The sequence below is a fragment of the Arachis ipaensis genome, chromosome B1 (assembly GCF_059453495.1).
Source record: "Arachis ipaensis isolate K30076 ecotype BB chromosome B1, ASM5945349v1, whole genome shotgun sequence".
Lineage (NCBI taxonomy): Eukaryota > Viridiplantae > Streptophyta > Magnoliopsida > Fabales > Fabaceae > Arachis > Arachis ipaensis.
In genome coordinates this window covers 137,259,894-137,330,412 of record NC_142436.1, presented here as the reverse complement: position 1 = coordinate 137,330,412, position 70,519 = coordinate 137,259,894, and the positions used below count along the sequence as shown (strand labels likewise).

General features: G+C 33.7%; 7 protein-coding genes and 1 non-coding gene across 18 annotated transcripts; 1 reads left to right on the top strand and 7 right to left on the bottom strand.

The window, feature by feature from the left end:
- The first annotated feature begins 11,684 nt into the window (after positions 1-11,684).
- Positions 11,685-19,618, top strand: CHR18 (chromatin remodeling factor18). Of its 2 annotated transcripts, XM_088501838.1 has the most exons (24): positions 11,685-12,125; positions 12,411-12,474; positions 12,631-12,719; positions 12,873-12,928; positions 13,070-13,145; positions 13,766-13,832; positions 13,980-14,046; positions 14,166-14,232; positions 14,690-14,773; positions 14,853-14,894; positions 15,060-15,215; positions 15,450-15,527; positions 16,023-16,091; positions 16,183-16,248; positions 16,354-16,482; positions 16,612-16,668; positions 17,109-17,198; positions 17,401-17,466; positions 17,998-18,066; positions 18,144-18,248; positions 18,367-18,492; positions 18,659-18,717; positions 18,814-18,850; positions 19,052-19,618. In XM_088501838.1, the coding sequence occupies exons 1-24, from the start codon at positions 11,895-11,897 to the stop codon at positions 19,235-19,237; spliced, it is 2,136 nt and encodes a 711-aa protein (XP_088357964.1). In that variant the 5' UTR covers positions 11,685-11,894; the 3' UTR covers positions 19,238-19,618. The 2 variants fall into 2 exon arrangements, with proteins under 2 accessions (XP_088357964.1, XP_088357965.1); XM_088501839.1 differs by lacking the exon at positions 17,998-18,066 and having other exon boundaries at positions 11,699-12,125.
- Positions 19,619-20,622: 1,004 nt separating this feature from the next.
- LOC148578538 (U2 spliceosomal RNA) lies at positions 20,623-20,818 on the bottom strand. The gene has a single exon (XR_015903836.1). It is a non-coding gene; the product is annotated as a U2 spliceosomal RNA (small nuclear RNA).
- Positions 20,819-22,019: 1,201 nt separating this feature from the next.
- LOC107635606 (diacylglycerol O-acyltransferase 3-1) lies at positions 22,020-23,901 on the bottom strand. Its single transcript, XM_016339125.3, has 2 exons — positions 23,504-23,901; positions 22,020-23,019 (listed from the first exon to the last, which is right to left on the bottom strand). The coding sequence occupies exons 1-2, from the start codon at positions 23,786-23,788 to the stop codon at positions 22,267-22,269; spliced, it is 1,038 nt and encodes a 345-aa protein (XP_016194611.1). The 5' UTR covers positions 23,789-23,901; the 3' UTR covers positions 22,020-22,266.
- A 6,851-nt stretch (positions 23,902-30,752) lies between these two features.
- Positions 30,753-32,264, bottom strand: LOC148578537 (uncharacterized). The gene has a single exon (XM_088503086.1). The coding sequence runs from the start codon at positions 32,262-32,264 to the stop codon at positions 30,753-30,755; it is 1,512 nt and encodes a 503-aa protein (XP_088359212.1).
- A 95-nt stretch (positions 32,265-32,359) lies between these two features.
- On the bottom strand, positions 32,360-33,380 carry LOC148578536 (uncharacterized). The gene is made up of 2 exons (XM_088503085.1): positions 32,449-33,380; positions 32,360-32,381 (listed from the first exon to the last, which is right to left on the bottom strand). The coding sequence occupies exons 1-2, from the start codon at positions 33,378-33,380 to the stop codon at positions 32,360-32,362; spliced, it is 954 nt and encodes a 317-aa protein (XP_088359211.1).
- Positions 33,381-34,782: 1,402 nt separating this feature from the next.
- LOC107635587 (hydroxyproline-rich glycoprotein family protein) lies at positions 34,783-47,175 on the bottom strand. 7 transcript variants are annotated; one of them, XM_088501833.1, is made up of 10 exons: positions 46,831-47,029; positions 46,621-46,739; positions 38,279-38,429; positions 37,154-37,868; positions 36,452-36,889; positions 36,218-36,349; positions 35,777-35,958; positions 35,591-35,702; positions 35,138-35,281; positions 34,783-35,059 (listed from the first exon to the last, which is right to left on the bottom strand). In XM_088501833.1, the coding sequence occupies exons 3-10, from the start codon at positions 38,284-38,286 to the stop codon at positions 34,925-34,927; spliced, it is 1,866 nt and encodes a 621-aa protein (XP_088357959.1). In that variant the 5' UTR covers positions 38,287-38,429; positions 46,621-46,739; positions 46,831-47,029; the 3' UTR covers positions 34,783-34,924. The 7 variants fall into 7 exon arrangements, with proteins under 7 accessions (XP_088357959.1, XP_088357961.1, XP_088357960.1 ...); XM_088501835.1 differs by having other exon boundaries at positions 38,279-38,332; positions 46,852-47,019; XM_088501834.1 differs by having other exon boundaries at positions 38,279-38,332; positions 46,831-47,000.
- Positions 47,176-52,631: 5,456 nt separating this feature from the next.
- Positions 52,632-58,692, bottom strand: LOC107635572 (ABC transporter B family member 11). Of its 3 annotated transcripts, none has more exons than XM_016339079.3 (13): positions 58,547-58,692; positions 57,772-58,129; positions 57,415-57,469; positions 57,139-57,314; positions 56,825-57,046; positions 56,492-56,730; positions 55,829-56,354; positions 55,465-55,738; positions 54,565-55,382; positions 54,118-54,384; positions 53,771-54,034; positions 53,386-53,679; positions 52,632-53,129 (listed from the first exon to the last, which is right to left on the bottom strand). In XM_016339079.3, the coding sequence occupies exons 2-13, from the start codon at positions 58,111-58,113 to the stop codon at positions 52,776-52,778; spliced, it is 3,831 nt and encodes a 1,276-aa protein (XP_016194565.1). In that variant the 5' UTR covers positions 58,114-58,129; positions 58,547-58,692; the 3' UTR covers positions 52,632-52,775. The 3 variants fall into 3 exon arrangements, with proteins under 3 accessions (XP_016194565.1, XP_020958695.1, XP_020958688.1); XM_021103036.2 differs by lacking the exon at positions 58,547-58,692 and adding an exon at positions 58,277-58,399; XM_021103029.2 differs by lacking the exon at positions 58,547-58,692 and having other exon boundaries at positions 57,772-58,221.
- A 2,606-nt stretch (positions 58,693-61,298) lies between these two features.
- Positions 61,299-67,044, bottom strand: LOC107635560 (ABC transporter B family member 11). Of its 2 annotated transcripts, XM_016339067.3 has the most exons (13): positions 66,978-67,044; positions 66,403-66,758; positions 66,247-66,301; positions 65,973-66,148; positions 65,419-65,640; positions 65,092-65,330; positions 64,476-65,001; positions 64,114-64,387; positions 63,155-64,023; positions 62,803-63,069; positions 62,457-62,717; positions 62,069-62,362; positions 61,299-61,825 (listed from the first exon to the last, which is right to left on the bottom strand). In XM_016339067.3, the coding sequence occupies exons 2-13, from the start codon at positions 66,688-66,690 to the stop codon at positions 61,475-61,477; spliced, it is 3,822 nt and encodes a 1,273-aa protein (XP_016194553.1). In that variant the 5' UTR covers positions 66,691-66,758; positions 66,978-67,044; the 3' UTR covers positions 61,299-61,474. The 2 variants fall into 2 exon arrangements, with proteins under 2 accessions (XP_016194553.1, XP_016194544.1); XM_016339058.3 differs by having other exon boundaries at positions 63,155-64,387; positions 66,978-67,039.
- Between the last annotated feature and the right edge of the window lie 3,475 nt (positions 67,045-70,519).

Below are 70,519 nucleotides of genomic sequence, written 5' to 3'. Positions count from 1 at the left end.
TTGATCTCTTTTATATATAAAGGAGATATTTAAAATTCAAATTTTACAAATAAGAGGAACTCCGCTAGAGAGATAATGAAGAATTTTTACAATGTGTACAATGGGCTGGTTATTGAGCACAATAGGAATAAATAGTGAAAATCACTCCACAGATTACCCTAAATTCAAAAATCTCTTATTCAGTTATTTCACAAAAACAACCATCCAAACCCTAATTACAAACCCTTTTCACCCTAAATTCTTCTTCCTCCCAAAACGGCACCCACCCCCGACCTTCTTCACTGACCATCCAACCGTCAGCGGCGTCTAGCTTCGACCCTCGTCAATTCGCCTCTCTTGTGCGCGTGTGTCTCCATTGCTGATAGCCCAGCTCAGACGGCCGCCTTCTTCCCGCCGCGGGTCTCCTTGTCATCCGCTGGCAACCCGGGTCGAGGCCACCCATCGTCGTTCCGATTGCGCGTCCCTGGTGCGCAGCTCGCCGCTCTTTCCCGCGCCAGTACCCAGCCTGGTGGTTGCGTACTGCCTCTACCGCGCTAGCTTCCCAGTCCATTGCACTCGTGACAAAAAACAACCATCTACATAAGTAATAATAATAACCATCTGTCAAATACTTTATGACACAATGGAGAATGAAGGAGATGGAGGCTGGCAGATTCAACACCGCAGAAGTTTTCAACGCCATAAACCAAGACCACCAGTGAACAACGTCGATGGGAGACATAGAGCAAAGGTGTGGGAAGAGATGGAGAGGTCCACGCACTCAGTTTTTGTTGACAACTTACTTGATGATGTTAGTAAAAGGGCGCTTTACTGTGGTTTTGGATGGGCAGGTGGGATCAAAGATGTGTACATCTCAAGGAAGAAGAGGAAAGGTTACATAGGGGTGTTTGATTTTGTTAGGTTTGACTCACGTGGAAGAGCTCAAAGGGCTTTAGAGCGCATGAATGGTATATCAATTAGGGGGAAGAGGATTACGGTGTCGACTGCAAGGTTCATGCGAGACAGTAAGAATAATTAGAACGAGAATCCCTCACAGAGGAGTGCATGGGATGGTGACAAGTATAATGTTCTGAGCGACAGAAGGAGTAATGGCGATCAAAACGATAGAGTAGCCACTTGGGCCCAAGTTGTGACAAGAGCTTATATAGATAGCAACAATGCAGGTTCATACTGGGTGGGGGTGAAGTTTGGCGAGAGTTGTAGGAAGGACAGGAAGGTAGTGGAAGGGGTGGTTTCTGAATTGCAAATCGATATATTGCATAGAAGCATTGTGGCATCCAAAATTGAACCCATCAAATTTAGCTTGTTGATGAACAAGCTAAGGGAGGAGTGGAGGGGCCATGGAGGATAGAATGTAGAGACTTAGAGGTACGCAAGTGTCTGATTACTCTTGAAAATATAGAGTATAGAGATAAATCCCTTAATAATACATTGCTTAATGAATTCTTTGATAATCTTAATCCTCACGGTAGGTTTACATGGAACACATCTAGAAGGATTTGGGTGGAGCTTATGGGTCTTCCAGTGCACTTGTGGTCTAAGAAAACATTCTGGAATTTTGGGAGATTATGGTACGACTATGTTATGATGGATGACTTAACAGAAAGCAATAGCTCTTATTGTGCATCAAGAATTCTGATAGACTCATGCCAATGGGAACCAATCCAAGAGTGGGTCATGGTGAAGGATGGAGATATGGATTTTGAAGTGTTTGTCAAGGAGTTTGGGCGAGAAATCTATAGTGTGCAGGTCCAGCCAGGTAGCACAATTTGCGATGGAGAATTTGGAGTTGAGTGTAGCCCTGGTACTTGCAAAATCTTGGGGAGCAAAGAGGTCACAGAGGTTGCATCCATGGAGTTGACAGTCCAAGAGTCCAATCTCCTTGAGGAAGAAGGGGAGTTATATGAAGTTTGGGACCCATTAATTATTGATTTAATGCAAAGACGGCTGGATGGTGCGCATACCAATGTAGGATATAGTGCTTGGTGGGGTCATGATCATATTTTCGAAGAAGACTCTAACGGATATAGTAATAAGAGATTAAAGTATGTTAGAAAGGCTAGAGATGTTAATTCAAACTTAGAACTGATGATGGTCCAATACATGCACCTAAGTGGGGGAAGGCCCATTGTGACTATGTTCAGCTCTTGAATCTAGTGACCTTGGATTGGGAGAGACAAGAGGCTAATAGTGGAAGAATTGGTTCGGATGGGTCATGCCCATACCCTCCTGGGTTTGGGCCTTGTAGCCCTAATAATCATGTACACCAGGAAGCCCCTGCGCAAAGGTATAGTAAGGAGGTTGAGTTGTGTGACATTAGTTAAAAAGAGCGAGGGAGTGAAACTGATTTTGGGTGCCAGATTAGTAACCCAGGAGAGGAATTTATCAACTCCTTTGAAGAGGCAGTGGCCACGAAACACATATGCAAGGAGACGGGGATGGTGTTTGATGGAGTGGATGATGATGTGCTACTGGCGTCTCTCATGGACAAGGGGCAACGAAAGTGCAGAAGAATGTATGGTCTTAGAAAAAGGGGAGGGAAGGGCACAACATCTCTAGTTGCTCCAAGACAGGCTGGTTGAAGCGCACAAAGTACGGGGATAAATTCTTCTCTTAAATGAAGATTATTTTCTGGAACGTTAGGGGGTTGGGGGGAAAAGGAAAAGTAGGGATGGTTAGAAGGATTTGTTTAAAGTACAAGGCTGATTTTATTGGGTTGGTGGAAACAAAGAAGGAAAATTATGATAGAAGCTTGGCTTTGAGATTATGGGGCCAAAACTCCGTTATGTGGGTAGGTATAAATGCAACGGGAAATTCTGGGGGTCTGCTTTTATATTTGGAGGCCTAATTTTTTTTTGAGAAATATGAGGTCTTCAAAGGAGATAGGTGGCTGGCTGTTTTGGGTTGTGTTAATGAAATAAAAATGATGGGGTTGATTTGTGTGGTGTATGGAGCCCATGATAAAGCGGAGAAATTGAAGCTATGGCCTAAGTTATCCGATTTGAGAACAACGTGTCGTGCTCTAATGGTGATTGGAGGAGACTTCAATGATATTTTGAAACCTGAGAAAAGATTGGGGTGCAAAGTGTTGTCACAGAGTGGTTGTGAGTTTAAAGCGTGGGTTGAAAATATGGAACTAGTGGTGTTAGAGCTAAGTGGAAGGAAATATACATGGTATGGGGGTAGAAGGTGTAGCAGAATTGATAGGGTGTTTGTTGATAATGAATGGAAGTCTATAATTCTCTAACGCTGAAGGGGTTGCCTCGATCTCTGTCAGATCACTGTGGCCTTCTAGTTGACTCAGGGAAAGTGGATTGGGGTCCAAAGTCTTTCCGTTCTTTAGATGCTTGGTTGTCTCATGGTGGCTTCGTTTCAGTGGTTAAAGGTGAGTGGTGCAGTATGAACGGGTCTGATGTATTGCAAAAAAATAAAGGCTTTGAGGAAACCTTTAAGGCAATGGAATAAGGAATGCTTTGGAAGTATTGAGAGTAACTTAGTGAAATTGGAAGAGAAAATGAAAAATGTAGATGAAGAGATAGAGAAGGGTGGGAATGATGAATGTCTTTTGGCAAGGGCGATGACAATCAGAAACGTGATAGAAGTATGGTACAAGAGGAGGGAGGATTACTGGAAGCAGTTGTCTCGGTCGCGATTTGCCTCGCAAATGGATAAAAACACTAAATTTTTTCATTCAGTTGCTAAAACCAGGAGGCGGAGCAAAGTTATGAAGGAGATCCACATTAATGGGAATTGCTATAGAGGTGTTGGTAGAGTAAAAAATGAGGTGCAAAGGTTCTATAAGGAGGAGCAAAAACTTAACATTCTTTTTGATAAGTCGTTGGTGAAGTCTATTAGTGCAACGGAAGCAAGAGGTATGGAATTGATCCCGTCAAAGGAAGAGATCAGGTCAGCTGTGTGGGGTTGTGTTCCGAGTCGTGCTGTGGGTCCGGATGGGTTTAATTTCAAGTTCATTAGGAGACTGTGGGAAGTAATTGGGGATGACTTTTGTAGTTTAGTAAGGAAGTCCTTCGTTGATCGTAGTCTCCCGAAAGAAGCGAACTTGACGTGGGTGACCTTGGCGCATAAGGAGGGGGGAACAAATGAGCTGAAGGATTATTGGCCTATAAGCATGGTGGGGTGCTTATACAAGGTAATTTTAAAAATCTTGGCTAGCCATCTTCAACCTCTGATGCCGGGGTTGGTTGGGGAGGTCCAGTTGGCGTTCATAAGTGGAAGAAAGATTCATGATGGTGCCTTAATAGCTTGCGAAATAGTACATTAGCTAAAGAGGTCAAGAAAGGCTGGTTGGTTGATCAAATTAGATTTTCAAAAGGCGTACGACAGGTTTTTATGGGACTTTGTTGACATGGTTTTGGAGGGTATGGGCTTCGGGTGCATTTCGCGAAGGTGGATCTGGGAGTGCTTGACAACAGCATCAATGGCTATCCTCATCAACGGAACAACAACAAAGCCATTCAATCTACAAAGGGAACTCCGTCAAGGTGACCCGCTATCCACTTTTCTTTTTGTTCTTGTTGGTGAAGTTTTGAATAAAATGCTTGAGAGATTATGTAAAAAAGGTGTTTTGCGAATGCTTGAGGTAGGTAAGGGTAAAGTTGAATTGTCGCATCTACAATTTGCAAATGATACAATTCTCTTTTGCCCTTGCGATTTAGAGACTATTTCGAATTATAGGAGGGTTCTACTTGGTTTTGAGCTGTTGTCCAGCCTGAGAATTAATTATGATAAAATTGTCTTGATTGGATTAAATATGGTAGATGGGGAGACACAAAGAGCCTGTGAGGTGTTAAGGTGTAAGGAAGGATTTTTACCGATTAAGTACTTAGGTGTACCTTTGGGAGCTAATCCTAAGAGGATTCATACGTGGGATCCAGTTATTAGGAAAGTCGAAGAGAGGTTGAAGGGGTGGATGGGTAAATATATATCTAAAGCTAGAAAGCTTGTCTTGATTAAGTCGGTTCTAAATAATCTACTAATGTACTACCTAAGTATTTTTAAGATGCCAAGCTCGGTTGCAAAGAAGATTGTTTCTCTTCAAACTCATTTCTTTTGGGAAAATGGTGAGGGTGGGATTGGTTTAGCCATGGTTAGTTGGAGGGTAGTTTAACGTTCGAAATGCCAAGAATGTTTGGGGGGGGGGGGGGTAGGGGTTGTGGTGATTAAGAACATGGTGTTATTATTTAAATGGTGGTGGAGGTTTGATAAGGAAGGTTGCCCTTTATGAAAAAGAGTTGTGTGTCCTTGCAACAACCTTTGATCAAAGGCTTATAGATCAGAATAAGAGGGACTATGGAGGTGTTTGGGGGTCAATTGGTAGTTTACATCAATTTAATCCTAGATTGACAGATATTTTTTAGGAAGGAATGCAATTGGTGATTGGGGGTGGCACAAAAACCCAGTTTTTTTGAAGCTATATAGTATCTCAAGTAATAGAGAATTTTGCATTTGTGATTCTGGTTTTTGGGATGGCTACAATTGGGTGTGGAGTTTATCTTGGAGAAGGTCGTTGCGTGATTGGGAGGAGCAAAAATTGAACAACATGATACAGATCCTATCAAAGGTTACCATAAAAGTAGATGAAATAGATAGAATGATGTGAAAATTTGACAAAAATGGGGATTATTCTGTTAAATCTTTCCTTAATGTTATTTATAAGGACATGAATAGAGAGACGGATTCCATCATGTATAATTTTGCTAAAAAATTGTGGATTGGCTTTGTTCCTCCTAGAGTGGAGCTCCTCACTTGGTTTATAATTCTAGGAAGACTAAATACAAAGGACAGGCTGTGCAATTTGAAGATGCTTCGGAGTGAGGATGTGAAGTGTGTGCTTTGTGGTTCTAATCCGGAGGCTGTCCACCACATTTTCTTTGCATGTGACTAGTATTGGAATTTGTGGGGTATGATCCTTCAAAGGTGGGACTTATCTTGGGTGTGGCCGAATTTATCAAAAGATTGCTTTGACTACTAAGTGGATTTAAGGCTTGGTAATATGCAAAAGCGTGAAAGGATTATTTGCTTCTTTCCAATGGTGTGGGTCATATGGAAGGAGCGCAACTGCATAATTTTTTGTAAGAAGAAAAGATCCTTTGAGGCATGTGTAAGCGACATTCAGTTCCTGGCCAACCAATGGTGTAATTATAGGCACAGTAATTATGATTGAAACTGCTTGTTTGAGATTTTTAGTTGTCGTAGGTTTGTTTTCTCAGGAACTCGTTGTTCGTGATGTTTATTTGTTCTGTTGGCGGTCCTAGGCTTCTTAGTGCCTTCGAGGTTTTTAACATTCGTGTAATAGCCTAGATCTTTAGCTTATGTTATATTGTTTTATGTTTGGTTCTTGTTTTGTTTAGTTTAAGTTTCGTTTTTTCTTGTTGTCTGTAATTTGCTCTCACTTCCCTCTCTGAGATTTAAGTGAGTTCTAAAACTATAAAAAAAACCATCTGGCTACGTATAGAGATGAACATTCGACTTTTACGAACAAAAAATAATCATCCAAATTACCCGCTAAAACAACCATCTGTCCTCTGTGTGTGGCAGATAAAGATGCTGGGACGGTGAAACCCGCCAGCTGCATGAGGGGGTTGCATGGCCGACGCGTTAGGGGATGCACAAATGATGCAAAGTGTGTGACGGTGTTGCTCGGATGCTTGCGTTGCACAGGGCAGCGTTGGCCAATGCTCTGTGCGGCGGCGGCTGATATTGCTGGCAGCGCCGAACCGGTGAGAAGGGAAGAGACTGGACGAAAAAAATGTATCTGAAGAAATCACATCACGTGCGGAGATGGGGGTTTGCCGTATACGTAAATGCCGCTGTTGCAAATCCTCATTTTTTTAATTAAAAATTGGAAACTATTCAAAATTAATTAACTTAATGATCGTCTGATCTTAATTCCTTTTTTACTCCTATTGTATATATTGTACACTAAAATCATTGTCTCCCTATACTTTTTCATGAGAGAATGTGTCAATGAGAAATTTCTTCTCTGTTAGATACAGAGTTATCCATTCCGTAAATACTAAATAAAATATTTTTTATCTAGTATTTTTTTAACTTGATTAATTTTTTTATATGAAAAAGTTTTTCCACCACAAATTTTTTTATTAGAAGGAACTCATAAATTTAACAATTGATTGGGCTATAATAGGCGCCGAATCAGCCGAGGAATAGCAATTATTAGGGGTGTTCATGGATCGGATCCGATTTGCATATCTGCGGTGTTTACCTAAATTCGATCCAAAAATTGCGGATATGGATCCGATCCACAAGGCAATCGGAGGGAATCGGATAGGATCCGCACACTAATTGAATCGGATTGCGGATTTTGTGTAGGTATCCGCATATCCGATCTGCATATTGGTGCGGTGTTTGTAACCCACTAACTTACCGGCAAGTGCACCGAGTCGTACCAAGTAATACCTCAGGTGAGTGAGGGTCGATCCCATGAGGATTGATGGATCAAGCAATAATGGTTGATTGATGAGCTTAGTCAGGTAAGCAGAAAGGGAGTGTTTGAATGTTCAAGGAGCATTAAACAATCGTACAGAATGTAAAATAGTAAAGTAAATGAGTTGGGAATAAAATATGGAGAAGACAGTTAAGGTTTCAGAGTTATCTATTTTTCCGGATTAACTTTTCTTACTAACTATTTTAATCATGTAGGATTTAATTTATGGCAAACTATATGTGACTAGACCCTAATTTCTTAGACCTTTCTAGTCTCCTCTAAAATTCATCAACAGCCAATTCCTTGGTCAATTAATTCCAATTAGAGGGTGATGATCAAATTCCAGTTTATATGCCACAAAAACTCTAATTACCCAAAAAATAAAAGGATTATATGTCACGTATCCCGTTAAATCCAGATAATTAAAATTTAGGAGAATATGTTTTCAAGCTATTGTTCAAGTAAAGAGTTTTTCCAAGTTATACAAGAACTCAAATAGAAAGAGGGTCATACTTCTGTTCCACCCAAATTCATAAGATAAAGAGCGGAAACAATTCTTAAATTATAAATCCATACATGAATTAAAATAGAAAAAGCAATAAAATCAATCCATACAAATAGACAGAGCTCCTATCCTTAACAATGGAGGTTTAGTTGCTCATGGTTCAGAGAAAAAATAAGGATTGTAAATTGGAATGGAATAATGTTGAGTTGGAATCCCCGTGTTGGAAGAAAAGTTTCTTCCTTTTATATCTAATCCTAATAATTTAAAATCTAATTCCTAAAACTAAAATAATATATTTTCCTAAAAATAATATTTGAATTTAAATTAGAATTAATTAACAAGTCTTCAGTTGATGGGTGGGGACCACTTGTTTTGTCCATTCTACAGCTTCTAATATGTGTTTTCTAGGCAGGAAACTGGGTCAAAACAGCCCAGAAATCGCCCCCAGCGTTTTTCTGCGTTTTCTGCACGTGGCGCATATCACGCGTACGCATCAGTCACGCGTACGCGTCGCTGAGCAAATCTTCAATTCACGCGCACGTGTCGCCATGGAAAGCTCCAAATCACGCGCACGCGTCAGTCACGCGTACGCGTCGCTCCTCGCTGCCATCTCATTTGGTTCTTGTGCTGCAGAAACTCCATCAAATCCAGCCGAATGCTACCTAAAATAAACAAAATTGTAAAAGACTCAAAGTAGCATCTATATTGGCTAAAGGATAATTAATTCTTTATTAAACTCAACAAATTAGATGCTAATTCACTAGAAAAAGATAGGAAAGATGCTCACGCATCACATATCTGCGTATTTGTAAAAATAAAGAAATAAATAAGTAAATATTCTTTTTATGTTTTATTTCAACTAATAATTATTATATATGTTGTATTATTTTAATTTATTATTTAAGAAAAGTATGTTTAATATTCTTTTAAGAGTAAACATATTTAAAAGAATAGAAAAAATAAATTTTATTGATATTTTTTTAATAAAAAAGGTTTAATTACTCTGTTGGTCCCTATAATTTCACCAAATTTTTAATTAGGTCCCTATACTTTTTTTCCTTTCAATTGGATCCCTACACTGCTTTTAATTTTGTAATTACATCCTTTTCATGTTAAAAATATTAAAATTAACATAATATTTTTACCAAAATACATGCGGTCAAAGATTTAATTAAGTTTTTAATTATAAATACCTTCAATTTGCGAAAAAATGTTCAGTTAACTCTAATATTTTTTACACTAGGAAGGACTTAATTACAAAATTAGAGCAGTGTAGGGACCCAATTGAAAGGAAAAAAAGTATAGGTACCTAATTAAAAATTTGGTGAAAGTATAGGGACCAACAGAATAATTAAACCTAATAAAAATAAGCTTTTAAAAATATTTTTGTGTTTTGCGGATATATCCGATATCCGATCCGCAAATCGGATCTAAACTTAAAAACTGCGAATATTGGATCTGAGCCGATGATTTTAGTACGGATCGGATTGAAAATTCGGCCATATCCAATCCGATCCGCGTTCACCCAATTCTATGTTACATCTTATGAAAGCAAAATTGTAAATGCACTTCCGCACAGTTGAACAAAAAATATTAATGATTCTTCCACACTCCTTAATTTTTAGGGCTGCACATGAATCGGATAATATTCGCATATCCGCGGTAATTATTCGCATCCAATCTGAATTTTGTGGATATTATTCGATCTGCAGAGCCATCGGATCGGATCAGATACAATCCGCACTATGGTAGGATCGGATTGCGGATTTAGCAATGATATCCGTGGATCCGATCCACAAATCCGCATATCCGTACGTCTCATATAAATAGCATAGTTTAAGAAAGTAAACCTTAATGTGATATGAATTTTAGTGTGTTGTTTTATGAATTTTATGATATCTTATTTTTAATTTTTTATGTTGTACTTCAACTTAGAATAATTAAACTTAAATGTTGTGTTATTATTTTTTTTTGTTATTCAATAGAACTTTTATTGATAATATTTTGGAGTAAATAGGCTCAAACAGGTGAAGAATGAATTTTATAGTTTTTTTTTTTTTTTTGTAAAAATAGCCAAATATAATTTTAAAATATTTTTTTTTAATTATGCGAATATACCCGATATCCGATCCGATCCAATGAGTACAGTGCGGATCGGATAGAATTTTAGATCCGATCTGATCTGTGTGCAGCCTATTAATTTTATATAAAAACGTGAGTATAATGAAATGTAGTTTGAATGTAATTTGTATATTTGATGATTAATATCGGAGTCCCGCTAGGGAGCGAATATGGTATTTGTACAATGTGTATAATGAGCTCCTTATTTAGCCCAATATGAATTAAAAATGAAAATTACCCATGAAATAATAAATTTAAAAATTCTTATTCAGTTATTTCACATCAAATTTCAAATTTCAAATTCTCCAATTTCAAATTTCAAATTTTTAAAAAATTCAGTTAGTTATTTCAAAAAAATAACCATCTGAAATCCTCCAATACTCTCTTCTTTTTCAACCGGCAGCCACCCCACCTTCATCAATAATCATCCCATTTCATCGTCGCTACTTGGCTTGCCACACGCCACTCACCCTTAATAAAAATAACCATCAACTTAAGGATAAAAATAATCATCCGCATACCTAATGAATTGAACATCTAACATATTTTAAGTATATATAACTAAACTCAATCCAATCAAAATAATCATCTACATAAAAATAAAATAACCATCCGCATACCTACTAAAATGACCATCCTAAATTGACCATTAAAATAGAAGAAGATGAATAAACAGAAGAAACTATTATTGTGGTAAAACATAATTTTGAAGGACTAGGCATGACAAAAGTGGCACTGTTGTGAAATATAGGGCTCAAATCATGAAAGAAGCTAACTATACTTGGATCCGAAAAAGAAGAAGAGTATGGTGGTATCATCGGTGAGAAGAGGCTTGAAGGAATGGGAGAAAGCGAAGCTGGTTCGGAAGAGAGGCACGAAAACAGCGGCAGCAACCTTAGGTTGAGCGTCGGAGGGCGATGCGCATCGGGCTGACCGGCAGAGGTGAGAACGGTGTCGGTGGGAGGATGCGGCGGCATCGGTATGACCGACGAGAAATTCAGTGACACGAGGTGAGAACCGGAGAAAATGACGATGAGTTTTGGATGTATATTGGAGATTATGGTAAGATTAGAAATAACCGTACATAGTGGGAATGAATTTAAATACTAATCTTAAATTTCAAATTTTAAAATTTGAAATTAAATAATTAATTAATGATCTAAATTTTAATTTTAATTTTACTTTTTTTTTAATTTATTGTACACAATTAATATTGGTTCTCACTACTTTCTCTTAATATCGATTAAAAAGTTACACATTTAACTATTTATTATTACATCAATAAAATTATGTGTTTTAATAACTAAAAATTCTTACAAAAGTAAGTATAATCACTAAATGTAATATTATTTATACACAAATTATATTCCAAAAGGTAATAGTATACTTAATACATCCATTCTTTTTTTTCTGAATAACAAAAAGTGAGGTTAAACAAAATAAACAAAAAGTAATTATAATGATATAATCGTATAAATGGAAATAAAAATTAAATATAATTTTTTAAGCTTTTATTTAAAAAAAATCTATTTTCGTTTCTTAATTAATATTCAATATTATTAAATATTAACACACTCTTTAACCAAATATTGTGAAATTAATGTTCTGAAGTTTTTTCTTTTAAAAAGAATTAAGAGAATTTATTAGGCAAGTCATGAAATTTTGAAAATCAAGGGCAAAGTGGGGGAAGAAAGTTGAATTTGATTTGATTTTTCGTGCAACGCTCGCAAAAAGCAAACGCAAAAACGAAGGCTTTTGCTTTTGCTATTGCTATTGCTACTGCTGTGTTTGTGAGAGGCATCAATGGAGGTAGAGGATGATGACTGGGACTTGACCGCAGAAGAACTCGATTCTCTTGAACGCGACGCTTTCCAGAAAATTGCTCAACTTCGCGACTCTTCTACCCCTCCTTCTTCTCAACAACTCAATCTGCACCAACACCAACACCAACAACACCATTTTCCAAAACCACCTTCTGCCAACCATTCCCAACCCTTCCCACCAAACCCCATTTCCGATTCCCGTCCTCAAAGGGTAAAGTTATAATCTTTTCTTCATTTCATGTTGTTTCCCATTTTGTATTCTTCTTGGGGTTTTTCTGGCTTTGTTTGGCTTTCCTTTTGCTCTTGTTGGGTTAAATTTGTCTTTTGTTAAAGTGTTGTTCATGCGTGTGTATGTCCCGTTTTAAAGTTAAAAAACAAAATAATGCAGAAGAATCAAAAGATGTTTGCTACTATAGTCTTTAGTATTCTTTCCTGTACTCTGTGGTTCAGTTTTTGGAAGGAGAACTACTCATAGTGTGTTTGTATTGCAATCCAGGTGGACGCTTTGCCTCAAGGAGGTAGAGCATTACACCCCTCATTGAAACCAGGGACAAAAAAGGGTAACCTTCTTTCCTTCAAAACCTTAACATTTGTTTCGCTTTCATTGTTTATGGCTGTATTCCTAGTCTCTATTTGATGTATTTCTTCTGGTTTTTGGAATATCATTTGTTGATATATTGGCATTTGCTTTGGAAATTGGGTTTATGTGTAACCAGATGAACCTTCTAAAGAACTGCCGAAGTTTTCTGTCAAATTTTTTCTTCATTCCAGTGGGCATGTTGCAGCGAAATTCCAATATGACCAGGTTTCACATGCTAACTTCATCAAGTATTGACTTTTATATTTCTATTCGAAAAAAATTTGAATATTCCATAATCAGGGGCTATGTCTTTTGACCTTGACAAGTGCCTGCATGGGAATTTCAGGCTCATGCTTTATAGGCTTTGTTTCATGGCAGGTAATAATTTCTGCTTTTCGAAGAATCCCTAAAGCTTCTTGGAATGCAAAAGAAAGGTATCTACCCCCCCCCCCCCCCCTCTTCTCTCTTTCCTTCTTCCAGCTATAAGTGCATGTGTTCTTCCTAGCATGAGGACTTTGGTTCTGTTGATTAGTTGTTTTGCGGGCTTAGTTGTTTGAAAAATTTTGAGTCTGCAGGTTATGGATGTTCCCACTTTCTTCCTTGTCAGACGCAGAGAAGGTTCTAGGAGAAATATCTAATTATAAAGTTCAGGTAATAATTATTCGATTTTCATTTTCTTAATAATAGGGAAAGTGGGAAACTGATGTTATCATTTGCTAATCTTAATTACAATTGAGCTCGGTTTATATGATTTTTTTGGGGAAAACTGGTCAAGTGTTTGGGATTTCACATAGTAGCATTTATAGCAAAGTATTTTTTTCCCCGGAAGTACATATTTTTCCGTAATGGTCCTTGTGCCTTTGTCTCTTTGGCATCATTCAACACTGCATGTGGTTGGCGGTTTTCTTGGCTATTTAAGTATAAGCTACCCAACCGTGTTGCTGTTTATGGAGATTTTTATCTTTTTTTTCTCACTAATGTTTCTTGTTGTGTCTCTACGTAGTTTCTTTTTAATTGTAAAACCTTTTTACACTCTGTGCACCCATTTATGTGTTATACTTATAATGGCAAGATAGATTATCAAAATAGTGTTTGTCTGGGATAACAAATTCATTATCAATAATACTATTATGTGTTTAGTAATAGGATAAGAACTATGCTATCCTTAATTGATGATGTATGCCAAAGGTTTTATCCTAAGCTGAGGTTTTTATTCTGAGTTTGATATTTGATTTAATTTCCTTCCTACGTTTGTTTGAATAATTTTACAGGTGGAGAACTTAGATCCTTTAGTGCACCGTGCCATTGTTTCTGCATCCGCTGTTCCAGATCTTCGAGGTATAGGCTGAATGAAGGTTTTGACTAAGATGTTTTGTTCTCTCCTTTCTTGATCTTCCAAGGCTTTAGGTTCATTACCCCCCTATATGATTATTATTATTTGGCTAAAACTTTTAATGTTTGCTATTTTTGTTGTGATTACCAAAGATCGTTACGACAAGATCCCTAATTACATTGAATCAAAGCTTTTACCATTTCAGAGAGAAGGTGTAAGGTATGTAGATATCCACTAACTTATTCAACAGCAGACCATTTTCTTTATATGTATTGCATATTATGATATTTTTTTTCCTTCCTGGTAATTGGCTCTTATATTATGCCTTTTGTTTTCAGGTTTATTCTACAACATGGAGGACGTGCTCTTTTGGCAGATGAAATGGGACTAGGAAAAACTTTGCAGGCAATTCACTGACTAGAACATTTTCATATCTTCAATCTACAGTATCTGTAGTACTGTTTTAATTCTTGATGTACATAATGTTGGTTTTAGTGAAGTCTTCTCACAGTTTCTGCTTATTAACCTGTAAACATGTCTTGTATATATATTTTCCTATGCTGTATACAATTACAAAGATGAGTATCTTAGTATCTTCTATTAAAATAAGCTTATGATAGAAATAGTACTTGGTACTACTGTAGTATCTGTGACTTAATAAAAGATATTGCATGTCAGTAAATGGTAGAATCAATATAGACGGTAGAATTACCTACTCAACGCAAAGCAATTTCTTCCTCTTTTTGCTGGTTTTATCTTTCCCCTTCTCCTTAGGGGGAGAGAGGGAAGTGATGGATATTTTTTTTTTGTGGAGTGCCACATTATGTTGTGTTGCTTGTATAATTTTTCTTACCTTTTGCAGGCCATTGCTGTAGCTTCATGCATTCAGGAGTCATGGCCTGTTCTCATAGTTGCACCATCATCATTGCGCCTGCAATGGGCTTCTGTAAGGATTGTATTTAGATGTTTTCCAGACCTAATAGAGATATTTGGGGAAGTTGTGCTTATCTTCTTTTTTCTTTTAGATGATTCAACAATGGCTGAATCTTCCTTCTTCAGATATACTTGTACGTAATCTGCAATCCCTTTTTGTCTATTTTTTAATGTTTATTTCCCCCTGGTTTGTACATAAATCTTAGATTATTAGATTCCTTAGGTTCACTTCTTCGTACAATGTCACTTTTCTTATCCATTCTATAAACAATATTTTGCTAACTAGATATCTTTAGTAGATCGTCTTACCTCAAAGTGGTGGATCAAATAGAGGAGGCTTCAATATAGTATCCCCAAGTGCCAAAAGCAACATTCGTTTGGATGGACTCTTCAACATTATCTCATATGATTTGGTGCCAAAGCTACAGAATATACTCACAACATTGGACTTTAAGGTTAGATCCAATTTCCTATCCAATTTTCTTACTTCCACTGCAGTTTGTCAGTTTTAATCATATGTCAGCATTTGCTTTTTTATTTTTATTATTTCAGAGAGGCAGAGCACAATGTATAGAGGAATTAATCTATATCTATATGTTATTATGGTGGAAACTCATGAAATTTGATAAAGTACTTCATATTTTACTAATAAATCTTGCTCGTAACAGTGAACCCCTGTTTTTATTCAGGTTGTGATTGCAGATGAATCACACTATCTGAAGAATGCTCAGGCAAAGAGGACTACTGCAACTCTTCCAGTTATAAAGGTAACAAGTTTGTAAGCTACAATTACATGCTTGCTTCTGGTATACTTGCTTTTAAATTATTCATTTGTCTATCAAGCTTAGAAACTTCTGGGAAAAAATTGAGAAAATTAAAAATATTTAAAAAAAAAAAAAGAAATCTTCTAGCATGTGCATATGAAAAGGTTCACTTGCTCTGCAAATGGAGTATGGTGTCGTGTGTTAACCTTTTAGAGAACTAAGATGATATTCTTTTAATTTTACTTTTCTTTTAAATAAATGAATAACCAGCTTCAAACACATGCAGAATTGTGCGCAAGTACTCTAGTACTCTGAACCCATGTTTCCCTCCTCCCATTGTGAGAGTCCAGTGTCCTGTGTAAAATAGTTTTGTATATTATCATTTGTGTTTGACTTTCATTGTTCATTGAGTTGCAATAGTCACCTGCTAGATGCTGAGTAATCCTTCTTTATCTAATTCTCTCATGTTTTCTTTCAATTTAAAACTAAACATGTCAGAAAGCTCAATACGCAATATTGCTTAGTGGAACTCCTGCTTTATCTCGACCAATAGAACTGTTCAAGCAGGTAATTCCTTGTCTGATTATATGTAATACCTCATATATGTTTGACATTGGTGGAGACATTTTGAGGATCTCTTTGTAATTGTGCTTGACAGCTGGAAGCTTTGTATCCTGGCGTATATAAGAATGTTCATGAATATGGTAACCGATATTGCAAGGGTGTAAGTCATCTCTTCTTTACTAATGAGATTCTCCAAAGCAGCTAGTTTTCCTTTCTCTATTGATGAATGGCTATTCCAACTTTCAATTTTTCATTTTTCTTCTAGGGAGTTTTTGGAGTTTATCAAGGGGCAAGTAATCATGAAGAATTACACAATTTGATGAAGGCAACAGTGATGATACGAAGGCTTAAAAAAGATGTTCTTTCTCAACTTCCTGTAAAGCGTAGGCAACAAGTGCGTTCATTATCTCCATTTCTTCTTTGCAATCTGTCGTGCACTCTTTTGCCATTGTTTGTTTCAATCAATGAGCATTCAGAGCAGGCTCATGAAACTTGAAACTTTTGATTTTTGGTTGATCCTCAGGTCTTCTTAGACTTAGCTGACAAGGACATGAAGCAAATTAACGCTTTATTCCGTGAGGTAATTCAACATAATCATTTTGCATCTATGTCTTGAGACTAGAATAGCATCATGCCATTCTGGTTATTTATGTTTGAGCTGGTTATGGTGTCTTGACAATATGCTTATTTTGGCAATATAAAATCATTTTCTATTTACATTTTATAGGGTTGTTCATATTCAAACTAGTGGACTGTGGATGTCATTTATTTGAACTATGTGATTCTTGTTTAGATTATGCGTATTTTTCTAAAACTTCCACTTTTGAAAATGGTTCAAAAATTTTCTCACCAATTTTTATTGGTAATGTGGTAAGTTTTCTTTCCAAAATTAGGTTATTTGACTTCGAAATGTTAATATGTGCTCTCCATTTTCGGTTTGAGTTTGAGGTGATAAAATCTAACCAATATTTGTTTCTTTGTTTGTTTTTTGTTTTTTTGTTTTTTTTTTTTAAACTGCAGTTAGAGGTGGTAAAAGCCAAAATTAAGTCTGCCAAATCAAAAGATGAGGCTGAATCTCTTAAGTTTACTCAAAAGAATCTGATTAACAAGGTTTGCATGGAAGAAGTTCTGAACATAATCATGACTTGTACAATTTGTTTGGAAGTTTTTATTATTACCTAGAACTATGATACTATGATAGGTTTATAGTTTTTACTGCAACATTTTGTCAGGCCTTGGCCTATATGTGAGTAGTTTAAATAATTTTGACTGGTATATGACCAAAACTGAATCATGATATATTCAATTCCAGATATATACTGATTCTGCAGATGCCAAGATTCCTGCTGTTCTTGAATATCTTGGAACCGTCATTGAGGTATTGCTCCCCTCCACCGCTTCAAAGCAATAAAAAGTCAATACTAAGAATTAATGATTGCAGCTGTATATACTATAAGAAAGTCAAGTTAGATTCTCAGCTTCTCTAGTATCTCACCCATCTCCTTTGATTGGCATACTTGCATGGTTTTCTATCATCCAATTTTTTTAAATATGTTCAATGTTGGTTAAATTTTCATGTTGCTTGTATTGCAAACGATGCCCCTTAATGTAGGACGATGACTTGAATGAATTAAATTGGCAGAACAGTGTGGTGAAAATGTCAGCGTATGGCATTTTCATACGAATGCCACAATTATTATTGGTGTCAATGTTGGCTGGTCTGAGTACATGAATTGTAAACTAGATTATATGTTAATTCCTATATTTCATCCATCCTCCAGTCGTCCCAAATCATTGTGTATGCTTAATTTGAAAGTTTGATTGCCTCAATTTTTTCTCTTGCTTCCATCTTGCTTTTTCATTTGGGCTATTGGTGGTTATCTCGTGTAATATGTTGTGATCACTGTAGGCAGGTTGCAAGTTTCTTATATTTGCACATCATCAGCCAATGATAGATGCAATACATGAGTTCCTTCTTGTAAGACCAGTTCAATTTTACTCATTTTCTTATATTGGAAATTATAAACATTTACAAAATCTGTTAAAAATTTCCAGAGGAAAAAAGTGGGTTGCATCCGGATTGATGGAGGTACACCCGCTGCATCAAGGCAACCATTGGTTACAGATTTCCAGGAAAAGGATTCTATCAAGGCAGCTGTGGTATGGTGTTTTCTGTTGTGCATTTCTTCCATGTGTTTCCATTATAAGAATTTTTTCTGTTGTATTGGTTAATATTTTTGCTTGAGATAATGATTTGATGTGACATGTTATCATACAGTTATCCATTAAAGCTGGAGGAGTTGGATTAACTTTAACTGCTGCAAGCACAGTTATCTTTGCAGAACTATCCTGGACTCCAGGTGACCTAATTCAGGCCGAAGATCGTGCTCATCGAATTGGCCAGGTATTCTCACTCTCATGAAGTAGAAAGGAGAGAGCTGTTACTAGTTGCATGACAACATTAAGAAAACAGATAATCTCCAATGAAAATAACTCACATGTCTTATTTTTTAGTAGCAAAGGCAACATGCACTGTTATGGTTCTTTGACTAGTTAGTTCTTGTTTACAGGTTTCTTCAGTAAATATATACTACTTGCTGGCAAATGATACGGTTGATGACATCATATGGTAGGTGCTGTTATTTCTGCAGTCTGTCATTGCTTGGTATAGTGTTGACTTAATACTTATTTTGCATTGATGATCTTGTAAATTTTTACATCTTAGGGATGTGGTGCAATCCAAACTGGATAATTTGGGGCAGGTACATCTCTACATCATCTTGGAACTATCATATGTAATGCTAAATGAACATAATGCTTAATTTCATATGGTAAAATGAACTGGTGGTTCTATTCTGGTTTATATTTATATTTTGTCAAGATTTATACTCAAGTAGTATTTGAGAGGTACATTTTGATGTTTCTGAGAAACCATTCTGAATTTTAGTTATTGAAAAAATCAGATGTTAGATGGCCATGAGAATACCTTAGCTGTGTCAAATAATCAACCATTGAGTAGCCCTGCAAAGCATACTACTGTTGAGCATAGCCCTTCAAAGCAGAGAACTCTTGACCAGTTTGTCAGAAGATGTGATAATGTGGATAGATCAGAACATCAGCCTGACCCAAAACGGCCCCGTCAGTCATGACATGTGAGATACCCCAAGTGGATTTCCATTTTTGCAAATATGTGGCCGGTGGCAAGTTTCCCTGTAGTATTAACCACATGTGCTTACATGGGGAATTACACCTTTGATGACACAAATGCCTTTTGAAGCTGAAATTCATTGTACAACAAATAATAGATTTTGAGTAGAACTGACTACACTAAACTATGTTGCTTATGCTGGAGATAATGGTTTGGTTATGTGAAATATGTATTGGAAGAAAATGTTGGTAAAGTCACCCATTAGATTTTAGGTTTCCACTTTTTGTTCTTAACTTTTTGCTCCCCTATGTTTCGTTTTAGTTTGGGGCTCTGTACAGTGTAGTACATTATCATATATGAATGAGACTTGTAAATTTCTTTACTCCATATGCATGTATCATTATATTTCGTAGAAAGAAAAAGTATTGGTGACCAAGATAGAATCTGTCAACTTTTAACAACTCTAATTAATAGAGACTCAATGGATATTTATCCGTAAATTTTATTCTCTATCACATTTTTTTCTTAATCGTTCTTTTATAGTGTACAAGAACTATAAAATTATCTTTACTAACCATTAAAAGTCTCACTTTAATGAACCACCAACATTCTGTATTTATATAGGTTGTATCTCATAGTAAATTGAATTAGATGACTTTGATTTGTATCTTAGCATCAGTATATTAGTATCGAATTTGAGAGTCAAATTCTTGGGTTTGTGACGCGCAGTAAATCGAAGCAGGTAGCGTTGATTTAGGTTGTCAACATCTGTCTCTAATAAATCGAACCAATGCATTTCTATTTACATAAGCATATAGTAAATTGAATTAGGTTGCATTGCAAAGCCAAGACATTCGTATAACATGATCCATATAATATTGGCTTCCATTTGTTTTGTTTGTGTTTTATCCTAATATATATGGATTAAGGAAGGAATATTAAAAATAAAAAATAAAATAGGGGAAATAAAATAAGTACAAGTGCAAGCGCAGCGTAAAAACATTCGACAGATATGCAGTGCGCCATCCCCGGTGCATATTTAGAAAATTTAAACAATTTTCATACTTCTCACATATTTAAGAAATCCTTTTTTTTTGGCGAACAGGGGGCTTTGGCCCCAAAAACACGAAAAATAACTATTTATCGGGGGCATGGAAACCCCTTCAGCATCATTGGTTGTATAAATGCTGGAACTTCAACTCCCAAGATCTCTCTTGTGGTATTCTACAGTTTCTCGAATTGTGGGATGCGAGATAGAGATTTATTCTACCTAATTATGAGAAATCCCTTATTTTGTTTGGTAAGTATGAGAATTAATACTAGGCATAAATTATTTAATTAAATGGCCTATTTTTTCATGAATTAAGAAATCTTTGAACTAATTTGGTGGGGTGCGCCAGGCCCAGGCAATAGTGTAAGGCCTAGGCGACGCTCGATGGGCCCAGTAGCAAGCTACTGTAGTGGCCCATCCCCCTCAAAAAATAAATTTAATATCGTGTGGGCCAATGGCCCACATATCAGATATTAAACTGATAAGAACAGATACTACACTTGATCTTAGCCAAAAGGCCGAGAAAGGTATGATTTGCTTCTCCTTCAATTCTTTCTTTTATACTGAACCCTCGTCTCTTTGTTCTTGCTCCCCTCGATGTAGGACTAAACCAAACTAAACCTTCTAAAGTATAACGTGTCGTACCAAGAGCTTTTTTTCCGCATACATTGTATTTGTCGTCCGAAATTGTTGTGCCTCTAACAAGAACATTGATTAAAAACTGACAAGCATGGCTTATTCCTTCATCAAGGTTTACTTAGTTAACTCATACTCCATCTTCCCAGCTAAACACAACATTGCAACAGGAAATGAAGATTTGGATTTCGTGTTCTATTTATATCAAATAATGTTCACACCCATAATGTAACATTCCAAATTTAAGAATTATCTTAAATATCTAATTTTGTAATATAAGCCCCAAATTTTATAACTATTTTATATATCTAATTTTTTCTATCAAAGCTTTATTGTATGTGCATTGTGATATCTTTCTTATTTTTCCCTAAGTTTTATTAATATACTAACTTATGGTTTTCAGTTAGTTTATTATCACATCAATAACCACAAAATGAGATAAATAAACATGGTTCTAACTTCTAAGTTACACATATCAAAAAGCTCAATTTCCTTGTTACCAATGGTATTCATGTACCGCACTACCGCAGCACCGGTTAACCATAAACGTGACAGTATAAAATCCTCCTTTAATAGTTCAAAGGATGAAACCTTTTGTTTGGGAGGAAAAGGGTCATAGAAGAAACTAAAAGATTGCTTTATTGGTTCGGCTAACACCGAGAGTAAATATATAGTATTGATAGATCAGTGTAACCTCAGAGGAAACTGATATTAGCCATCTGATTTGATCCAATCTATTACCCTTAGAGAGCTCAATTTTATGTTAAAATATCACACAAGATAAATAGAAATATATAGATAGCCTATGGATATGGATACAATATTCGGAACATAACCAAGCAAATGATAGGAAAGCATTCGAAAGAAATTTTCCAAATATGTTAAAATCGCATGAAATTTCACTTTTCGGCAGTGGCATATGAGAAAGAAAAATTACTTCCACCCGTTATACCATCATTTAAACTTTAGTAAATATGGTATGGATGTAAAATCTGATAAGGAACTCGTCTCCTGTATTTAACACTATATGGTAAATCAAATCACGAAATAAATAAATAAATACAGAATGCTAAATGATAACAACCAACAAGGAATAACAAGAAATATTAATATATTAATATTAATGCCAAACAGGGCCCTCAAATTTGAATTCATAGATTGAGCAGGCCATGTAAATCTTTGAGTCGAGCTCGAATGGACACAAATCAGGCTCTGGAAGTTCCAATAAATGAGGAAATCGAATCTCACAACAATATGCAGTCTATGTTTATATAAAATAAAACAACAATCTGATAGGTTCTGGCACTACGTATATACAATTTTCCAAACAGCATACCAGCAAATTATTCATTAGTACTTTCCTGATTCTCGCCCAAGAATCTAGCCACAATGGTTTCAACATCCTCCAATGCAACCCCAATGCAAAGAGGGTTAGCTGGAACCTTAACTGAATCATTGAACCCCTCAGCTATTTTATCTGCAGTAGAGTTCTGAATCCTCACATTAGGTGCACTCTTGCACTTCCCCATGCACTTGCATCCAACAACTGCAGCAGCAGCACCTCCTTCAGCACCAACCACTCTCTCAAATTCTTGCAACAATGCAATAGATCCGGATTTCTTGCACTTGTTTCCCATGCATACCTCAATCCTCTTCTGAGGAATAGCTTCAGTGGTAATAACCGCAGTATTCTCATTCTTAAGGCCACCATTAATGCTTCCAACTGATATGTCATTGTTTCTAGAGAATAATTCCACGGCATTATGATGATGATGATTAGCACTAACATCCTCGGGCAACAAGGGAGGTGTATAGATCATGGTTTCCGCCTTTCGTGGGGAATCGGCAACAGCAACGGCAACACCAACCTTAATGTTCTTCTTCATGTCAACCACCTCATTGTCACATTCACTCTCACTTGATTCAGATTCAGATTCAGATGATGACGATGACGATGACGATTCGCAATCAGGATTGGTGTTCATCTTAGAGGCTTTGAGTTTTGCCTCCTTCTTCTCTTGCTTCCTTTTTTTCTTCAATTCCTTCTCCTCTGCCCTTACTTGCTCTAGCTGCTTCATCAAAACCATAGCAGCATCCTACGTAACAAAAAAAAAATAATAATAATTAAATTTTTCATTGTGTTACCTAAATTATTTTTTTTATTAATTTAATGTCAATGGTGATTAATTATAGTAGGAATATATTAAGGATATATAAGGTTAACAACAAAATATTTTTTTTCAGTTTTCATTCATTTGAAATTTTCAAAATGGAAAAAGAACCAATTTTTCTCCTCCTCTCAATTTCACTCTTCCTCTCTCAAACCATTAACATCCCAACTTGAATAATTTAGGACATAAAATTTTCTTCACATTAAATAAAACTTGAAACTCTGTCAATCATTTTAAAGGCCAGCAACAATAACATGCACTTACCATGATGTAACTAAATTCACCAAATAATCAATGGAATCGCATGTTCAGATGCATTATTCTAAACCTGTTAAATTTGATTTCAACCCAATGCAACTAAATTTCAGTCCAAACATAAAGCAACAAGATGTAAAAATAATTAAATTACCCAAGTCAGGTTTCCTTGAAGATCATCGAAAAGGACACGTTTCTTCAGCATCTTGAGCTTCTTCTTGGTGCTCAACATAGCGGTTCCATTCTCCTTCTTCTTCTCGTCCCCGTAATACTGCACATGCCCCGAATCACTGAACCCGCAGCAACAACGCACCACCGCCTTTTTTCTCATCCTCACCGGCACTGTAACACAACTATCACCACCACGACGACGGGAACTCACGTGCACAGAAAAGGAAGGGCACGTGACATTCCTTAGAACGGCGCCTGAAACCTCCATCGTTGATGGTGAGAATTAATTAGGAACCAAATTCTCCTTTTCTCTCTTCTGAGGTTTTGACGGTGCTCTTTTTGTCGCTGCTAGGAAGAAACGGATTTCTCTATTTATGATGTGGTGGCGATTCATTATTGACCCTTCGTGACGTGGCATCGATTTTTTTTTTTTTTGAAATTTTCTCAAAATTTCTTGGTCCAAAGATTATTAGAATTCTCAGTAATTAAATCATTAAAAAATTCTAAATTTAATTTATTTAGATTTAAATTTTAATTTAAGTGTGTGAAATTAAATATAAATATGTGTTATTTTTGAATTGTGTAGCATATACTAATAAAATTAAAAAATACATAAAAATTAAAAAAATATATAAAAATAATATGTAAAGAATATACAAAATATATAAAAAAAATATTACATTCTTTTTATATATATATATATATATATATATATATATTTTTATGTATTTCGATTTTAAATATTAGAGCATAGTTAATTCATAAAATTAGAAGAATTTAATTAATTTTTTTAATCATAAATACTAGACATCTATAAATTTATCATAATTAATATATGTATGGTCTATAACCACTTTTGTGTTGGAGTGTTGGCATGTGTTAATTTCGATTTGGCTTTCAACCACCATATGGATTGGTTATGGCGCGTATGTACGGGAGCTAATTATGGATGACAAGTGGCAATACATTGATCCACGTGTTCAAATTTGATGACCTGTGACCGTTTGAAAGTACACGTGTATCTACAGTTAGACATCCATTGGAAACGGTACGTTTCAAGAGGGAAATGTTTGACTTTATCAAATTAAGTCAAATAAATTATTTTAATGAAATCAAATTATAATTTTAAATTTAATTTTAGATATTAGATTTTAGATTTTATTTTTAATTTGTTATTAGTACTATTTTAAATTTACGAGATTTTTCGGATAAGAAATTCCTAAAATGGAAAACGTTTAGGTATTAAATTTATTATTTTTTATTATTAATATTTAAAATTATAGACTTTTGTATACGGTTAAATTATGGGTAAAAAACCCATATAAGCCAGAAATATATTACTCAAATTAGCCAAAATGAAAATTTTTTCACCATTCAACCAAAGATTACTTTAATGTAATTCGAATCAATATAATTCGAACTACAATTGCAAGTAATTCGAATCAACTAACTTCGAATTAAGAGCATAGAAATTTGTATGTAATTCGAATCAAGTTCTCTCGAATTACAATAGCATAATTCGAATCAAATCGATTCGAATTAGTAGGGGAAAACGAGTTAAACATAATTCGATATATGTCAATTCGAATTAGTAAGAAAAATAAATCAAACCTTAAAGTCTTTTTCTTATAGTTGCTAACATGGATAGCCCAACGCTGTGTCCCTATCCCATATACTGATATACCTTCCATTAGTTTGAATAGTAAAACTTATTTTGAACAAAATAATAATAATAATAATAATAATAATAATAATGAGATTTTTTTAAAATATTAATGAGCTATCAATTTGAATTCCATACAATACACTTTTGTCCAATTTTAATAGCTCATAAATATTTTTTAATAAATTTTTTTAATAAATTTATTTAAATTATACTACAAAAAATATTTTATTCTATGCAAAACAATTTTAAAAAATGGCTTAAAAAATGTTAGGAGTACTATAAAAATTTGTAATGTTCTAATGACTTAGGTACTCAAATTTTAAATAAAGTACTCTACATAGTCATTAATAATTTAAAAATTAAAAAAAATATTTTATTCCATACAAAACAATTAAAAATATATTTCATTTATTTTTCTACACATATTTCCTGTCATTATGTTGCCATTGGAATCCTCATATATTTCTAATTTCTCAACCTAACACAATCTTCATATAATTTTACTTGAGATATGTGTCTTATTTTTTGTGATTTGTATAAGTGAGTCAATATATATAAATGGGTAATAAACGTATCAGTACAAGTTTTATTATTGACTAATGATAACTCTATTTATATTAATATAGATAGTAAATCAAATAAATATTTAAATTATTGGTCTCTAAAATTTGAAAAAAAAATATTATTCTTCGTTATAAATATGTTTATTATATTTTTTTAAATTTTTAAAAGCTGTTTTACCAAACACACTTATAGTACTTATGCTTGTTAAAAAATATTTATGAGTTATTAAAAATGGACAAAAATGTATTGTATGGAATTCAAATTGATAACTTATTAATATTTTAAAAAAATCTCGTCATTATTATTATTATTATTATTATTATTATTATTATTATTATTATTATTATTATTATTATTATTATTATTATGTTCAAAATAAGTTTTACTATTCAAACTAATGGAAGGTATATCAGTATATGGGACAGGACATAGCGTTGGACTATCCATGTTAGCAACTATAAGAAAAAGACTTTTATGGTTTGGTTTATTTTTCTTACTAATTCGAATAGACGTATATCGAATTATGTTTAACTCGTTTTCCCCTACTAATTCGAATCGATTTGATTCGAATTATGCTATTGTAATTCGAGAGAACTTGATTCGAATTACATGCAAATTTCTATGCTCTTAATTCGAAGCTAGTTGATTCGAATTACTTACAATTGTAGTTCGAATTATATTTATTCGAATTATATTAAAGTGATCTTTGATTGAATGCTGAAAAAATTTTTATTTTGGCTGATTTGGGTAATATGTTTCTCAGCCTGACTTATTTGGGTTTTTTACCCTTAAATTATTAAACTAAAAAAATTAAATTTATGATTAAAATAATTACTAAAAAATAATAAATTCAGATAATTTTCTAATATTTTTTAAAAAAATTAATAATACATATACACACAAAAAAAATCACTAATGTATAAGAAAAGTATTCAACTTTTCATTCAAAAAATTATAATTGCAACTAATTTTAAGGGCAAAAAACCAATATATACCAAGGATAGCTCAAAATTACCAATATCAGCCAAATCAGAAATTCATACCTGAATCAACCAGGACGAATTATTATATAATTCGAATCAATAAGATTCGAATTATACTCTCAAGTAATTCGAATTGATATAATTCGAATTATCTCCATGCAACAAATGAACGTAATTCGAATCAATATGATTCGAATTATACTCATCCAAAAAATCATGTAATTCGAATCAATACGTTTCGAATTTACATAACCTATTTCGAATTCACTTAATTCGAATTACTAGGGGAAGTTTATGTTAGAGAGGTTCGAATCTAGTTGATTCGAATTAGGGCAAGAACCGATTTCCATAGTAATTCGAATCAAGTTGATTCGAATTACAACTGTTTCGGCTATAAAAGGAGTTCGAAGCAAGTTCATTCGAATCAGTTTGTGTTTCTCTAACCCCACCAAATCCCAGAGAAAACGACCAACCTTTCGTACGAGTAAGAGGAGATCGCCTTTTTTTGTCGATGGGGGACGATCCGGGAAGGCTTTATCGTTTGGATGGAGTTGCGCATATCGCCGGTGTCATCAACGACGAGGTTAGTGGTTTATGAAAGCGTTTTATGATAACGGTATTTGTTAATGGTTTTTGATAATGGTTTATGTTACTGTTAGTGGTTTAGGATAGTGGTTTAGGAGAGTGGTGCAGGCTAGTGGTTTATTGTTAATGGTTTTTTATAGCGGTTTATTTTAGTGTTAGCGGTTTAAGCAAGCGGTTTAGGCCATTGGTTTTTGTTAGTGGTATTTGAAATTGGTTTTTTTAAGCGGTTTGTGCTAATTGTTTTGGATAGTGGTTTTAGTGATGGTTAGCGGTTTAGGGGGTGGTTTGAGTTGGTGGTGTATGGTAGTGGGTTTTTTTAATGGTTTTTTATAGCGGTTTATTTTAGTGTTAGCAGTTTAAGCAAGCGGTTTAGGCCAGTGGTTTTTGTTAGTGGTATTTGAAGTTGGTTTTTTTAAGCGGTTTGTGCTAATTGTTTTGGATAGTGGTTTTTGTGATGGTTAGCGGTTTAGGGGGTGGTCTGAGTTGGTGGTGTATGGTAGAGGGTTTTCTTAATGATTTTTTATAGCGGTTTATTTTAGTCTTAGCGGTTTAACTAAGCGATTTAGCGGTTTAGTGGTTAACGGTAGCGGTTTATGATAAATGTGATCATGCATCTGTTTTTGTTAATGGTATTTGCACTAGGTTTGAGTGAGCGGTTTCTGTATAAAATGTTGGTCGTTTGTTTCATTTATCTTTTACACATGACGATTTATTTTCTGCTTCCTTATGAAACATATTGTACATGTTAGTGGGTTGTGCATCTCTTCTAATTATGCGGTTTATGTACTGGCCAGCCTCGTCGTTGCATATCCAGCGTTAGGCGGCAGCAGGGGATGCGTCTTGATGAGAGGTACGTTCCGTACCTGCAGATGGCCGGATTGTACCATCTTGCGAGACTGAATGACAGATGGTTCCGACTAGACGAGCCCCTAGTCAGCGCATTCGTCGAGAGGTGGCGGCCTGAGACGCACACCTTCCACATGCCGTTCGGAGAGTGCACCATCACTCTTCAGGACGTCGCATACCAGCTGGGGTTGCCAGTGGACGGAGATTACGTTAGTGGTTGCCTGACAGACTTCCACCTTTACATTGAGGGTGGGAGACCTGCTTGGCAGTGGTTCCATGAGTTGGTCGGTGTTTTACCTCCCGAGAACCAGGTGCAGAAATTCGCAGTCAACTGCACCTGGTTTCAGGAGACATTTGCAGAGTGTCCAGACGGGGCTGATGAGGAGACAGTTAGGCGCTTTGTCCGGGCCTATATCATGATGTTATTGGGCACGCAGCTCTTTGCCGACAAGTCCGGCAACCGTATACACATCAGATGGCTACCTTATGTTGCTCGGCTTGAGGAGATGGGTCGCTACAGTTGGGGGTCGGCGGCACTTGCATGGTTGTACAGGTGCATGTGCCGAGTCGCCAACAGACATGTGGTGAAGTTAGCTGGCCCTTTACAGTTACTACAGTCTTGGATATTCTGGAGGTTTCCCACTCTTAGACCATCTGGGTATGATGAGATTAGCTGGCCCCTTGCCTCGAGGTACCGTTATTGTTTTGTATTATATATGCTTCTCGTGATTATTTTCGATTATGAAACCAATTTTAATGTTTCTCCTACGCAGATGGTCTGGTTACAATCCTGGGATTAGCAACAAGGGACCTCGGGTACAGATGGCTCGCCTGAAGATCGACTTGTTACAGCCTCGGCAGGTAAGTACGCAGAGCATGTGTATTTCAAGTCATTGTTTCAGTTTATATTGTCCAACCCTTTTAATTTTTATTTTTCCAGTTCATATGGATGCCCTATAGCGCACTAGACGTCATCCAGGTTGTACATCCGGAGGTCTTGGAGCCTCGGCATACGATGTTATGGCGCTGCAGGACGTCCCTGATTTACTTTGCGGTTGTGGAGTGGCATCAGGTTGATAGAGTTTTACCTCAGTTTGGTGGCGTTCAGCCCATACCGTCTCCCGCCTTGAACATCGACTTCTTGATGTCGAAGGATGGGAGAGGAGGTGACCGTTGGTTCCCGGCACAGTACGCTGACTGGCACGTTCACTGGCAGGAGCGTGCGGAGCACATTCTACAGTTTGACATCGTCCCCGACCCCGGTCCGTCACACGATTTCTTGACATGGTGGTATCAGCACGGAAAGAGGTTTCTGTCGCCGGAGATGTTATTGGGGGATCCGAGAGGTATTCCTATTCCAGATGAGGCTACGCAGAGGGGTGCAGGTCGACTTCCAGATATGGACCGGGTCGAGGACGTTCCCGACAGACGTCGTATTGAGCGGAGAGCTCGAGTTGGGACACGTCGTAGCCAGCGGGAGTGGATCGGGGCGGATCTTGCTATGGATGACGTCGAACCCCCAGTTAGGGGTGGCGGGAGAGTTCGTGGTCGTGGAGGCAGGAGGAGAGTGGGTGCTGCTAGAGAGGGTGCCCAGATGCCTATGGGAGGTGATGTTGCGGGGGTTGATAGGGCCCATCGAGCCGGGCATGAGGGTGGGTCGCGTGGATCTGGCATGGGAGATCCGACGACTCACACTGATGCTGGGCTTGGTGGTGGAGGTCTTGGAGATTACTTCGTAGGTGTTCCCGGTGATGATCATACCCTCCAGGAGAGTACTCCATGGGTGAGTCCGAGCTCGATGTTTGGAGACTTGCTTGCTAGTGATGGCATTGTGGCCGAGTTTGGTGGACCGCATTTCCTTGATGATATCCGGACTATCATGCAGGAGGATGAGGCTGCAGCCGGACGGGTTCAGACGACAGGGACACAGGCACCCCTGGATGTAGATCTGAACGAGCCTGCCACGGTAGCTCCCCCGCATCCTTTTGCCATGGGTGGGACCCCAGCATCTGCCCAGACTATTGGGTCACATTCAGTTGCCGGCCCGTCATCGTCCAGACCCGTGCATGCTGCGCGTGTGACCCCGAGACAGCCAGTTCCGGATGACAGCGACGAGTCTATTGAGGATGAGGAGCCACTTATACGGAGGAGTTTCCGGACACGGGTGCCACGCCGTTGCGGCACTGGATCGCACCTATTTAGATGATTTATGGATATTGGTGTATGTCATGTTGTTATATTTATATTGTCTACCTTATTGGTTGGTTATCATTGTTATGGTATGTACGTTGTAGTTATGTTATTTGATGTTATGGTATGTACTTTGTTGTTTCGTTATGTCATTTACTATGATGTATTCCACTTTTCTGTTATGGTATATAGTTTCATGTTATGTTATTCATTATGATTCATCCCTCGCGGTAATGTTGTTTGTTTTAGAAACTAATTTCAATCATTTAAAACATATTCAGCAGAAATATTTGGTCCGAATAACAAGTTTCATTACTAATAGGAAACAACTTAGTACAAAGGAGCACAATGGTTGCTAACTTACATAGAAGACAAGTGCTAATAGATTAAGAAATCTCCTATTGATTTCCAGCAGTCCCGCTGGGGCCTGCGCCTTGTGGACAACTACGCCTGGTGTGACCTGGCTGCCTGCAGAGGCCACATCTCTTTGGCCGGTTCGGATCTGCTTCATCCATGTTGGTGCGGATTCTTGTGGATCTAGGACGACCCTCCCTCGCACGCCTCATATTCGGATCCGGTATAACGGTTGGCCCTGCATAAGGTGGCCAGAAACCCTCCGGAATGGGAGGTGTGAATCCCATCTGATAGACACCAAAAACGGAACTCAGGCGATAGACCTCGTGGACGTAGGGCTGCCATGTAAGTCGTGAATAAGCACAACATGCCAGTGCGTGTGGACAGGGAAAATGAAGTGCTTGGAAGTATCCACAGTCACAAGTCTTAGAACCTAACGAGACCCTGTACGTACCAAGGGAGAATGAACCTGTCGGAGTCGTCTCAGCAACGGTGTATTCCGAGTTATCCCTGTCGTAAACAGTCACCGTGAAGCACCTGGCTGTCTTCAGGTTGGCCTCGATACACTTTACTAGGTATTGACTGAATTGTTGTCCAGTACCCATCTGAGCCTCGGCCTCCCTTCCCTTACGGACAAATAGCTCAGCTAGCCTTCCGTATGTGGCCTTCACCAGCGAGCAAACAGGGAGGTTTCTTACCCCCTTCAGGATTGAGTTGACACATTCAGAAATATTGGTTGTCATGTGCCCGAATCTCCGACCCGCATCACAGTACTGTGTCCACAACGAATACTCGATTCGGTTCGCCCAGTCACACATTGCCGGATTCTCAGAGCGCAGAATGTCAAACCAGTAGTCGAACTCCACTTCAGTCTTCGCATATGCGGCGTTAACAAGAAGCCTCCGGGCATCTTTTCCCTTGAACGTCAATGCAAAGTTCGATGCAACGTGTCGAATGCAGAACGCCCGGTACGCAGCTGGGGGTAGCCATCCCCCATCCGGAGCCTCGAGTGCTGCCTTGATGCCATTATGCCTATCCGAAATAACTAACAGACCCGGCTGAGGTGTCACGTGCTCACGGAGGTGGGAAAGAAAGAAAGACCATGACTCAGCATTCTCACCCTCGACTAGTGCAAATGCCACGGGGAGGATGTTCGAGTTTCCGTCCTGTGCAATGGCGACTAGCAGTGTTCCCCCATACTTCCCATATAGATGGGTCCCATCAATACTCACCAGAGGCTTGCAATGACGGAATGCCTGGATACAAGGGGGGAAAGTCCAGAACAGCCTATGAAAATAAACTTGAGACTCGTCAACCTGTCCCCCAACTCGAACAGGGCAAGTCCTGAGGACGGCTACAGTGCCAGGCATCGTCAGCTGAACTCCTAAAACCCACCTAGGGAGCTCGTTGTACGACTCGTCCCAGTCCCCATATATGACGGCAACGGCCTTCTGCTTCGCCATCCATACCCTCCTGTACGTTGGCCTGAACCCAAATTGTGCGGCCGTGGCATTTTGAAGGACCTTGATGTTCACAGCTGCATCAGCCCTAACCATCGGCATAATGAAGGTGGATATCACATGGTAGTCCAGACTCCTATGGTCGCTGGAGATGGAGCTGGCGAGACATGTATGCGGACCGTTGTATCGCTTCACTTCCCAGATACCCTTCCGCTGTCGGAGACTCATCCGAATGAGCCATGTGCACCCATTCCCAAACTCAGAACACTTTCCCACATACCTCCGATAGTCAGACTCAACGACCTTGTACTGGACCCCTCGAAGGATACTGTACGTCTTCACATTGAACAGCGCCTCATCTTTATCCTGAAATTGTTGGCCAACCTGAAACTCGTTCACACCAGCAGACCCCTCGGTATCTCTAGCGCCAAATCCTGAGGGCAGCAGAGCATTTTCATCCTGCCGCATGGCATCCAGGTCCAACGAGGAAAAATGGGGTGGATACTGCTGTGTGCCAGAACTAGATCCACCTGTAGCCCTTCTCGGAACAGTAGTTCCAACATCATCGCCGCTTTCATCAGCGATCAAATCCGGCTCCACGTCATCGTCATCTGGATCCTCAAACAAACCATCACCAACACCAGCCGGTGTGGGACAATGTTCCTCGGTGGGAATATGTTCCCCATGCCGAACCTCATCTCCAACATTCCCGCCCAGATCGACGGCAAACGAAGGGGACGCAACAGGCTGCATCGGTGGCTCATACACAGGAGCAGAGGACGAAGCAACAGCAGGTCTCGAGCTCGACCCGGCAACTGCGGCTATAGTATTCGCATTCCGGTTTGAACCACCCGAGCTAGATACCACATCAACCAACTTAGCCAACAACTCCGGTGTCCTTACCTCGGGAAACTGCCTACGACAAAGAAACATAACCTGCAAGTCCTCGTTACTGCCGATTGTGGAACAATCAAACTTCACGGTGTCATGGAGCACCGCTGTTGGAATGCGGTAGAAAAACTTCTTGACCCTTTTAACTCCTACGAGACCAAGCTTATCCAGCACACAGCTAACAAGAGCATCGTAGGTGGTTGTTGGCGTCACGATAATACATAGTGGATCCTTATCAGTGAACTTCACGCCGGATCGAGTTTTTCTCTTAATCGACCCTCTATAATGTACCAACACTAGGAAACTCTCCTCACTAGCCATCTCCCCACTTTGTTCACAGCATCATGAGTTCACAGCATATATATATAGCCCTGGTTCGTGCTATATATATATAATTCGAAACAAGTTGTTTCGATTTATCACAACCTAACCTAGTAATTCGAACTAACTAAACTCGAATTCTTAACTTATAATTCGAAACAAGTTGTTTCGAATTATGTTGAAACACAAAATAACCTTGTAATTCGAATTAATAAGACTCAAATTCTTCATACATATTTCGAAACAAGTTGTTTCGAATTACCTTATATTGTTACCTTCATAGTAATTCGAATCATATTGATTCGAATTACTTTAAGTCGTTGCATGCACATAATTCGAATGAAATCAATTCGAATTACTTGATATCATAATTCGAATCTTATTGATTCGAATTACATAATAATTGGTCCTGGTGGATACAGGTGAAGATTTTTGATTTGGCGGATTTAGGTAATTTCAAATGCTCCTTGGTTTATTTGGGTTTTTTGCCCTAATTTTAATTATTAGTTTAATTATTTTATTATGATATATTTAATTATTAAGTTAAAAAATAGGTAAATTAATATATGTAAATATATAAAAATTAATTTAGTGACAAATTTTTAATATTTTATATTTAGTATTTTTATAAAAAGAAATTATGGATTATTATTATCCTTTTTCTTTTGTTTTTCACTTTACAATTTATAGAGAGCATGATTAGTGCTTGGGCATCATTATTATTTTGATAAAAAAAAATTTCAATGAAAAGGTGATTTTTTGTTTAGTGTATTTAACAATTTTTTAATAATAAAAATAAAAGTATTAAAAAAATCAAAATTTTTTTTTTAAAACTATAATTTACATTTTTTTTAAAGATATTTTTTTTAAAAAAAAATATTTTTTACATAATAAATAAATAAAAAAAATATTTTTATATTATTATATCCAAACATAATTGATAGATGAAAAGATCTTTTTACATGAGATACTCAAACATAAAACTACTTTTATTTTTTTATAAAATTAAAAAAAAAACTAAAAAAAAATCTATTTTTTTTAAAAACTCACCCAAATAAACCCTTAGTAAACGCTTCAAAATGTTCTTTACAAGAACTACATATTGAACATCACTGCTATAAACTAAGTAAACATTTAGTTATATGAACCTGCACACAGTAAACATTTTTACTCGTAATTATTTGTTGTTATTACAGCAATAAACACAAGTACATACACCAAACAAATTCACTGTTGAAATTTAATAACACTGAACTAAAATATCCTATTCCTAGATTGTGACATGTTGATATTGGAAGCTGCTAGTTTGTAACCATTTTGATAGCATATTAGCCATTCCCTCTTCATAAAGATCAACCTCATCTCATGCATGATTGTGATGTGAATATGTGGTGTTTCTCCATTTTTGTTATCTCTTCTGTTTTGGGACCATTGGAGGGAGATAGATAAGGAGGAAAAACAAAAAAGAATAATAGTAATGAATGTTAGTATTCCAGCTTTTGGTGGTGACAACCAAGAGTCCAAAAGGGTATAGTAGAAGAAAATCAATGGCTTTTCATGATGATTGCCATTGGTATGCCAGCCAAAAGTTCTCTAGACCCTGCTGCAAGGTGTCCCGGCACGCGTTGCCTTATCTCTTCGAAAGCGCACAGTGTTTCCGAGTCTAGGCCTCCAGCAAACTACAACAATCAAGATGTCAAAAAATTTAGTATGAGTTAACTCGAGAGTTTGATACCCGTGCAGATGTCAAATGTTACCTGATGAGCTCTGTATGCAAAATGAACACCCTGAAGCAGAAGAGAATCTTGGCTAGATTCTCTGTCTGTGTTCCGGTTGGATTTGAGCTCCATTGTCACTCTTTTCATGTACATCTTGGCTAGAGTCATGGAAGCCTGCTTTATCTGCATGAATTGTGTATTTATTTCATCAAGTTTTATAATTGCAGCTTTGAAGTTTACTATATGAGTGTGAAATTTGTGAATACACTTTACTGTTACTAATCTACAAAGTTAACAATTGAAGGAACAATATCTTCCAAGATAAGAAATGATATATCTCTAGATAAAGGAAAATACATGTTATTTGAGATAATCATCACTAACTATAACTATTCCACTACTACCAGAGTAATGATAACCCTAAAGCAAACCATTTACCATTTCAATCTTTGTTCTCACTTGAGAGTAAAAATATGTTAAAAATAAATCTACCTTGCTCATTATCCCCGAATCAAGCATCCAAGCGGTTGGAATGTTGTACGCTTGGTACGAACGCATGACAGAATTTCGCAGCTTGATTAACCTCTGTATGCTCAGTTCAGACCTATCACAATGAGATGAAATAAGGCATAAGAAGATTCTTAAATAAGAATACTATTATCTTGTCATAACTCTTACTTGTCTAAGAGGCTGGCCATTTTTTTCAAGGCAGCTCCACATGGAATGTCGGGGTCATCCTTGTAGGAGGAAATCTCCTGTTCTAATAGCTTAAGCTCCCGATACTCAACTGCAGCCTCTCGCATCGCATCAGCTTTCTTCTCAGGCCACTTGAAATGTTTCAAGACAGCACGCTCATCCACCTGTAGAATACATAAAACAAAGCCAGTAAGAAGCAAAGTAGAAAAATTCTATCCATTTTCAAATATTACAATCCTTGATTTCCAAGTCAGAAATCACAAGACACTAAACTGTTGCACCAAGGCTCAGCCTCTCGGAAATTCTTAGAAATTCTATTAAAACAATGATTTTATAGTAATTATAATAACTAAAAAATGATTAATGAAGTAACATAAAGAAAGCCATTGGCCCACCAGATCAATAATTTTCTGAGAAACGTACCAATGAGGATAGTTCACCATCAAGCCAATCAACAAATTTTAAGACTTCTTCAATGTCCATGTAGGCTGCATCTTCCACCCTTTTGATAAGGTCATTGATGAACTCCCCTTTTGTTTCAATGTCTACCCTTATCTGGAAAGTATGGTAATTCATTAGTCATCAACAAGCAGTACATAATTTTGAAGGAAAAAAGAAATAGGAACTAGAAAGTGTAATAATCACACAATACTTAACTGCTAAAAGATGAGCTGAACGGTTCTGAATTTCTCCGACAATGCTACTGTGTGCACTAATAGCTACCGGTTGCGGATGATTCAGAGGCCCTTTTATGTCTCTCTTCATATCATGATTCTTTAAGGAGTGAAATAATTCAACAAGTGGTGGGGCCTTTTGGGCGCTAGCTAACTTTGCTAAAGGCCGAGACGGCATTGATGGTGGCAGCGGAGGCGGAGGAGGTGGTGGCAAGCACTGGTTTGGTGGAGACTTTCTCTCTATACTTTTGGATTCATTATTGACATGAATTGTTGCTGTTGGAGACGGTATTGAAGAAGCTTTACGAAAAATCGCTTCAGGAGTGGCTTCTTTTTTCACTTTAGACCTTTCCAATTTGTCAGCAATGAGTTTCTGTATGTCTTTGAATTTGGGGCTCTGGTGTTCTCCAATTGCCTCCTTCTTCATTCAGCAAAAACCAATCAAGTTCATAAAAACACACATGTATTATCTCATTTTTGTTCCACCATATATGAATTGAAAGTTAAAACCATTGAAATAAAGAAACTATTTCAGAGAGTGATTGATGACTCATAACACATGGATTAACCACCCTTTATATCATAAAGAGAAAAACAAGAAAAGTAACAATGAATTATGACACATTCCATGCTTTTTGAGGTAAAACACATCAAAACAAAACAAACCAATCAAAGTTTCTCATACCTTGCCACTGGTACCAACAGCTGCTACCATCTTAGCTTCAGCAGCAGCAAGATCCTCACTGAGCTTCTTGTTCTTGGATTCAAGCTCCACATTCAAACCCTTAACTCTATCCAACTCAGCCTTCAAGGCCACCACCTCAGACTTCAAATCCTTGATCAAATTCTCACTCAACTCAAGCTTCTCCGGCAACTCTTTCTCCTTCCTCTTCACAACACCATCAGCTTCATCTTCAATTCTCCTACTCAACCCTGAATCCCCAATCACCCTTCTCCTTGGCCTAGCAAACTGTTCCACACTACCATGCTGGCTCCTCACAAAACGACCAACAACAACCTTAGCTTCCTCAACTGCTTTCTGAGACCCTAAAACCACAACCTCTTCATTTGGCTTAGCCTTATTGCTCAACACAACGCCCCTTTTGGCTTTTGAATTGTTCTTCATGTCTGGTGGCACTGACTTGGCTCTTTTCGATGAAACAACCGGCACAACCCCATTAACAACAGATTCAGGTGGTGTCTTTGGAGATTCTCTAGCCTTGTAAGAACCCCTCAAACGTGTTGTTGGTGATGGTGATGAACTATGCAGGGACCTATCATTGTGCTGCTTCGACAAGAAACTCCTTGCTGTTGTAGGTGGTGATGGTGGGGGTGGTGGTGAAGGTGAAAGTGAAGGTGGCATTTTCTGCTTCATTATTTCTGTTTCAGTCAAATTGGGTCTGAAAGAGGAACACAAAAAGTTTCAAACTTGAAAGGTTGACAGAAGAAAAAAGCACAAAAGCAATGACCTTTGTGATTGTGCTTGTGTTGGGGTGGTTACTGAGTTGTAGCAGAGAAAAATTTAGAAAATTCAGAAAAGACAGAAACTTTATGCGACACCCGTGTGTGAATAGAACCGAACAAGGATGAGACAATCAAAGGATGTAATGTTATGGGGTCTCCATGAATGGCTTGAAGTTTCAACCTTTGAACCTTGTTCAAGTGACCCACACAATACAAAGTACCACTGTGTAATAAAAGGAGAAGAGCTTTGTTTTCTTCTCTTATTTTTCTTTTTCTCTTAATTGCAATTTCGCATTGACTTAGAATTATTTAATTAAAATGACACTAAAATAAATAAATAATTCACCTGTTCATCTTCTTCTACATGAGGAAACCTTGCTGATTTTTAAATTTGTTACTCCTAAAAGAAATGTGAACAGACACGGTGACCCATAGTGCATAGTTGGATATTGCTAGAAAAAGAGGTAGAAAATTCCACTCATTCTTTCTGTCTTATTCTGCATGGCACAATAGCACATGATCCCACTCCAATATTTATTTATTTATTTTTATTTAATTTATATTTGCAATCTAATCACGTTTGTTGCACTTCTATGCCATTTTTCTCTTGTTTATAACTTTATATTATTAGATTTTAATTTATTACATTTTTTAAACTAAAAAAAAAGACCTTCCATTCGGATGTAAATGCAACTTTAAGATGAAGGAAATTACCAATGTGTGAAAAATAAACATTATTGTCTCTTTCTCTTTATAAAACTCACAAAAATCACCTATATAAAAATTAAACAACTACTAATATTAATAATAACAATAATAAATCCAACTTGCACATAATTAATTATTTCTATTCCTTTCATTTTTCATTGTTTTAATGAATTAACATTTTGATTATACTATGTGACCTGAAATATAGGACACTGAACAGCAATTAGCGGTTGTAAATGAGTGTCCAATTAGTTCTATAGGGCAAATCCAGGTAACAGCCTAACTATTGATGATGATTGCAATATAATGACTGAAGTGGAAATGGGTCCCAAAAGTATAAGCCATTGTTTTTTAGTGCAAATGGGAAGAATTTTTCAATTGTTGTTGGGCCCTCAAATTGGCAATTACTCTCCATGTGAAATCAATATCTTTGGATTACTTAATATATAATATATAGTATCCAATCCAGTGTGGTGTTCATGAGTTTGGAGCTTCATCATTATCATTAGTTGGTATATTATTCTTAAATCAAATACTAAACTTTAATTATTTCAGATACTAATAAGGTGTGTCTTCTAAGGTGAAATTTGTTTGAAGTGTTGTCTTGTTTCAACAGTGGACAGAACACATTGTATTCCAAACGGTTGTTTGATTTGGTGAATTATTTTCTAAAGCAGGTAACCATTAAACCAAGTATATTTGATTTCAAGACAAGTTTGATCAAAGGTTTTGTCTAGCATTTTTAGCTTAAACAACAAGCATAGATAATAAATAACCTCGATGATTGGTTTTCATCGATTTAATTTTGATTTATTAATTAATAATATTATTTTATCAACTCATTTTAGAATAGCTATTTAGAAAATTAACATAATATGTTAGTTACTTACTTACTTTGACATACATATACAAATTAAATCATAGAGGAAAGTATTATTTTAGTTTATAAAATTTTAGTTAAGTAGTAATTTAAAATGTTATACTTTTGTCACAAATATTTTATTTTATTTTATTTTTTAGTTAAATTAAAATTTATTTTTCTAAAAATACTCTTTCTCTTTTTTTTTTACTACTTTTTCTTTTAAATTACTACAACTATCACTATAATAACTATAATTATGCTTTTTGTTGTCATATAAAAGAAAATTATAATAGAAAAAATATATTTAAAATAAGAATTTAATTTTAACTAGATAACTAAAATAAAATAAAATATATAAGACATTTGATAAGAATAGAATATTTTAAATGTTAAGAATGAAATTATGATTTAATTTAAATGTTAAAGAATGAAAAAGTATTTCATCCTAAATTATGTATTTATAATAATAATAATCCAAAAGTGTGGGTCATGTATGAGCAATGCATTTTCGTATTTTCTAAAGAATTTAATAATAATATTACTTACCAATGAATTATAGCTCAATGACATAATCTTTTCATACTCATGTAGAGGTCGCTAATTTGAGTCTCATTTTTAATAATAATAATAATAATAATAATAATAATAATAATAATAATACTTAAAGCAAAAACCAAATTCATATATGTATTGGGAAGAGAATGCTTTGATTAGGGCTGAAGGGAAGAGAATGTCACTTATAAGCCTAGAAATGATTATCTGTTTAGTAAGGGATATGGATATATACCTAAGCCTTAAATGTCATAATCAAAATTTATAGGAGTCGGTTTGTGTCCTATTCTTTTCCTTATCTTACTCGGGTAACTACCATTTCTATGGAGCATGGACCACTAATTCAAGCAAAACACATACAAAGGAATCAAAGACAAAGAAAGCAAATGAGCTAAGATATTCAAGGATTTGTTGAAAGAGTTAAAGCAGAAATTTGACATATTTTTTGGCAGACTAGTCTATATATATGATGACTCATCAGTGATGAACATGCCCTTCAGTGCATTATTGTGATAAAAGAAAGGACATGTATATCAACAGACAACAAAGATTTTGTTATACGGCTCCAAAAATAATTAAAATACCTTATCATTTAATTTCTAGGGGGTGCTTCTAATATTATTCAAAAAATTTTAGGACGAGTAGTTTTTAGTAATTTTAATTATTATTTAATCAGTATAAATATTAAATTATTTTTAATAAATAAATCTTATTAATTTATATGCATAAATTTTGATAAATATAATAAATTAAATTAATTTATGTATATAAATTCTAATAAATATAAGTATAAATTAAATATTTATGTATATAAATTATTATAAATATGGGTACAAATTATTACTAGTTAAATGTTGATAAAAAATGATAATATTTATTAGTTATGTAATATTGTTGTATGTTAATATTTTATCTGACATTATTGTCATACAAAAAGATTTGTATGTGAAGAGTGTTTTTTAGATAGCATTTATTTTGAAGAACTAAAATTGAGACTGAAAGACTATGACTTAATAGTTAATACTAAGATTTAGTATTGTATTTAGTAGCTAAAGACTAGAATTAAAATTTCAGTCTCGTAATACAAAATTTTAGTTCTTTTAATATTTTCAAAAACGAAGATAGAAAGTTTAATAACATTTCTTCCCAAAAATTCTCTCATTCAATTTTTTAATTTTTCATTATATCCCTTCTTTTAAATTAGGATTTTTAGTTCTCTTCCACCACTCTTCTCCTCTTTCTTCTTCTTTTCTTCCTCTTCTCTGTTTTTATTTTTTTTAAATGGATATTTTTTTATATTTACATTTCCATTGTAATCTTGTTGCCTCGCTCTTAACATCAGCTTCTTCTTCTTCTGTCGCCGCCGCAATTGTAGTTGCAGTTACCATGAGATTCGATGGTTATGTCAGCACACAACTCTCTTTTCTTTTTTATATGTCTTTATAGATTCTATCTTTTTTCTTCTTTTTTTTTTTCGATGGCATAAGAAAAAATTATAGTTTTGTCTCAAATTTGATTTGTGGTCATATTTAGCATTTTAGAATCTTAACTTTACGAGCTCAGTTTGAATTTATAATAATTACTGTGTGTACAATTGTACATGATTGATTGTTTGTAGGCTTGTGTCTTATTATACCTCAAAAATTTAATTTTTTTTTATCAATGGTTTTAGTTTTCTCATCAATACTTTAAGTGTTTTATTATGCCTCTATTTATTTTTTTTTAATTAATAGAGACATTTTAGTAATTTTTTTTCAATTTTTATATTTATCTTTAATCAAACATGATATTAAGATATAATTTAATTTTGTACATTATAATCACACAATACAAAGATTTAATTTAATCTTTATCTTTCATTCTCTATTTTACAGTTTTTATCTCTCAATCTTAATCTTTCTTCTAAACACATGTTTAAGAATATTTGTTAAAGTTGTCTAAAGTAAAATTTTTTAATTTTATATATATATATATATATACACATTAAAAAGCATTAAAATTTTTAAAAAGATATTGTATTAAATATCTTAACAATAGCAATTTTAATTCTATAAATAAAAGTACTTTTTTAAAAAACAATATAGAAGATAATGCATGAAAAATTTAGATTATAAGTTTATAACAAATACATGAAAAAATATACTAAAAAATATGTTGTCACGCAAATCATGGTAGGCCTAGGATCAAGAAGCACTTTTGTGAAAAAAAGAATTTCCACACACAAAAAGATGTGCGTCTCAACTCTCAAGTCTCAATAATATCATCCAATGGTATATATACATTTGCTTTCCTTTACTTTAGGAGTGGTGTTAGCAAATTCCAACAATTAACAGTTATGGTGCTAATAATATATTAATTAATAATTGATAGCGGCATATATTGCACTCTTCAATTAATTTACGGTTTAAAGGAAAAGATAGATAAAATGTTAATAACTATAATTTGCATCAAAAGACACAAAAATGAAGTGGGTATCTTGAGCCAGACACTAATTCCTTGCTTAACGTTTCTTAAAGCAGAAAAAATAAATAATCTCACTGTGTAAGCATGTTTCTTTATTACTTTAATAAACATAGAAGTTGGGGATAGAATTCAAGTGTTTGTCTCTTGGGGGGACGAAAGAAGACATATCTACAATGCAAATTCATCATCCACTTGCTTGTTAAAGTTAAACTAATGCATGGTGCACACATGTTAAAGAATCTAGCCAGGTAGGGTCTTTTTTTGTATATTATTATCCTCTCTTTAATTTTTGCTATACATTGTTATACGGACAAGTTACATAGATAAATTATTTAAAAATTAAATTTATGTAAATATAATCTTTAAAAACAGATTATATCCTAAATTAATTTTATGTAAATTGTTACATTTTATAATAGTTTATTATTTACACGTAATTCATTATACGGATTATATCCAAAACACACATAATCATAATTCGCTATATTCTATCTCAGATTATGAATAAAAAATACAAGATATAAACCGCCGCATCTCATTGCGATTTAGGACCAAATGGTGAAACATAATTCACTAGAGCTGGTCGCGAATTATCATCTTTATAAATCGTTACTTACGTATTGAATTTTTTTAATAAATTACTTTCTTTAAGTTAAATAATTTCATAATTTTATATTAAATTTTGGTTTAATTACTCTGTTAATTCCTATAATTTTACTGAATTTTCAATTAGATTTCTATATTTTTTTTTCTTTTTAATTGGATCCCTATATTATATCATATTTTGTAACTAAATTCTTATTGTGACAAAAACGTTAGAATTAACGGAATATTCTGTTTAACTGTACAGAATATTCCGTTAATTCTAACATTTTTGTCACAATAAGAATTTAGTTACAAAATATGATATAATATAGGGATCCAATTAAAAAGAAAAAAAAATATAGAAATCTAATTGAAAATTCAGTAAAGTGTTAGGTATATTCGTTTTGTTTAACGAAATATTCTATTAATTCTAACATTTTTATCACTGTAGGGACTTAATTACAAAATTTAATACGGTATAGAAACTCAATCGAAAAGAAAAATATAGAGATCTAATTGAAAATTCAGTAAAATTATAGGAAACTGGCAGAATAATTAAATCTTAAATTTTTATAATAAAAAATTAAAATTTAATTTTTGTTATTTAAATAAAATTTAAGATAAATAAAAATAAAAATAATTTTTTTTACATAATTTATGTAGAATAGCATGTGATATATATTGATATATATAATAATAATATATAGGTGTATAATATGTACTAACTATATATATAAATTATGTTGAATTAGCTATAAATTTTATTCAGATCACTTGATTTAAATTTATTTAATCTAAAAATTCATACATATGTCTTATTCATTTTTTAAAAAATGTTAGGATAATTCTAAAAAAAAAATTTGTGACTTATTTTAGATGTAATTAATTAATGTTACGAAATTATTATTATTATTATTATTATTATTATTATTATTATTATTATTATTATTTAGAATACATTATACAACGATTAAATTTTTAAGTGTAGTATGAATATTCTTATAAATATTTAGAGTCATTTTCCAACTATAAGTAAGAAAAATTAGAGCATCTCTCTTAAAATTACTTATAGAATATATGATGACGTACTCTAATTAGTATAAGGTTTAATGTAATATACAAAATAAAAAATGATATAATGTAATAATAATTTTATCACATTAAATAATTATATCTAAATAAGTCACAAAATTATTTTTTATGAATGGTTCTAACTCCTAAGCATTTTTTAAAATGGATAAAATATGTGTATGGATTTTTTACTTAAATAAATTGACATCAAGTGATCTAAATAGGATTTGTAGCTAACTCAACATGATTTATGTCTATATTTCAATAGTTAGTATATACTATACATCTATATATTATTATTATTATTATTATTATTATTATTATTATTATTATTATTATTATTATTATTATTATTATTATTATTATTATTATTATTCACCATTTGATCAGATTACAGATACAGCAGTTTATGCCTTGTATTTTTCATTTATAATGGGCGATACGGTGTAGTCGATTATAACAGCGTATTTTGAGTGTAATTTGCAATACGCTGAAACAGATTATGTAATCTGTTTTCAAAAGTTACATTTGTATAATTTGATCTTTAAATAATTTACATTATGAAAGTACGAAAACCTATTTTTATTTAATTCTTTTATCTGTTTAAAATATGTTTTTAATAATTAAATACATTAACTACTCTTTTCCTCAATTATTTCTTTTGTAACTTTTATTAGTCAGTATTTTTATATGAAGTTATATTAATTAAATGTTATATGTATGAAAGTATATTTAATCTAATAAACATAAAAATAAATAAAATAAAATAATTATTATTTAATTATATATTTTGCATTTAGTCTAATGAATATCATAAGTTGCTAAAAGATATTCAATACTATATATTACAATTCTTAATTAAAGAAAAGAGATAACAATACTAAAAAAAGTTGTAATATTCAATAAATATATCCAATATTTTGTCATTGTGTATTTAAAAGACTAAAGAATTTATTATATAGACGTACTAAACGGTGTAATATTATATATATATATATGTATTATAATCAATCTCTTAATATGTATCCTTAGCAAGACTCTTATTAGTTAATTAAAAATTAAAATCAAAGTAATTAATTAATGCATGGGTAAGATGATAAATAGAGAAGAGCTAGGCCTTACATCAATTTAGGAGTGAGTATTAATAACTCCTTCTTTTTCATCATTTTATATATACATGTCTTATTTAAAAGATTCAAACTATTCATTGAACAATTGGAACCCAAGTCTTAAAATAATAAAAAAAACTTTATTGAATATAATATTAGTTTAATTATTCTGTTAATTTCTATAATTTTATCAAATTTTTAATTAGATTTTTATATTTTTTTTCTTTTCAATTAGGTCTTATAATATTTTTAATTTTATAATTAAGTTCTTCCTTCTGTAAAAAATATTAAAGTTAATTGAATATTTTTTCGCAAATTGAAGATCAGGTATTTATAATTAAAAATCTAACTAGATCTTTGATTGCATGTATTTTAAAAGAAATATTTGATTAATTTTAATGTTTTTAATATATAAATAACCTAATTACAAAATTAAAAATAATATGTAAAAATTTAATTAAAAATCTGATAAAATTATAAATATTAATAGAATAATTAACCCTATAATATTTAATAATAGCCTTTGAATCCTTTATAGATTGAATCAAATTAATTGAATTCTGATCATAAAATCAGAATAACAAGTTGGCTTCAAAAAGAACTTGGACACGCACATCATTAAGGTGCATATTTTTATAATAAACAGCTTAAAGATAGAGGAGGAAAAAAATGCATACATACATGTTAATTAAATGCTTATCTGATGAATGAACATCAGAGTGTAGCAGAAATCAGTGTGCCGAAATTGGAGTGGATAGAGATCATTTGGTTTGGTTTATATGAACATGAATTTGAACATAGCTAAATGTAAATGTAAAATTAAAAGGGGAACCCGTGAAATCCAACATGTGAAGGTACGTGGTGGCTTTGCATGAAAGTGAGAGAGAAATAAAAATAATCGCAAACTATTGTTGCCACGTATTCTCATAACATTATGGCAAATAATAAACACTACCTTTACTTAATCACATGTTTGTTCCTCTTTAATTTCTTTCATTCAGGACCACCTTACAAATAAAACAATAATTCTTTCTTCAACTTTATTTCAATTCCCTCTAGCTATTTATCTATTTTCAGAAACCTTATCTACTATCGTGTGTTAATTATTCGTTGCATTCATATGGTAAATTATGTTTTATATATCTCACTTAATTGTAACAGAGGTTATTAATAATGTGATTTTCAATTTGTTGACCAATTTTATAGTTATTACTTATGACACTCAAGTCTACAGCTTCCACTCTTTGATTAGAGGTATATTTATTAATTAAGAGTCCATATATAATTAAATTAATTCTTGTGAAAAAACTAATTAATTAACCAAATATATATATGTACCTGCCAAGGAACTTTCTGATGAATATTTCACTGCAATATTGCATGTTCTTTAAACCTTAGCCAATGAATTCAACTTGCAATACCCTTCCTTTGCTCTGAACAAATCTTGAAATCACCATCTACACAAAAAAAAAAAAAAAAAAAAAGAATATATCATTATCAATTGCATGTAGCAATTAATTAGAAATATTCCATGGATTATGATCAAACCTGGAGGGGAAAAAAATGCACCTTGAAGCTAAGCTTTCACCAAATATATATTGCAATAATGAGTCTATATAGAGAGTACTAACTAGCTACTTGTCTTATATATATGTACATGATTTCTTCTTTGCAATCGATAATGGTAATGACAAAGAAAATAAAAGGAGATGTAAGATGGAGAGAAATTAAAGGTATGGTTATGTGGGAAAAGGGTGTGGTAGTGGGGTGTTGAGTATATAGAGTGATTCCCTTTGAAGGAACACTTAAAAATATATGCAAGAAAACAAGTTCCTAAGCTTTCACTTGTTTTGTTTGTTGTCACTTCACATCACATAAGGTATGTCCATTCTCTCATTAGTTAATCTTAATCTTCTTTTAATTAATCAATTAATTGATGCCCACTATTCTTTATGTCTTTGAAATCCCTTGTCTCTTCTCAACTTTGCAACTTGAATACCCAGGCTTATACTATAATAGTATATTGTATCCCTTTATTTGTTACAATAATATAAAAAAATTAATTTTGATGGACCAACTGCGGTAAGTTCTTTTATTTAGGATCAGTTTGGATTATTAATTTTTAAAAAAGATTTTTTTAATCGCTAAAATTTATTCATATTTAGATAGATTTTTAAAAAAAAAAAATTAATATTAAAAACGTATTTTATTTATGCTTTTTTTAAAATAAGATATTGTTAATTTTAGAACAAAATGAATAATTTATTTTTTTAATAAAAATATTTTTTTAAATATGTTTAAAACTTAATTAAAATATTTTATTTTTTATAAAAAAATATTTTTTTATTTAAATAAATTAATCCAAACTTACACATAGTTATTTAATTATACTTGTTTTTTAAATAATTATTTATATATTGACGGTCAAAAGCGATTATTTTTACTAATGTAACAATATATAATTAAATATGCGAATAAATTTTTGTACATTGTTAATATATAAAAATTAAATTCTAATATAATTAAAGTGTGAACACAATTCATCGTATATATCCCTTCTTTTTCAATTTTGTGGTTGGTACGTCAAACTAATTAGAAGTACCTTAAGATGGGAGACATCGCCTGAATTGATGTCATTATCAAAAATAGTTCTGAATTTTGTAACAAACTCTTGAGAGTATATCCCTTTTGTTGCAAATTTTCTCTATATGCTACCAACACCTATTTGTCTGAATGTAATACCACTTTTATTAACTCATTGACCATTTTAAGTATGACAACAAAAAACTACTTAATTCATCATAGTTGAAATGATTTTATGGTGATTTCATTTCACAACCGCTGCTTTTAGAATTTACTTAGCTTAATATCTTAGGCTGTATTTGTTTTGAGAACAGGATAAAATAAAATACTAAAAATAAAATATAAAAGATAGAGACATAAAATTTTGTGTTTTTGTATTTTATTTGATAATATATTAGAATAAATTATAAAAATTTAATAAAAAATATAATTATAAAAAATTAACAAAAATAATAAAAAAAAATAAAAAATAAGTTATGTCTTTTGTTAGTGTTTTCGTGTCCTTTCTGTTAGGATAGACACAAAATATACTAATTTAATATTCCTAAATATATTGTCTCTATTTATGTCTTTTCTGTCAAATATAATTTTATATTTTTATATCTTCATCTCAGTATCCTATTTTTATAAACAAACACAACCTTTAATTCATGACCTCTCTGTATAGAGCTTCTTATATTATATTAGATTTTGTTGGGAAATTATATCTTCATTATATTTATTACCTTTTGGCCTAATAGTAAACTTTACTCCTATATTACAATGCTTTATTGCAAAGAGTATAGCTAAAAGAGGGTATCAAACTTTTGCACTAACCATATATAATAGAACTTATTTGATTCTAATTGGTATTTGATTTGAAGATGATGAAATTGTACATTATTTGCGCACTAAGTTATCAAATTAAATTAAAGATGAACATCACATATAAGACTGAATTTAAATTACCACATAACCACACTATAGTATTATTGGGCCCTGAATTATTTTCTCATGCATATTTTGTATATTTTAAGCCAAGCAGTTGACCTAATAACTAAGTGGCACAAGCATTTTTACCCATGGATAATTAATTGGTTGATTTTGTGCTCATCGGCTCATCGCCATAGGGATTAGGGACCCATGTCAATTCCTATTATTTAATTTTTCTGCATCTTGAATATTTATGGAGATAATATTTAATTTGATTTCTAAAGTTACACTCGAACTTTAATTTAGTCTTTAAAATTTTAATTGCCTCAATTTAGTTTCTAAATTTTTTAATTAACTATGTGACAAAAAATTGAAATTCGAAATTTCAGGACCAAATGGAGTATTTTTTCATATTTATGATTTTATTGTCAATTATAAAAGAAAAAAGTTTTTTTTAAAAAAAAAAATAGGCTAAAGAATGTGTATATTAAATTAGCAATTTATATGGTTTCAATACCTATATATAAATAATTCTTTTGATTTAAGTCCAAAATTTTTTTAAGAGTGTAGCGAATTGATATCTCTATCAACTCAAATTCACAAATAGCTAGTTTTATAGGCATTAAAAATTAATTTAGTCCAAATATTTTGAGAAATTTCAGTTCTAATAAAAGAAGAGGCATATATAAAGAAAAGTAAAAATAGAAACAAAAAGAATTATTATTTTCTTTAAAAAAATAGTTCACTAATGGGTGCTTATTTAATTTCCACAATTTATGTTTAAGTAAAAGATTGTTGTCTGCAGCTTTAAGGAAGGAATATTGATAAGCAAGTTTTGAGGTGTGAAATGATGAGAGAAGCCAAAACTATAAGGTGCTTATAGCACTAACAAACTATAATAATGATATGATATACAAAGAGTATAATAAAATACACAAATTGATATCCTAATAACAACAACTAACTAACAAAATCATATGGTGGGATCCTTTGACACATCCAAAAAGAGTGATCGTCAAGATTTGATGAAGCTTTTGTGAGTGGTGGGAGTTAGGGTAATATGAGGAGATATATATTATAGGAAGAGTTTCAAGTGTACTGGAAATACTGGTATTTCAGTTATTTTAATTGTTGATTTAAATTATAAAAAATATATATAATATATATAAATTAAAATTAACAGTTAAAATAATTGAAACACCGATATTCCCGATACACTTAAAATTTTTCCTATATTATATCAATTCATATGCTTTTCCCCTTTCTCTGTCAAAGTCCATTTATATACCTCGTAATCTAGGCTTCGGAAATTGGAATCCACACGAGTGTTTATTAGCAATGTGGTGCTATTATTTGGTCAAGTATGGCTCTTTTCAAATCTCAACAACATTGATGGCAATGGAAATGCAATCCATAACTAATTAAACAGTTCAATTAATGCTGATTATGATGTCAATTCAGGGTATTAAACTCTTCTCGAGTTTTGAGCAAAAAGAAAGATGAAGGGAAGGATTTGAAAACACTTCTATTTTTTTATGAGAAAAAAGGAAAAAGAAAAAGAAAATGCTTCTCGTATGTAAGGCTGCATAGTGTATACTGTATACCAATCGGATCAGATTGTATATAATTTATAACTCTATTCAATCTGCACAGCATTTATCATATTAGATCGGATACAATATTCATATTCTTTTTAGATTAGATTCAATTTAATTCGATCTGAATACTTGTGGATTGGAACGGATCATATATCAACTATATTCGCATAATTTAAAAAAATTGTTTTAAGGTTCTGTTTGACTATTTTTATAAAAAAATGTTCAGAAAATTTATTTTTTTACTTGTTTAAGTTTATTTACTCTTAAAATATTATTAATAAAAGTTTTTTTAAATAAAAAAATACAAGATCTAAGTTTAATTATTTTAAGTTGAAGTACAATATAAAAATTAAAAATAAGATATAATGAAATTCATAAAACAACACACTAAAATTCATATCACATTAGTGTTTACTTTCTTAAACTATGCTATTTATATGAGATGTGCGAATATGCGGATCGGATCCGCGAATATCACTGCCAAACCCACAATCAAATCCTATTATAGTACGGATCAAATAATATCCATAAAATTCATATCAGATACAGATAATTACTGTAAATATACGAATATTATCTTATTCATATACAACCTATTTATATGTAGGCATGTACCACTCAACTACTCCTCCTTTTTCTATGGGCCAAAGGGCCCATTTGTGATGGGCTTTAAGAGTTATCAACGTTTTACTTGAATTTTTTTTTGAATTATTTCTGGCAAAAAAAAATTTAATAGACCTTTTTTTTAGTCCAAAAAAAAAGTATTTTTTTTTAAATAGAATTTATTGTAACCAACTTGAGTTGGTATAGCCGTGCATAGTAATTAAGGTAGCATTTATTTTCGGGGGTAGGACACGGAGACATGGACAACACTTGTTTAAAAAGTGTTTGGAAGCAGAGATATAGACAATGGATATATTGTCTCCGAAACAGTTTTTTATACTTTTGTGTCCACTCTTTTACGAAGAACAATGATTGACACGGGATTTGGAAGAGTGGACACGGACAATTTTATAAATTTTGTTTTCCTTTTTTTCCACTATTACCCCTTTTTATTTTTTCTATTGCGTTGTTCAGAGATATTTTTTTCTTCCTATTCTTCCTCTATGTCTTTGTTTTCCAGATACTCTCTCCTTTCTGTAGAATTTTTTATTGGGGATAGATAATTCTTTTTTTTTTATCGTTTTACTTCAATACCATTTTAATCTTATATTATATTATTTGTTTTGTAATAAAAATAATAACAAAAATAATTAATCTTAAAAACTTTTGAAAGATAAATATTAGCAAAAGTAAAATTGATCTTTTAAAATGCTAAAAAATAATTTATAAATTGTAATTGATTTCATATAATTTAAAGAAAAATCAGTTTTTTATAAAGAAAAATCAGTTTTTAGATTAAAAAAAATAAGTTTTTTTAAATAAAAATAGATTTTTATATGCAAAAACTAATTATTTTTTCATGTAAAAATTTGGCTTATTAACTTAAACAAAATTTTTTATTAATCAAACTCAAATTTATTTTTTTTGTTAATCTTAACCATATGCCTACATATTAATAATAAATTTTAAAATAAAATAATTATATTTATAAATTTTATTTTAATATAAATACTAATATATTTTTTATTAAAATTTTTTATCTCTTCAAATATTTTTTTCAAGTTCCGTTTATACTCCTACGTACTCTCATTTTTTATTAAATTAATTTGTATTGATGTAGAAAATTTGGAATCACAGAGCTATTTTAGTCATTTCATATAATATTTTAGTCTTGTCCATGTGTATCCAAACATAATACTAGACATTACATTAGTGTCTTGTCCATGGTATCCAAACAGAATACACAAAAGATAATTTTTAGTGTCTCCGTCCTATTGTCTCAGTTTCAGTGTCATGTTCTGTCCTGTCTCTAAAAACAAACACAGCCTAACTTACTAGTAGGTTTGAAAAGTGTGGAACTTTGGATCTTGTTTTATTTTATGAATGCAACAATCTACTTAAATTCGTAATGAATTAATTCTTAACCTGTCAGGTTAGAAGATGGTAAAAAAAAAATTTATTTTTACTAAAAAATTTGTATATGATTTCCAAAAATTTAGATATTTTTAAAATAGATTATACAAGTTAATTACATAAATATGAGAATAAGCTTTTCACATATTATGAAAAACAATTTTTTTTCCTTTTTTACTTTTTTGCATATTATATCACATTGGTAATCTATTTTAGTATATTACACAAACTAAATATTCATTTAAAAATTAAATTATAATTCATTCATGTTGGATGAATTACAACGTGGACCATTGAGAGTTATCATCATGAAAAAGGATGAAATTTTCCAACAAAACAACAATTTTTTTAAAAAAATTAAATTTTTAGTGTGGGTTGGGGAATTTAAGATGAACTAGAACTTGAGAAGAATGCTACTAAGGAAGCATAGGTGCCACCCTTTTTGAGCAAAGCATCATGTGTGCCTTTCTCAGCAATGACACCATTTTTAACCACAGCAATTAAATGTGCACCCTTAATGGTTGATAACCTATGTGCCACCACAATGGTGGTTCTGTTTACCATAACCCTGTCAAGTGCATCCTGAACCACCTTTTCTGACTCAGCATCAAGTGCACTTGTTGCTTCATCTAGAAGCAATATCTTTGGACTCTTCACTATGGCTCTTGCTATTGCCACCCTTTGCTTCTGACCCCCTGATAGTTGAATCCCTCTCTCTCCTACTATTGTCTCATAACCCTGCATTCATATATTCACAAAACATTATACACTTACTGTATCAATAACTACTATTATTGATGATTTAGAATATCTCCAATGTATTCTAAGATCGATCTTATTTCATCATTTATCTTTAATACAAAGTAAAACTTGAAAATGGTTCAAAATCCAAAAACACTCCACTTGAATTGTATTTCAATAATTAGATTGAACAAATTCATTTATATATGGTTAATAAAAATTTACAAAAATGTATGGTATGTTTCACTTTTACCTTGTGCAAACTGCTAATGAATTTGTGAGCATTAGCAAGTTGTGCAGCAGCAACAATTTCTGCTTCTGTTGCATTCCCTCCCTTTCCATATGCAATGTTGGATCTAATGGTGTCATTGAACAACACAGGCTCCTGGCTTACTAGCCCCATTTGCTCCCTAAACCATTTCAGTTGTAGCTTCTTGATTTCTGTTCCATCTAGAGTTATCTCACCTGAATCTGGTTCATAAAATCTTTGCAGCAATGATATTACTGTTGACTTTCCACTCCCACTTTCTCCAACTAGTGCCACTGTCTGAATTTTCATCAACACAATCAAATCCTTAGATTCTTTCTTAACAAGTGTAAATTACATTGAACTAGTGTATCAATTGGTTCTAAGATACCTGTCCTGAATGAATGGTTAAGGAAAGATCTGTGAATATATGAACATTAGGCCTAGTTGGATACTTGAAAGTGACATGGTTGAATTTAATCTCTCCCTTCACATCTTGCAATGTGATTCCAGACTTATCACTGGAGTCTACTTTTGATTTCTGATCAAGAATGGCAAACACAGAAGCAGCTGAACTTTTTGCTTTGCTTGCGCCCGGGGCGAGTAGGCTGGACTGAGATAATGCTATAGCAGTCATTGTGAGACAAAAAAATACCTGAAAATTATCAAAGAAATCATCAATGCTAGAATAATGTGATAACTTGACCATTACTCCATCAAGTTAGGACAATAGCTTACGCGGAAAACTTCTGACATTGTTGTTTTGCCATCCTTAACAAGCCTGGCACCGGCGTAGAAACTGCATCCGTAGACACAGAACAGAAAGAAGATTGATAGGCCATAACCACTTCCACTCACTAAACCTTGCCTTATGCCTGTTTGCATTGGTCCTTCACATTTCTTCTGATATAACTCCATTACCTTCTCTTCAGCACAGAAAGAAGCAACTGTTCTGATATTCCCTACTGCATCGTTTGCTACTTGACTTGCTTCCTCATATTGTTTCTATTGAATATAAGAAACATTAACATTGGTCAAATTGATAACTTAGTTGATTCATAAGCACAAACTAATTTAACATAGTATAATATTTCAATTAAGATGGTTCTCTTCTTGCATCCTAAGTTTCCTTTAAGTAACTTCTTCCCACTATAGTTTATAGCTTCATATCTATGGGACACTAACCTTTGCATTTGCACTAAATCCTCTCATGGATCTGATTTGTAAATGTCCATTTAACAACAGAAGAGGCATCATAGCAAGGATAATGAGAGCTAGCTGCCAATTCGCCTCGAACGCAATCACCAAGGCTGTAAGTGCAGTGGAAGCATCTTGAACCAACATACCAAGTGCATCCCCAAACAAAGCGCGAAGCGAAGCAGCATCAATTGACAACCTTGCTCCAAGGGCTCCACTTGAATTCTCAGCTTTATCAAACCATCCTACTTCCATGTGAATTATTTTATCAAAACACATAAGCCGAATCCTTTTTATCAACTTAGAACCAGCCACAGAAAAGAAGTAGGACCTCAATGGATGAAATATGAATGCAGCCACACTGAAAGCAACAAATACTAATGCCCAATGCTTTGAATCTTTGCGGAGTTTATCCGCAGGTTCAAAGAAAGTGTTTATCATTTTAGATACTACAAGCCCCAGAGCAGGTGTAATAGTCCCACATATAACTGCTACCAATGTCCCTAAGAGTAAAACTGGGATTTCAGGCTTGTTAAGACAAGCAAGCCTGAAAAATGGAACTTCTGGAGGTGTAGGTGATAATGCTGCTGAAGGAAGAACTTGAGGTCCTCCTTCTGATGTCATAGCATCTGTTATTCTGAATGAGTGATGATTGCTGTTCCCAATTTCGGATGATCCTCGGCTTGATTGCCGTCCAGAATCTGCAGAGCATTCATCATTCTGTTCTGTCTCCTTTTTTATTTCTTGGAGTCTAATAAGCTGGCTAAAAGCTCCATTAGGATCCTTAATGAGCTCATCATGTGAACCTAATCAGTTTGAAAATATAGAAATGCATCAAATGCAAATGTTCATTAAAAAAAAATGATGAAATGTTTAGTATGTCTCTACCTTTTTCTACAACTTTTCCTTGATGAATAACAGCAATTGTGTCAGCATTTCTTATTGTGATTAAGCGATGCGCTACAATAACAGTTGTTCTGTTAACCATTATTCTATCTAGTGTCTCTTGAACCACTCTCTCAGATTCAGCATCAAGGGCACTTGTAGCTTCATCAAGTAACAAGATTCTAGGATCTTTCAGAATTGCTCTTGCTATAGCAATCCTTTGCTTTTGTCCTCCAGAAAGCTGAGTTCCATGCTCACCAACCATCGTGTCGAGTCCCTAAATTTCACCATTTTATAAAATTTGAAACTGATGTTGAAAAAAAAGAAAATAACACTGCAAAAGTAAGTCAAGATTCTGAAAACTCACATGAGGAAATTTATCTATGAATCTAGCAGCATTAGCAAGTTCTGCTGCAGCTATGATTTCTTCATCTGTTGCACCATCCTTACCATATGCAATATTCTCTTTAATGCTACACAAAAACAGAACCGGCTCCTGGCTAACTAGGCCTATCTTCTGTCTGAGCCATTTCAGTTGAAATTCTCTGAGGTTGATACCATCAATGAGAACTTCACCAGCCTGTGGATCATAAAATCTCTCTATCAAACTAACAACTGTTGATTTCCCACTCCCACTTTGTCCTACCAAAGCTGCAGTAGTGCCACTTGATATTGAAATGGAAAATCCATTGAATATGAGTTCATCTGGTCTTGTTGGATAACTAAAGCAAACCTCTCTAAGTTCTATATCTCCGGAAATATCATCTAGCTTCCGACCAGCCGTGTCATAAGAATCAATATCTGGCTGTCTCTTTATTGTTTCAAACATTTTATAGGCCGCGGCTTGTCCTGCAGCAATTGCAGTTAAGCTTGGAGATGCATGCCCCAGAGACCTATAAACATAATGCATTTGTAAGAACAGTTTAGTTTTATACTGATATCTAATCATGTATTGTCACATCAGGTAAAGTGTTTAATTCGACAATTTTTACAATGTCAGTGCATACCAATGAAGGGAAAATGAACTTACAATGATCCAATCAATACTGCAAAAAACACACTCATGACTTCACCTCCTGTATATCCTTTCTCTAGAACCATCTTCCCTCCATACCATACACCCAAAGCATAACTGCTGAAGGCGAGCAATCGAAGCAAACCAAGGCCTAAACCAGCAGCCACTCCTTCTTGCACACCACTCCTATATGCTTTGGTTAAGGATTCATTGTATAAAGCTATAGCTTGATCCTCACCAGTAAAGGATGCAACCTGCATCGGAAGAATGTCTCTATCCTTAATATGCTATTCTCTAAAAGGAAAAAAGGAAAGGCAATGAATGAGTTCTTTGTGGATATTGGCATACAGTTCTAATTGAACCAATAGTCCTGTCAAATATAGTTGCTGCTTCAGAATATGCTGCTTGTCCACGAGATGCCATCTTCGCGAAAGCGCAAGTCATTAGAGAACCAGCTAAGACAAGAGGAGGCAGGGAAGATAGCAGGACAAGGGTTAGAAGCCAACCCTTGATGAATGCTATGATAAGCCCTCCTAAAAAGCTTGCCACATATTGTATGAACTGTCCTACCTGATATATATATATAGTTATAAGAAAAAGAACAGGTTATTCTTATGGTAAAGAATTATAACATTGTGGAGTGGTGCATTTCAATTTTGTACCTTTTCCCCCATGGCTTCTTGAACAAGAAATGTGTCTCCTGACATCCTTTCAGTAACCTCGCCGGTGTTAGTTTCCTTGTCGAAGAAGCCGACATCTTGTCTCAGAATTGCTTTGAGGTATAAGCCTCTTATTCTTGCAGCTTGTCTCTCCCCAGTGATCACCCAACAAGAAACCTCTAGAATATTTTTCATGTAAGGATAATAAGCATAATTAGAATGTTAGATTAAGCCTAAGTATATGGTAATCATAATTAGCATAGAATTTGGCATGCTTACGCAAAAATGCTGCAAAAAAGGCAGCTATACCCAAGCATAGAAACTTCAGAGAGACCTAAAGCAATAAAATGAACCATTGTAGATTATAAGACAATGAGATGTGGAGAATCAGAACCAAATTGTTACCTTAATAATAATTCACAAGGTTATTGCATAATAGTAGAATTATTGAGACTAGTTAAATGATTACACTTCAGTGTGTAATAAAAATTACTTTGCATTTGTTTGGTTCAATAAAAATGTAGAATAAGAAGGGTGAAAGAGGTGTTAACACCATTTAGATGCTCATAAAGACATTTTACATATTCTCATGTCTTGAGAACACTGATTCTTAGTGAAAGAGTGCTAGTTATTTACCTTGGAAACTTCATCAACAACTTGTTTATTGCTACCATTTCTTCCAAAAGCATCAATTGTATCTCCAATTAGTACACTCATTAAAGGGTTGGATATTCCATTCCCAATTGCACTTATTGTCCCAACAAACATAAGCAAATGATCCCAAGAATCTGCAAATGAGAAAAGCATGTAAACGGGTACTGTTTTATTGCTTTCAGTTTTGGCCTTGTTCTTCTTTGGAGCCTCCTCCCTTCCCTTAATTTCTTGCGAATTTTCGTGATTCGGAATCTGTGAATGACTTACTGATCCTGTCACCTCACATGAAGTAATATTTCCATCTATACTTTCCTCAACTACCATTTTCCTCAATCAAAGGCTATGTTGAGGAAAAGAAAAAAAAAGAAAAGAAAACAAAAAGAGAAAACATTTCAAAAGCTATGTAAATTGACATCATGTTGACTTAAGCAAAACCATAGAGACTAGAGAAGAACAAAGATTGAAGAGAGGAAGAAAAATGAGTTACCAAGGAAACCAGAATAGGCCAAGAGAGAGAACCAAAATGCAAGTTGCACTTACAAAACCAGAACCAGTAATCAAAACATATTCAAGACAATATAAATAGATCCACTATTGTAATAAGACTAAGTATTGTTATGCTTACACCTTCAAGTAACTTTTTATAGAATGAGTTTTATCAAGCCATGTATATAATCATAATAATCAAGCTTATCAAATTTCTAAAAATTGGATATCAAGTTACATCTACACATGTAAGGCAAGGGCACACACAAACCTTTTTCCTTTACAAACTTGAAGTAGTTCAAGTCTTCTAAGAATGATAAGAGAACAGCAATTTGAAAGCAACAAGGGAATTAAGCAAAAACTATATAAGACTGGTTGAACCTAGTTGGCATTAGCCTACTAATGCAAGTTAACATTGTTTTATCTTTTAAATTATGATGGGATAAAGCAAAAAGAGTAGAACAGAATTAGATACCTTTGGCCAAAACAACAATTTATTTGTATGGTTTAGATGCAAAACAACAGATGAGAGATTCTAATGAAGTCAGAAAATACACTTACAATCATAATAATAATACACTCAATCTACCAAAGAAAACAAAAATAATACTTGGATAGTAAAATCTAATAGTTGAAAAACTATGTAATAAAAACTCATGTACCATATAAGCGGAATCCTATTCTTTCTGTCAAAAAAGTTTTATTCTAGTATAATTATATTTTGTGTATTAAACTTAAGTTCAAAACTGATCATTTTAATAAAGTCAATATATGTTTTTTATTTCTTCAAATGCTTGTGAAAATAAAAACTATTATATGCACATAAAAAATTAGTCATTGTTTAACTTATTTTCATTATGTTTTTAACAAATATAACTATATATGTGGCCAGTTTTTTTTTTTTTTTTTTTTAATACGTAGTATGGTTATATAAAAATACTTCAAAATAGAAACCAAACTTATATACTTGTAGAGTTCTAGTCTGATACTAACGGCTCAACTGCAGCCATCTTTAACATTTTTCCTCTTATATTTGGCCCTACATTGACTTTATGGTTTAGTGAATCAGGTGTAGCAATAGCACAATTTCTTAATAAGTTATAACATAAGTCTTGAAGAAAATAAGATTATTTAGACAAAGCTTATCAATGATCATATATATATATATAAGAACTTTGTTGCCTTGTTATGCATGCTAATGGTAACCTACTAATGTAAGAAACACATTTTTATCCCTCTTCTAATTTTTAACAAAAATACTATCAGTATATAAAAAATTAACTACTAAATTAATCATTATGTATTTATTTATAAATAAAGTATTATTTAACTTATTTTTAATATTATTCTATACGAATGACTGATTTAGTTTAGCGATTAATTTTTTTATTTATACGTAGGATAGTTCAATTTTTAAAAATAATTAATTTTTGGCTATGATAAAAACTTGAAAATAGTCTTGCAGCGAAATTCAAAAGTCTTTGTTGACCTGCATTTTAAGATATAGGAGCTTGCACAAATATTGAATTAAACCCTAATTATTTTAACTCGAAATTATACAAACTTTTTTTTAGTCCCATGTGATTTTTTTTCTCTCTCTCTAAAACATTAACCTTATACTACGAAATTAAACCTATATTATTAATTTACTATATATGATAGTACAACTAAATTAAAAAAAAAAAAAACTAATAATCAATAGTTTCAAATCTCCTCATACATTTTTGTCCTTTGCTTATACATCGTTATGCTAATACTTTGACTCAACTCAAAATATTTGGTGACCACATGATGGTTTCTTAATAATAAATAGAACTATTTTTATAATGCCCTCTTTTTCAAATCGCATTATCATGATTCATGACAATTTCATTTTCAAGACCATTTTTTCTTGATCATACATACATATAAAATTATAAATATGATTGTATACAGTAGAATCTTTGGTATGAAAATGATATAATAAATTGTTTAGTTAATTACTAGTGTTATTTTAAAGAATAGGTAGCAAATAGCTACTACCATCTTAAAAGGGGAGAAAATTAAATATACAAATTATATATATACGACCAAAAGATAAAATAAAATATATACACATTATGACAGCCTATGAATTTTATAGTAAAAATAATATAGGGTGGGAATATGTAGAGTCATAGACTCCTCAAGTAGGTTCTCCTGTCCCAGTAACATGGTACAGACATGTTTCAGTAAAAGGTGATTTACAACAAAGATTGGTAATGTCTAATAAATGCATTACATTAACTAGGTCAGTGGCTACTATATAATAACTGTTTTATGAGGTACATATGGAATACATGATTGGTTGTGGTAGAAATTGTTTTAGCATCTAGTGTATTGGTTTGAGAATATGATTCTGTTAATTAGTTAAATGATTTGATTGAAAAAATTAATTAAGTTTTCAAAAGCTGAATGTGGTAATGTGGTCCTAACTGAAGCTAACAACTCATCAATTTAATTTGGCTCTCTATAGTACAACTCCTTTGACATTTAACAATTAAAAAGTAAAATGCATCAATCTCCTATATAATTTTTATTTTGTCTTTGTCATTATTATCAGGACTTGATAAATTGTGCCAACCCCTCTTTGTATTTTTTTTTCTTTCATTTATTTTTTTTATATATATAAATGTGTGTGTATATTTGCTGTTATTCAATTTGGCTTTTTCAGAATTATAATTCCAAAATGAAAATATATTCTCCAGCTTTAGTTTCTCTTTGATGTTCCACCAGCAAGACTGTTTAGGCCAAAAACTATTGCAAACTGGTATTATTTGTTCTTGTTTTGTTTGTTCTCCTCATGATTTGATTTCATGCTGTCTGTTAAGCTCTGAGCTCAATAAGATTTAATTGTTCTTAATATCTCTGTGAGTACATGCATGCTTTCAAGTTCCAACCAAAACATTGTAATTGTTGTCTTCGTCTCTTGAGGAATCATTTTTTTCATATTATATTGGCAATTGATAGGAATAATAAAAAAATAAAAGAAAAAAAAAGAAAGATTGATACTTAAATTGAGAAGATGTGTTATTACTTATTTCTTTTCACTAGACTTAAACCTGTGCACATTGTGCAGAATGAATATGCATATATAATTGTTAACACAATGGACTACATAAAATAAAGTAGATAGAAAATTTCTCAAAAATGAATAAATTGTATTCATCTGAAAATCAATCTAAGATGAAGCACTTGTGTGCAATGCTACCAATGAAGCATAGTCACCTCCCTTATTGAGCAAAGCTTCATGCTTACCCTTCTCTGCAATAGCACCATTCTTAACTACTGCAATCAAGTCAGCACCTTTGATTGTAGATAGCCTATGTGCCACCACAATGGTGGTTCTGTCCACCATAACCCTGTCAAGTGCATCCTGAACCACTTTCTCAGACTCAGCATCAAGTGCACTTGTTGCTTCATCTAGAAGCAATATCTTGGGATTCTTAACTATGGCTCTTGCAATCGCCACTCGCTGCTTCTGGCCACCGGATAATTGGACGCCACGCTCGCCTACTATCGTGTCATAACCCTGCATGTATAACATGACATTCTTATGAATTCAGAACTATAATCCTAGGAGTGTCCAATTAACATAAGTTGAAAACTTGCACTAGTCCTAAGAGAGAATAAGGTAATAATGAATTGATGGTTCATTTTTAGTATAAACATAGCATTTGTTTTAGGATTGTGCGAAAGAAACTGAAATTAGAAAATACTGAAAATGAAAATAAGAATCAATCAGGACTTAAACTTTGCAATTTAATTAAATTACCTGCTGCAAACTACTAATGAACTTGTGAGCATTAGCAAGTTCTGCTGCACCTATGATTTCTGCTTCTGTTGCATCTCCTCCTTTTCCATATGCGATGTTGGCTCGGATCGTGTCGTTGAACAAAACAGGCTCTTGGCTAACCAAACCCATCTGTTGTCTTAGCCACTTAACTTGAAATGTTTGGATATCCTTTCCATCAAGTGTAATGTGACCTGAATCAGGGTCATAAAATCTTTGTAGCAATGCTATCACTGTTGACTTTCCACTTCCACTTTCTCCAACCAGTGCAACTGTCTGAAATTTTATGAATACAACAATCCATTTGTTACTTTCTAATACTCAATTTTGGAAGAAAAAATATTTCTTTTAAGAAGCAATTAAAAACCACCTTGCCACTACGAATTGTCAAGCTAAGATTGCAGAATATTTGAACATCAGGCCTAGTTGGATACTTGAAACTGACATGGTGAAGCTCAATTTCTCCCTTAACTTCATGTGTTAATCCAGATTCCTCACTGGGGTCTATTCGCGACTTTCGATCAAGAATGGCGAATATAGATGCTGCAGCGCTTTTCGCTTTGGTTGAGTCAGGGACTAAGGAGCTGGATTGAGAGATTCCAATAGCTGCCATGCTGAGAGCAAAGAAGACCTGCAAACCAAGAAAACAAGATCATCAAATACTATTAAAGAAATGATAGTGAACAAGTTAGGAGAGAAATTAAACTCAAACATACTCTGAAGACATCTGAGAATGTTGATTTTCCATCATCCACGAGACGAGCTCCGGCATAGAAGCTAGTTGCATAAACACAATACATCATGAAGAATGATACTCCAAAACCTATACCACTGATTATTCCCTTTCTTATCCCTGTCTTGATCGGTCCTTCGCATTTTTCGCGGTATAAGTCCATCACCTTCTCTTCAGCACAGAAGGAAGCAACTGTTCTAATACTCCCTACAGCATCATTTGCCACTTGACTTGCTTCCTCATACAATTTCTGTGTAGAAAAAAAAGAAATTTTTATCTTATACTTAGCATGATGTGAGAAATGCACAAAGAAATGGATCTGATTCTGATCAAACCTTTGCATCAGAGCTGAATCCTGCCAAGAACTTGAACTGCACATATCCATTTAGCCCCAACAGAGGCGCCAAAGCGAGAACTATAAGAGCAAGTTGCCAGCAGGCATCAAAAGAAATCACCAAGGCAGAAACTGCTGTAGCAATGTTTTCAACCATCAATCCAAGTGCATCCCCGACTATAGCTCGGATCGAAGCAGCATCAGTAGCAAGCCTAGCACCAATCGCTCCGCTTGAATGATCAGCTTCGTCGAACCAGCTCACCTCCATATTGACCACTTTCTCGAAACACATCTCCCGGATCCTCTTGATCAACTTACCACCGGCGACGGCGAAAAGGTAGAATCTAGAAGGGTACACAAACAATGATAGTGCTCCAAGTCCAACAAACACCAGTGCCCAAATTCGAGAATCGTGGCGAAGCTTATGAGCCGGTTCGTAGAAAATTGTGATCATTTTCGAAAGCACTAGGCCGAAAGCTGGAAATATCAATCCACTTATCACTGCAGCTACTGATCCCATGAATAAGACTGGAATCTCAGGCTTGTTTAGAGAAGCGAGGCGAAGAAGAGGAACTTCCGGTGGCGAAGGTGAGACAGTTGAAGAAGTAGGAGCTTCGGGTGGCGATTCCGTGAGGCCAACTGCTGTAGGAACCGGAAACGGTGCTGTGAATGAGTGGCGGCCGCTGTTTCCAATTCCGAATGATTCTTGATGGCTTAGAGATCTTATAGAAGAAGATCGATGACTCGAGATTCTTCCAGAATGCAAAATACTTTCTGGTTTGTCTTTGTGATTTGCGCCTTTAACTTCTTGCAGCCTAATTAACTGGCTATAGGCCCCCTCAGGATCACGCGTGAGCTCAGCATGCGAACCTGATCGAACAATAGGAAATTGTAAGAAAAACCAAATTCTTTCTAAGCTAACTATGAAGGTTTCTTTCAACAAGATAATGAGATTTCTACCTCTTTCTACTATTTTTCCTTGATGAATAACAGCAATTGCATCAGCGTTTCTTATAGTACTTAGACGATGCGCGACAATGACAGTTGTTCGGTTTACCATTATTCTGTCCAATGCCTCCTGTACTATCCTCTCAGATTCGGCATCAAGCGCACTTGTAGCTTCATCAAGAAGTAAGATTCTTGGATCTTTCAAAATCGCTCTTGCTATTGCAACTCTCTGCTTTTGTCCTCCAGAGAGCTGAGTTCCATGCTCACCAACCATTGTATCCAATCCCTAAGTTCATAATTTAGAAAACTATTGAGCCAAAGCACCGTTCATTCATAACAAGAACACTATAAGATTTCGCTGTTTCGGTGTTTACCTGAGGAAGCTTGTCTATGAATTTTGCAGCATTGGCGAGTTCTGCTGCGGCTCGGATTTCTTCATCGGTTGCACCGTCTTTTCCATAAGCAATGTTCTCTTTAATGCTACTAGCAAAGAGAACTGGTTCCTGGCTAACTAGGCCAATTTTCTGCCTGATCCACTTCAGCTGAAATTCTTTGAGGTTGATACCATCAATGAGAACTTCACCGGCTTGTGGATCATAGAATCTCTCAATCAAACTAACAACCGTTGATTTCCCACTCCCGCTTTGCCCCACCAGAGCTGCAGTAGTTCCACTCGGTATTGAAAGCGAAAATCCATTGAATATCAGTTCATCCGGCCTTGTAGGATAACTAAAGCAGACCTCCCTAAGCTCTATGTCTCCACGAATGTTGTCGAGCTTTAGACCGTTGGGATCAGAAGCATCGATTTCCGGCTTCCTTTTAATTGTTTCAAACATCTTAAACGCCGCCGCTTGCCCTGCAGCAAACGCGCTTAGGCTCGGCGATGCCTGACCAAGAGACCTGATATTGAAAGTATAGTTAGACAATCTCTCAATCTGAAAATATCTTTCACTTTAAGAAAGAAAAAGATGCATGCAACTAATAACTTACATGGATCCGGTCAATAGAGCAAAGATTACAGTGATAACCTCGCCTCCATTATATCCTTTCTCGATTACCATTTTGGCGCCATACCATATAGCCAAACCATAAGTAGAAATAATAACAAAATACAGTACGCCAAAACCGAAACCAGAAGCCAGGGCCTCTTGCAAACCGGTCTTGTAAGCTTTGATTAGTGACTGATTATACTTAATTACAGCTTGTTTCTCCCCAGTGAATGATGCAACCTGCATTCATTATTGGAGAAATGGATGTCATTCATTCACATGTTTTATACAATCATAAAAGTGGAAACTTTGCAACGAGTGTTGATACCGTTCGAATGGAGCCTATAGTCTGCTCTACTACGCTTGCTGCAGCAGAATAAGCTGTTTGTCCGCGAGAAGATGTTTTTTGAATAACCATGGTCATTGCAGCACCAGACACCACAAGAAGTGGAATAGAAGACAGCATGACAACTGATAGAAGCCATCCTCTGACAAATGCTATGATAAAACCTCCAACGAATGTTGCCATCAACTGTATAAACTGCCCTACCTGAATGAATCAGATAACAAAAGCAATAAGTAAACTAAATTTAGTAATTTGCAGTATAACTGATACTTTTTTCCTTTCAGTTATCCTAAGTCAACGGAAATAGCCAATCCACACTGTCAATATGTATCTAACTTATTGGAAATGTTACAAAGTCAACCCTTTTAAGGGTAAAAAAAGTGAAAAATTAACTAGTGTTATTCAAATATAAGACAAAAATTAAGAGAAAAAAATGTTGGTCATCACCTAACATTTCTTTTCTTCAGTCCTATTATTTTCAAATAAATTTGTGTGTGTCAGTGTTTCCATATTTTTGTATGGTTGTTCATAGATACCTTCTCTCCCATGGCGTCTTGAATAAGAACAGTATCGCCGGACATCCTTCCAACAACCTCGCCGGTATTCGTTTCCTTGTCGAAGAAGCTAACATCTTGCCTCAAGATTGTTTGAAGGTATAAGCCTCTGATTCGTGCTGCCTGTCTCTCCCCAGTAACCATCCAACAAGCCACCTCTGTTACACAAAAAACAATTTTCATGTCGAGATATATTAATTTTTTTAATTGAACAAACAAACAAAAAAATACAGAGAAGTTTATTATGTCTACTCACGCATGAGTGATGCGAAAAAGGTTCCCACAGCCAAGTACACAAATTTCAGTGACACCTGAAGAAACAATGATTCATTGTGATGTGAAGAAACTTAAGAATTTTCAGTTCCAAAAAGTAAACTTCATACAGAGGAGAAGAATTAGAATAGTTAGTTACCCTGGAAACTTCATCAACAACTTCTTTGGTGTTTGAGTTTCCTCCAAATGCATTGATCATATTCCCAAATATTAGAGTCATTAATGGCATGGAGATTCCATTACCAATAGCACCAACTGTTCCAACAAGCATCAACAAACGATCTAACCGATCAGCAAATGAGAAAAGCTTGTACAATGGCACTGTGTCTTTTCCTTCATCTTTCTCCTTTCCCTTCTTTGGATCTTGCTTCATCTCAGGGCCTGCTACTTTCGAAGAACTCGCAGTATCATTACCTTCCATTTTCATGGAGGAAGAAGAAGGCTCCTTTTGCTCACAAGCCTCTCTACCAATGATGTTTAAATGGGTAACAGGTTCTGGAAAAAAGCATCACGGGTTCAAGTTGATTAGTAGTATTACACAAAAAGAAAAAAAAAAGTCTTTTGCCATGCATGAAATTTCCATGTTCTTACTTTGCCTAGTTAACTACGTGATTATTGTGGTTGGTGAAGAAAATGTTGGGTTCAAACAAAACAATTAGTCCTATATGGAAACTAAATGCTCTGAGAAAACAGAGAAAAAAGAAAGAAATGAACCTTTTTTTTTCTGGCTTCAATGAAGATGAAAAAGTAGCCGTAGCAAGCAACAGAAGAATGATAGTTCGTTATATTGGCAACTGTCTATATATATAGATGAAAGATTTGGTCAAATTATTTTAGATGGGAAAATATGAATCTAAAAGTCGCATATTTCTTAATCCGCACGTTTCTGATACTTTTGTTTAGTTGTTCTTGTTTGGGTCTCAGGAAAGATCAGAGATTTGGTGCGAAGCTGCATAGTCTCTTCGCTTGTCACATTCAGTCCCATAGCTGGTTATATTTGTTTTTAAAACAATAAAATATATTATCACTTTAACTTACTACTAAATATAATAAAAGTTTAATTATTCTGTTCTTTTTTATAGTTTTATCAAATACATATATATATATATTTTAATTAAGTTGTTATACTAATTTTAGTTTTATAATTAAATTTTTTATAATGTAAAAAATATTAAAATTAACTGAATATCTTTTTATAAATTGAAAATATTTATAATTAAAAATTTAACCAAATTTTTAACCGCATATATTTTTTAAAAAATATTTTATTAAAATTTTAACGTTTTTGATATAAAAAAATACTTAATTATAAAATTAAAAGTGATATAATAACTCAATTAATATATATATATATATATATATATATATAAAATTAAAAATATAATAAAATTGCAAGGCCAATAGAATAATTTGATCTATAATACAAAAAAAAAAAAATACATTCTTGTTTCCATAATTTTTTGGTATAGAAAGCTTTACACTTCCTATTATTGTCACATTCAGTGTTTATAAGCTAATAAGATGTTAATTTTTTATTTTTTTTAGGTGAACAATAAGATGTTAATTAATTACCCTGTTTGACGATTAACATACATTTTTATATTTTTGAGGATTTAAATTATATCTTTTAAAATTCAAATAAAATATGGGAGTTGCCACAAGTTTTTTATTATGAAGAAAAGGAAAACAATTTCATATTTATAAAACTGATATTTTAGAATTTGTGTCCAGGAATCTAATTATGTGTAAAAAATAGTGAAAATGTTAATCTCATTATGTTTCTAATTATATATAGAAAATGATGAAACTAAATCCCTACCAAATCATTATAATTTGGCTAGTAAAATTTATTATTTTTATTTTTAGTTATCAATTCAATTCTTTTAGTCTAACAATCTAATAATATACGTTTAATTCATATTTTTAAATATTATTAGCTAATAATTGGTCAAAAATAATAGATTTTAGGATAAAGTATTAAATTGGTCCTCTACGTTTGAGTGTAATTCTGTTTAAGTTCTTAAGGTTTAAAGTGTCCTATTTGAATCCAAAAAAAATTTATTTAGCTTCAATGTAGTCTCACCGTGAAATCAAAGTTAAATATTAACGGAATGTCCTACATGACAGCAGTACAAGAACAAGGTCAATAATATAGAGAACAAGTACAAGCTTCAGAGGCACAAAATCAACCGTAGATGCATCAATATTCAATACATTTATTTATCATTCTCCTTAGTTCTATAAAAACTATTTCATTTAAATTGTAAGAAAAATAATAAATAAATATATTAATGCATCTATGGTTGATTTTATGCCTCTAGAGCTTGTACTTGTTCTTGAGATTATCGATCTTGTTCTTGTATTGTTGTCATGTAGGACATTTTATTAATTATTTAACTTTGACCTCATGGTGGGACTACATTGAAACTAAATAAAATTTTTTTGAATTCAAATAGGACATCTTAAACCTTAAGGACCAAAATAGAATTACACCTAAATGTAAGGGACCAATTTAATACTTTACACTAGATTTTATTGAAAAAAGCTTAAGAAAATGACTTTTTTTTAATAACGTAAACAATAAGTTAAAAAGGTAAGTTAATTGTAATTTTAAAAATTAAATTTTAAATTAATTAGGTTTAATCATAATCTGAATTTTTTTTTGAATAGCTTTTTTCAAACGATGTCACTTTCCGTCTCTTTGCACCTTTCTCCCATTTTCTCTAATCGGCTGTTGTTCAGACCTCTGCCGCTAGGCTTTCATAGTGCCTCCACAGTTGCTATTTTATTACTTGTTTCTTATCAACTAAGTCGAATGTTTATTTTACTATGTATGTGAATGGTACTTTTCATTCTAAAATGGATGTTTATTTTGGTGTATTATTAGTATTTATTTTACTTAATTTGCTTGATTTTGCATGCACATGTTCCACATGATGTTCATTTTACTATATATATATATATATATATATATATATATACGGATGGTTCTTTCCACTGAGATGTGAATGCTTATTTGGGTTATACCATTTGAGTGAATGAAGCAAAGCGGCATGCGATGGAAGTGGCGAAGACACGACACAGCGGCTTGGAAGCAAGGGTAAAGGTGCAACGTTGGGTAGCGGCGGAACAAGGCCTCTGACTCGACGACGGTGTGACGTCATGGAGGGAAAAAGAAGGCGCGCTGTGGCAGCATTGCTTGTAGGGAGAACAAGGGCGACACAATGCATGGAAGAAGAAGGTGCAGTGGCGGTGTTAGTTGTAAGGAGCATAGGGGCAACGCGACACAAAGGAAAAGAAAGTGCAACAACAATGCGGCGCGTTGCTTTTTCAGATGGCGACGACGGTGAGATGCATTGGTGACGGCGCGACAAAGAAGAGAGAGTGAAGTGGATACGGTAAAAAGAGACTATTGTCTATCTAACAAAATTTTTTTACGCGACAACAATAACAACAATAATAATAATAATAATTGATTTAATTTTTGGTAAGTTTTTTTTTTCTGATAATTATGAGGTTATATTGAGTAGCTTTTGTGCTCTGGAATCGGTTATTTTAGATTAAATCAAATTTAGGAAATGAACATTTTCATTTTTCGGTAACTTTTTAATTCCGGATATGAATTAAATCGACCAAGTATCCAACTAATTTAAAAAGGAAAAAGTCAATCTAAACAGGTTCGTACTTAGCTTCATGCCGGTGAAAAATTGTGACTATTTAATTGATACAAAAATACATAACATGTCACTGTGACAGTCAAATTGTACTAGAGAGAAAATAATAAAGAATGGAAAAATGAACAAAAAAAAATGTTTTTTATAGTCTATGCTATACAGTATAGGTATAAAGTGGCAAAAGATTATGGTATTGGAAGATGTTCACGTGTACCACTATATTTACTTGGAATATGATATTTCAAGTTTTACAACTATTGAGATTTATATTAAACAATACATGTGGTTAAGATTTAATGAATAAAAATGTTGTATACAGTAATTATAGAAAGTCTACGAAAAGCCTGCAACAGGTTTTTTCTTTCTTCAGTTTGGAATGGATGAAAATGTCCAATTTACCCAACTTGTATTGGACTGCTGCATCATGATATATGCTGAGTGAATAACTTCTCTGAGTTATGTCAAGCTTTTTTTTCAAGGCATGAGTCCTCAGCTCAACTTAGTTCATAGTGGGTTTTACTTTTTATTTTTTTAAATTGGCCTCTTAAATACATGTATAATGTATTATCATGAATGTTATGA

Bases quoted from the DNA above. Each gene is read 5' to 3' on its own strand.
- CHR18 (XM_088501838.1), top strand. From the start codon at position 11,895: ATGGAGGTAGAGGATGATGACTGGGACTTGACCGCAGAAGAACTCGAT. The intron at 12,929-13,069 runs GTATCTACCCCC...TTGAGTCTGCAG, and splicing joins TCTTGGAATGCAAAAGAAAG to GTTATGGATGTTCCCACTTT. The intron at 16,483-16,611 runs GTGCGTTCATTA...GTTGATCCTCAG, and splicing joins CTGTAAAGCGTAGGCAACAA to GTCTTCTTAGACTTAGCTGA.
- LOC107635606 (XM_016339125.3), bottom strand. From the start codon at position 23,788: ATGGAGGTTTCAGGCGCCGTTCTAAGGAATGTCACGTGCCCTTCCTTT. The intron at 23,020-23,503 runs GTAATTTAATTA...TTTGTTACGTAG, and splicing joins TTCAAGGAAACCTGACTTGG to GATGCTGCTATGGTTTTGAT.
- LOC148578537 (XM_088503086.1), bottom strand. From the start codon at position 32,264: ATGGTTAGGGCTGATGCAGCTGTGAACATCAAGGTCCTTCAAAATGCC.
- LOC148578536 (XM_088503085.1), bottom strand. From the start codon at position 33,380: ATGGCTAGTGAGGAGAGTTTCCTAGTGTTGGTACATTATAGAGGGTCG. The intron at 32,382-32,448 runs GTATGTGGGAAA...AGTCTCCGACAG, and splicing joins GTTGAGTCTGACTATCGGAG to CGGAAGGGTATCTGGGAAGT.
- LOC107635587 (XM_088501830.1), bottom strand. From the start codon at position 46,664: ATGCAATATTGCAGTGAAATATTCATCAGAAAGTTCCTTGGCAG. The intron at 36,890-37,153 runs GTATGAGAAACT...TGCTGAATGAAG, and splicing joins CTGTTGGTACCAGTGGCAAG to AAGGAGGCAATTGGAGAACA. The intron at 35,282-35,590 runs GTAGATTTATTT...CAATTCATGCAG, and splicing joins ATTCGGGGATAATGAGCAAG to ATAAAGCAGGCTTCCATGAC.
- LOC107635572 (XM_016339079.3), bottom strand. From the start codon at position 58,113: ATGGTAGTTGAGGAAAGTATAGATGGAAATATTACTTCATGTGAGGTG. The intron at 57,047-57,138 runs GTACAAAATTGA...TATATATATCAG, and splicing joins AAGAAGCCATGGGGGAAAAG to GTAGGACAGTTCATACAATA. The intron at 54,035-54,117 runs GTAAGCTATTGT...GATAATTTTCAG, and splicing joins CAATGTCAGAAGTTTTCCGC to GTATTTTTTTGTCTCACAAT.
- LOC107635560 (XM_016339058.3), bottom strand. From the start codon at position 66,690: ATGAAAATGGAAGGTAATGATACTGCGAGTTCTTCGAAAGTAGCAGGC. The intron at 66,149-66,246 runs GTGAGTAGACAT...TTTGTGTAACAG, and splicing joins CTTTTTCGCATCACTCATGC to AGGTGGCTTGTTGGATGGTT. The intron at 65,002-65,091 runs GTAAGTTATTAG...TTTCAATATCAG, and splicing joins GCTCTATTGACCGGATCCAT to GTCTCTTGGTCAGGCATCGC.